The sequence below is a fragment of the Pipistrellus hanaki genome, assembly GCF_964339955.1.
Source record: "Pipistrellus hanaki genome assembly, chromosome: 19".
In the NCBI taxonomy this organism is placed as follows: Eukaryota; Metazoa; Chordata; class Mammalia; order Chiroptera; family Vespertilionidae; genus Pipistrellus; species Pipistrellus hanaki.
In genome coordinates, this window is record NC_140521.1 from 25,806,714 (window position 1) to 25,878,802 (window position 72,089).

Consider the following 72,089-nt stretch of genomic DNA (forward strand, 5'->3'; position numbering starts at 1 on the left):
GTTCTAGGCTCCTTTAAGTAAACAATATAGGATTCATACAATGTTTCAAGTGATCTTAACTCTAATTTAGGATTTCCTGGATCTTAGGTACCTTTTTTAAACCAGCAACAGACATGGAGAAGTGTTTTATACATGTTCTATGCGAGTTCTCATCTATTGTACTTACTCTAATTTTCCCAGAATTACTGATGTTTTCTCCTGGTTTCTAACATTCCGCCTTCTTGTCCAGGTGTAAGCATTGGGAACATGCACAAACAACTACATAACACTGTTATGAAACTGAAAAGCTCGGGAACATTGTCTCTCAACTATGTTATACAGTTTAATGATACATTTCAGTGAGGTGCAAGGCTTTCCAAAGCTACGTAATTTGCTTATTTCTCTCTTTCTAGTTTGTGTGACATTCATTTAAAGATCTAGGCTCCTTTAAGTAAAAAATATAGGATTCATCCACTTTTTAATGTGCTCTCATCACGAATTAAGGAATTCCTGGATGTTAGATACCTTTTCAACACTAAGAACTGACTTTGAGAAGCTTTTTCAGGGGTTCTAAATTAGTTCTCATCTATTTACTGTCATTTTCTCAGAATTATACATGTTTTCATGTAGTTTCCTATATTCGGCCTTCTTTTCCAAGTATAAGCATTGCCCAGATATACAAACAACTTCCTATACTCTTATGAACAGAATAAGCTCAAGAACATTGTCCCTCCACTATGCTATAGACTGTAAAGCTACATTACAGTGAACCGTAAGCCTTTCCAAAGTTGTTCAATTTGCTCATTTCTCACTTTCAAGCCTTCTTAAACACACATGTGGAGTTCTAGGCTACTTTAGGTAAATAAAAGAGGTTTCATACACTGTTTAATGTGCTCTTAACACTAATTAAGCATGTCCTGGATCTAGATACTTTTTCTACACTAAAATCTGACTTGGAGAATCTGTTTCGGCTGTTCTAAACGAGTACTCATCTATTTATTGACATTTTCTCTGAATTATTCATGTTTTCATGTAGTTTCCTACATTAGGCCTTCTTGTCCAAGTATAAGCATAGCCCACATATAAAAACACCCTCCTACACACTGTTATGACCAGAAGAAGCTCGGGAACATTGTCTCTCAACTATGTTATAGAGTGTAATACTACATTGCAGTGAAGTGTAAGGATTTCCAAAGCTGCTGAATGTGTTTGTTTCTCTATTTCAATGGTATTCTGCCTTGTATGACACACATTTACCGTTCTAGGCTCCTTTAAGTAAACAATATAGGATTCATACAATGTTTCAAGTGATCTTAACTCTAATTTAGGATTTCCTGGATCTTAGGTACCTTTTTTAAACCAGCAACAGACATGGAGAAGTGTTTTATACATGTTCTATGCGAGTTCTCATCTATTAATATTTACTGTTATTTTCCCAGAATTACTGATGTTTTCTTCTGGTTTCTAACATTCGGCCTTCTTGTCCAGGTACAGTGGTGCCTCGCATAAAGAACGCCTCGCACAGCGAACGCTGCACACAACGAACTTCATTTCATGATTCATACAACGAACTTCCTTTCACACAACGAAGTCACCCGAGCTTCCACGACCGCTTTGCCCGAGCTTCCACGACTGCTTCGCCCGAGCTTCCACGATCGCTGCCGATGTATTGCATCCTTCCGCGCAGGCACTGCAGGCAGTCGTTAGTCACTGCGCTTAACTTAAACATGTATCCCGGCAATCGTTCTTCATTACGAATTAAATCACGCACGTATCATGGCAGTCGTCCTTTTAAGTTAAACTCAATACACTGTATCCGGATTCAGCTGAAGCAAACAGGATCAACGATCTTTACTCCGATACTCTTGTCCGTTATTTCCGGCAGATGTTGGAGAAAAGAGAAAAACAAACGACTTTGGACAGGTTTTTCATGAAACCATCGGCCAAAAAGCAGAAAATGGATGAAGATGTGCAAGATTCGGTAGACTCTACTTAGTCTGTCTTAAAATTAAAAAAATGTGTGTTTTTTTTAAAAAAAATTGTTTTTAGATGTATATAAATAAAAATAATAACAAAAAATTTATCTTTTTTTGTCATCTTAGCATATTTTATGCTACAGAGCGAATTATTTTTTAACATGTATTGTTATGGGAAAACACGTTTCACATAACGAACTTTTCGCATAACAAACTTGCTCCTGGAACGAATTAAGTTCGTTGTGTGAGGCACCATTGGGAACATGGACAAACAACTACCTAAACACTGTTATGAACCTGAAAAGCTCGGAAACATTGTCTCTCAACTATGTTATACAATTAAATGATACATTTCAGTGAAGTGCAAGGCTTTCCAAAGCTACGTGATTTGCTTATTTCTCTCTTTCTAGCTTTCTGAGACATACATTTAAAGATCTAGGCTCCTTTAAGTAAAAAATATAGGATGCATACACTTTTAATGTGCTCTCAACATGAATTAAGGAATTCCTGGATGTTAGGTACCTTTTCAACACTAAGAACTGTCTTGGAGAAGCTGTTTCAGCTGTTCTAAATGAGTTCTCATCTATTTACTGTCATTTTCTCAGAATTATACATGTTTTCATATAGTTTCCTATATTTGGTCTTCTTGTCCAAGTATAAGCATTGCCCACATATACAAACAACTTTCTATACACTGGAATGAACAGAAGAAGCTCGAGAACATCGTCCCTCAACTGTTATAGAGTGTAATGCTACATTACAGTGAACGGTAAGGCTTTCCAAAGCTGTTCAATTTGCTCATTTCACACTTTCAAACCTTGGTTGACACACATGTGGAGTTCTAGGCTACTTTAAGTAAATAATAGAGGTTTCAGACACTGTTTAATGTGCTCTCAACACTAATTAAGCATGTCCTGGATCTTAGATACCTTTTCTACACTAAAATCTGACTTGAAGAATCTGTTTCGGCTGTTCTAAACGAGTTCTCATCTATTTACTGATATTTTCTCTGAATTATTCATGTTTTCATGTAGTTTCCTATATTAGGCCTTCTTGTCCAAGTATAAGCATAGCCCACATATAAAAACAACCTCCTACACACTGTTATGAACAGAAGAAGCTTGGGAACATTGTCTCTCAACTATGTTATAGAGTGTAATACTACATTGCAGTGAAGTGTAAGGATTTCCAAAGCTGCTGAATGTATTTGTTTCTCTATTTCAATGGTATTCTGCCTTGTATGACACACATTTACCGTTCTAGGCTCCTTTAAGTAAACAATATAGGATTCATACAATGTTTCAAGTGATCTTAACTCTAATTTAGGATTTCCTGGATCTTAGGTACCTTTTTTAAACCAGCAACAGACATGGAGAAGTGTTTTATACATGTTCTATGCGAGTTCTCATCTATTGTACTTACTCTAATTTTCCCAGAATTACTGATGTTTTCTCCTGGTTTCTAACATTCCGCCTTCTTGTCCAGGTGTAAGCATTGGGAACATGCACAAACAACTACATAACACTGTTATGAAACTGAAAAGCTCGGGAACATTGTCTCTCAACTATGTTATACAGTTTAATGATACATTTCAGTGAGGTGCAAGGCTTTCCAAAGCTACGTAATTTGCTTATTTCTCTCTTTCTAGTTTGTGTGACATTCATTTAAAGATCTAGGCTCCTTTAAGTAAAAAATATAGGATTCATCCACTTTTTAATGTGCTCTCATCACGAATTAAGGAATTCCTGGATGTTAGATACCTTTTCAACACTAAGAACTGACTTTGAGAAGCTTTTTCAGGGGTTCTAAATTAGTTCTCATCTATTTACTGTCATTTTCTCAGAATTATACATGTTTTCATGTAGTTTCCTATATTCGGCCTTCTTTTCCAAGTATAAGCATTGCCCAGATATACAAACAACTTCCTATACTCTTATGAACAGAATAAGCTCAAGAACATTGTCCCTCCACTATGCTATAGACTGTAAAGCTACATTACAGTGAACCGTAAGCCTTTCCAAAGTTGTTCAATTTGCTCATTTCTCACTTTCAAGCCTTCTTAAACACACATGTGGAGTTCTAGGCTACTTTAGGTAAATAAAAGAGGTTTCATACACTGTTTAATGTGCTCTTAACACTAATTAAGCATGTCCTGGATCTAGATACTTTTTCTACACTAAAATCTGACTTGGAGAATCTGTTTCGGCTGTTCTAAACGAGTACTCATCTATTTATTGACATTTTCTCTGAATTATTCATGTTTTCATGTAGTTTCCTACATTAGGCCTTCTTGTCCAAGTATAAGCATAGCCCACATATAAAAACACCCTCCTACACACTGTTATGACCAGAAGAAGCTCGGGAACATTGTCTCTCAACTATGTTATAGAGTGTAATACTACATTGCAGTGAAGTGTAAGGATTTCCAAAGCTGCTGAATGTGTTTGTTTCTCTATTTCAATGGTATTCTGCCTTGTATGACACACATTTACCGTTCTAGGCTCCTTTAAGTAAACAATATAGGATTCATACAATGTTTCAAGTGATCTTAACTCTAATTTAGGATTTCCTGGATCTTAGGTACCTTTTTTAAACCAGCAACAGACATGGAGAAGTGTTTTATACATGTTCTATGCGAGTTCTCATCTATTAATATTTACTGTTATTTTCCCAGAATTACTGATGTTTTCTTCTGGTTTCTAACATTCGGCCTTCTTGTCCAGGTACAGTGGTGCCTCGCATAAAGAACGCCTCGCACAGCGAACGCTGCACACAACGAACTTCATTTCATGATTCATACAACGAACTTCCTTTCACACAACGAAGTCACCCGAGCTTCCACGACCGCTTTGCCCGAGCTTCCACGACTGCTTCGCCCGAGCTTCCACGATCGCTGCCGATGTATTGCATCCTTCCGCGCAGGCACTGCAGGCAGTCGTTAGTCACTGCGCTTAACTTAAACATGTATCCCGGCAATCGTTCTTCATTACGAATTAAATCACGCACGTATCATGGCAGTCGTCCTTTTAAGTTAAACTCAATACACTGTATCCGGATTCAGCTGAAGCAAACAGGATCAACGATCTTTACTCCGATACTCTTGTCCGTTATTTCCGGCAGATGTTGGAGAAAAGAGAAAAACAAACGACTTTGGACAGGTTTTTCATGAAACCATCGGCCAAAAAGCAGAAAATGGATGAAGATGTGCAAGATTCGGTAGACTCTACTTAGTCTGTCTTAAAATTAAAAAAATGTGTGTGTTTTTTAAAAAAAATTGTTTTTAGATGTATATAAATAAAAATAATAACAAAAAATTTATCTTTTTTTGTCATCTTAGCATATTTTATGCTACAGAGCGAATTATTTTTTAACATGTATTGTTATGGGAAAACACGTTTCACATAACGAACTTTTCGCATAACAAACTTGCTCCTGGAACGAATTAAGTTCGTTGTGTGAGGCACCATTGGGAACATGGACAAACAACTACCTAAACACTGTTATGAACCTGAAAAGCTCGGAAACATTGTCTCTCAACTATGTTATACAATTAAATGATACATTTCAGTGAAGTGCAAGGCTTTCCAAAGCTACGTGATTTGCTTATTTCTCTCTTTCTAGCTTTCTGAGACATACATTTAAAGATCTAGGCTCCTTTAAGTAAAAAATATAGGATGCATACACTTTTAATGTGCTCTCAACATGAATTAAGGAATTCCTGGATGTTAGGTACCTTTTCAACACTAAGAACTGTCTTGGAGAAGCTGTTTCAGCTGTTCTAAATGAGTTCTCATCTATTTACTGTCATTTTCTCAGAATTATACATGTTTTCATATAGTTTCCTATATTTGGTCTTCTTGTCCAAGTATAAGCATTGCCCACATATACAAACAACTTCCTATACACTGGAATGAACAGAAGAAGCTCGAGAACATCGTCCCTCAACTGTTATAGAGTGTAATGCTACATTACAGTGAACGGTAAGGCTTTCCAAAGCTGTTCAATTTGCTCATTTCACACTTTCAAACCTTGGTTGACACACATGTGGAGTTCTAGGCTACTTTAAGTAAATAATAGAGGTTTCAGACACTGTTTAATGTGCTCTCAACACTAATTAAGCATGTCCTGGATCTTAGATACCTTTTCTACACTAAAATCTGACTTGAAGAATCTGTTTCGGCTGTTCTAAACGAGTTCTCATCTATTTACTGATATTTTCTCTGAATTATTCATGTTTTCATGTAGTTTCCTATATTAGGCCTTCTTGTCCAAGTATAAGCATAGCCCACATATAAAAACAACCTCCTACACACTGTTATGAACAGAAGAAGCTTGGGAACATTGTCTCTCAACTATGTTATAGAGTGTAATACTACATTGCAGTGAAGTGTAAGGATTTCCAAAGCTGCTGAATGTATTTGTTTCTCTATTTCAATGGTATTCTGCCTTGTATGACACACATTTACCGTTCTAGGCTCCTTTAAGTAAACAATATAGGATTCATACAATGTTTCAAGTGATCTTAACTCTAATTTAGGATTTCCTGGATCTTAGGTACCTTTTTTAAACCAGCAACAGACATGGAGAAGTGTTTTATACATGTTCTATGCGAGTTCTCATCTATTGTACTTACTCTAATTTTCCCAGAATTACTGATGTTTTCTCCTGGTTTCTAACATTCCGCCTTCTTGTCCAGGTGTAAGCATTGGGAACATGCACAAACAACTACATAACACTGTTATGAAACTGAAAAGCTCGGGAACATTGTCTCTCAACTATGTTATACAGTTTAATGATACATTTCAGTGAGGTGCAAGGCTTTCCAAAGCTACGTAATTTGCTTATTTCTCTCTTTCTAGTTTGTGTGACATTCATTTAAAGATCTAGGCTCCTTTAAGTAAAAAATATAGGATTCATCCACTTTTTAATGTGCTCTCATCACGAATTAAGGAATTCCTGGATGTTAGATACCTTTTCAACACTAAGAACTGACTTTGAGAAGCTTTTTCAGGGGTTCTAAATTAGTTCTCATCTATTTACTGTCATTTTCTCAGAATTATACATGTTTTCATGTAGTTTCCTATATTCGGCCTTCTTTTCCAAGTATAAGCATTGCCCAGATATACAAACAACTTCCTATACTCTTATGAACAGAATAAGCTCAAGAACATTGTCCCTCCACTATGCTATAGACTGTAAAGCTACATTACAGTGAACCGTAAGCCTTTCCAAAGTTGTTCAATTTGCTCATTTCTCACTTTCAAGCCTTCTTAAACACACATGTGGAGTTCTAGGCTACTTTAGGTAAATAAAAGAGGTTTCATACACTGTTTAATGTGCTCTTAACACTAATTAAGCATGTCCTGGATCTAGATACTTTTTCTACACTAAAATCTGACTTGGAGAATCTGTTTCGGCTGTTCTAAACGAGTACTCATCTATTTATTGACATTTTCTCTGAATTATTCATGTTTTCATGTAGTTTCCTACATTAGGCCTTCTTGTCCAAGTATAAGCATAGCCCACATATAAAAACACCCTCCTACACACTGTTATGACCAGAAGAAGCTCGGGAACATTGTCTCTCAACTATGTTATAGAGTGTAATACTACATTGCAGTGAAGTGTAAGGATTTCCAAAGCTGCTGAATGTGTTTGTTTCTCTATTTCAATGGTATTCTGCCTTGTATGACACACATTTACCGTTCTAGGCTCCTTTAAGTAAACAATATAGGATTCATACAATGTTTCAAGTGATCTTAACTCTAATTTAGGATTTCCTGGATCTTAGGTACCTTTTTTAAACCAGCAACAGACATGGAGAAGTGTTTTATACATGTTCTATGCGAGTTCTCATCTATTAATATTTACTGTTATTTTCCCAGAATTACTGATGTTTTCTTCTGGTTTCTAACATTCGGCCTTCTTGTCCAGGTACAGTGGTGCCTCGCATAAAGAACGCCTCGCACAGCGAACGCTGCACACAACGAACTTCATTTCATGATTCATACAACGAACTTCCTTTCACACAACGAAGTCACCCGAGCTTCCACGACCGCTTTGCCCGAGCTTCCACGACTGCTTCGCCCGAGCTTCCACGATCGCTGCCGATGTATTGCATCCTTCCGCGCAGGCACTGCAGGCAGTCGTTAGTCACTGCGCTTAACTTAAACATGTATCCCGGCAATCGTTCTTCATTACGAATTAAATCACGCACGTATCATGGCAGTCGTCCTTTTAAGTTAAACTCAATACACTGTATCCGGATTCAGCTGAAGCAAACAGGATCAACGATCTTTACTCCGATACTCTTGTCCGTTATTTCCGGCAGATGTTGGAGAAAAGAGAAAAACAAACGACTTTGGACAGGTTTTTCATGAAACCATCGGCCAAAAAGCAGAAAATGGATGAAGATGTGCAAGATTCGGTAGACTCTACTTAGTCTGTCTTAAAATTAAAAAAATGTGTGTTTTTTTTAAAAAAAATTGTTTTTAGATGTATATAAATAAAAATAATAACAAAAAAATTATCTTTTTTTGTCATCTTAGCATATTTTATGCTACAGAGCGAATTATTTTTTAACATGTATTGTTATGGGAAAACACGTTTCACATAACGAACTTTTCGCATAACAAACTTGCTCCTGGAACGAATTAAGTTCGTTGTGTGAGGCACCATTGGGAACATGGACAAACAACTACCTAAACACTGTTATGAACCTGAAAAGCTCGGAAACATTGTCTCTCAACTATGTTATACAATTAAATGATACATTTCAGTGAAGTGCAAGGCTTTCCAAAGCTACGTGATTTGCTTATTTCTCTCTTTCTAGCTTTCTGAGACATACATTTAAAGATCTAGGCTCCTTTAAGTAAAAAATATAGGATGCATACACTTTTAATGTGCTCTCAACATGAATTAAGGAATTCCTGGATGTTAGGTACCTTTTCAACACTAAGAACTGTCTTGGAGAAGCTGTTTCAGCTGTTCTAAATGAGTTCTCATCTATATACTGTCATTTTCTCAGAATTATACATGTTTTCATATAGTTTCCTATATTTGGTCTTCTTGTCCAAGTATAAGCATTGCCCACATATACAAACAACTTCCTATACACTGGAATGAACAGAAGAAGCTCGAGAACATCGTCCCTCAACTGTTATAGAGTGTAATGCTACATTACAGTGAACGGTAAGGCTTTCCAAAGCTGTTCAATTTGCTCATTTCACACTTTCAAACCTTGGTTGACACACATGTGGAGTTCTAGGCTACTTTAAGTAAATAATAGAGGTTTCAGACACTGTTTAATGTGCTCTCAACACTAATTAAGCATGTCCTGGATCTTAGATACCTTTTCTACACTAAAATCTGACTTGAAGAATCTGTTTCGGCTGTTCTAAACGAGTTCTCATCTATTTACTGATATTTTCTCTGAATTATTCATGTTTTCATGTAGTTTCCTATATTAGGCCTTCTTGTCCAAGTATAAGCATAGCCCACATATAAAAACAACCTCCTACACACTGTTATGAACAGAAGAAGCTTGGGAACATTGTCTCTCAACTATGTTATAGAGTGTAATACTACATTGCAGTGAAGTGTAAGGATTTCCAAAGCTGCTGAATGTATTTGTTTCTCTATTTCAATGGTATTCTGCCTTGTATGACACACATTTACCGTTCTAGGCTCCTTTAAGTAAACAATATAGGATTCATACAATGTTTCAAGTGATCTTAACTCTAATTTAGGATTTCCTGGATCTTAGGTACCTTTTTTAAACCAGCAACAGACATGGAGAAGTGTTTTATACATGTTCTATGCGAGTTCTCATCTATTGTACTTACTCTAATTTTCCCAGAATTACTGATGTTTTCTCCTGGTTTCTAACATTCCGCCTTCTTGTCCAGGTGTAAGCATTGGGAACATGCACAAACAACTACATAACACTGTTATGAAACTGAAAAGCTCGGGAACATTGTCTCTCAACTATGTTATACAGTTTAATGATACATTTCAGTGAGGTGCAAGGCTTTCCAAAGCTACGTAATTTGCTTATTTCTCTCTTTCTAGTTTGTGTGACATTCATTTAAAGATCTAGGCTCCTTTAAGTAAAAAATATAGGATTCATCCACTTTTTAATGTGCTCTCATCACGAATTAAGGAATTCCTGGATGTTAGATACCTTTTCAACACTAAGAACTGACTTTGAGAAGCTTTTTCAGGGGTTCTAAATTAGTTCTCATCTATTTACTGTCATTTTCTCAGAATTATACATGTTTTCATGTAGTTTCCTATATTCGGCCTTCTTTTCCAAGTATAAGCATTGCCCAGATATACAAACAACTTCCTATACTCTTATGAACAGAATAAGCTCAAGAACATTGTCCCTCCACTATGCTATAGACTGTAAAGCTACATTACAGTGAACCGTAAGCCTTTCCAAAGTTGTTCAATTTGCTCATTTCTCACTTTCAAGCCTTCTTAAACACACATGTGGAGTTCTAGGCTACTTTAGGTAAATAAAAGAGGTTTCATACACTGTTTAATGTGCTCTTAACACTAATTAAGCATGTCCTGGATCTAGATACTTTTTCTACACTAAAATCTGACTTGGAGAATCTGTTTCGGCTGTTCTAAACGAGTACTCATCTATTTATTGACATTTTCTCTGAATTATTCATGTTTTCATGTAGTTTCCTACATTAGGCCTTCTTGTCCAAGTATAAGCATAGCCCACATATAAAAACACCCTCCTACACACTGTTATGACCAGAAGAAGCTCGGGAACATTGTCTCTCAACTATGTTATAGAGTGTAATACTACATTGCAGTGAAGTGTAAGGATTTCCAAAGCTGCTGAATGTGTTTGTTTCTCTATTTCAATGGTATTCTGCCTTGTATGACACACATTTACCGTTCTAGGCTCCTTTAAGTAAACAATATAGGATTCATACAATGTTTCAAGTGATCTTAACTCTAATTTAGGATTTCCTGGATCTTAGGTACCTTTTTTAAACCAGCAACAGACATGGAGAAGTGTTTTATACATGTTCTATGCGAGTTCTCATCTATTAATATTTACTGTTATTTTCCCAGAATTACTGATGTTTTCTTCTGGTTTCTAACATTCGGCCTTCTTGTCCAGGTACAGTGGTGCCTCGCATAAAGAACGCCTCGCACAGCGAACGCTGCACACAACGAACTTCATTTCATGATTCATACAACGAACTTCCTTTCACACAACGAAGTCACCCGAGCTTCCACGACCGCTTTGCCCGAGCTTCCACGACTGCTTCGCCCGAGCTTCCACGATCGCTGCCGATGTATTGCATCCTTCCGCGCAGGCACTGCAGGCAGTCGTTAGTCACTGCGCTTAACTTAAACATGTATCCCGGCAATCGTTCTTCATTACGAATTAAATCACGCACGTATCATGGCAGTCGTCCTTTTAAGTTAAACTCAATACACTGTATCCGGATTCAGCTGAAGCAAACAGGATCAACGATCTTTACTCCGATACTCTTGTCCGTTATTTCCGGCAGATGTTGGAGAAAAGAGAAAAACAAACGACTTTGGACAGGTTTTTCATGAAACCATCGGCCAAAAAGCAGAAAATGGATGAAGATGTGCAAGATTCGGTAGACTCTACTTAGTCTGTCTTAAAATTAAAAAAATGTGTGTTTTTTTTAAAAAAAATTGTTTTTAGATGTATATAAATAAAAATAATAACAAAAAAATTATCTTTTTTTGTCATCTTAGCATATTTTATGCTACAGAGCGAATTATTTTTTAACATGTATTGTTATGGGAAAACACGTTTCACATAACGAACTTTTCGCATAACAAACTTGCTCCTGGAACGAATTAAGTTCGTTGTGTGAGGCACCATTGGGAACATGGACAAACAACTACCTAAACACTGTTATGAACCTGAAAAGCTCGGAAACATTGTCTCTCAACTATGTTATACAATTAAATGATACATTTCAGTGAAGTGCAAGGCTTTCCAAAGCTACGTGATTTGCTTATTTCTCTCTTTCTAGCTTTCTGAGACATACATTTAAAGATCTAGGCTCCTTTAAGTAAAAAATATAGGATGCATACACTTTTAATGTGCTCTCAACATGAATTAAGGAATTCCTGGATGTTAGGTACCTTTTCAACACTAAGAACTGTCTTGGAGAAGCTGTTTCAGCTGTTCTAAATGAGTTCTCATCTATTTACTGTCATTTTCTCAGAATTATACATGTTTTCATATAGTTTCCTATATTTGGTCTTCTTGTCCAAGTATAAGCATTGCCCACATATACAAACAACTTCCTATACACTGGAATGAACAGAAGAAGCTCGAGAACATCGTCCCTCAACTGTTATAGAGTGTAATGCTACATTACAGTGAACGGTAAGGCTTTCCAAAGCTGTTCAATTTGCTCATTTCACACTTTCAAACCTTGGTTGACACACATGTGGAGTTCTAGGCTACTTTAAGTAAATAATAGAGGTTTCAGACACTGTTTAATGTGCTCTCAACACTAATTAAGCATGTCCTGGATCTTAGATACCTTTTCTACACTAAAATCTGACTTGAAGAATCTGTTTCGGCTGTTCTAAACGAGTTCTCATCTATTTACTGATATTTTCTCTGAATTATTCATGTTTTCATGTAGTTTCCTATATTAGGCCTTCTTGTCCAAGTATAAGCATAGCCCACATATAAAAACAACCTCCTACACACTGTTATGAACAGAAGAAGCTTGGGAACATTGTCTCTCAACTATGTTATAGAGTGTAATACTACATTGCAGTGAAGTGTAAGGATTTCCAAAGCTGCTGAATGTATTTGTTTCTCTATTTCAATGGTATTCTGCCTTGTATGACACACATTTACCGTTCTAGGCTCCTTTAAGTAAACAATATAGGATTCATACAATGTTTCAAGTGATCTTAACTCTAATTTAGGATTTCCTGGATCTTAGGTACCTTTTTTAAACCAGCAACAGACATGGAGAAGTGTTTTATACATGTTCTATGCGAGTTCTCATCTATTGTACTTACTCTAATTTTCCCAGAATTACTGATGTTTTCTCCTGGTTTCTAACATTCCGCCTTCTTGTCCAGGTGTAAGCATTGGGAACATGCACAAACAACTACATAACACTGTTATGAAACTGAAAAGCTCGGGAACATTGTCTCTCAACTATGTTATACAGTTTAATGATACATTTCAGTGAGGTGCAAGGCTTTCCAAAGCTACGTAATTTGCTTATTTCTCTCTTTCTAGTTTGTGTGACATTCATTTAAAGATCTAGGCTCCTTTAAGTAAAAAATATAGGATTCATCCACTTTTTAATGTGCTCTCATCACGAATTAAGGAATTCCTGGATGTTAGATACCTTTTCAACACTAAGAACTGACTTTGAGAAGCTTTTTCAGGGGTTCTAAATTAGTTCTCATCTATTTACTGTCATTTTCTCAGAATTATACATGTTTTCATGTAGTTTCCTATATTCGGCCTTCTTTTCCAAGTATAAGCATTGCCCAGATATACAAACAACTTCCTATACTCTTATGAACAGAATAAGCTCAAGAACATTGTCCCTCCACTATGCTATAGACTGTAAAGCTACATTACAGTGAACCGTAAGCCTTTCCAAAGTTGTTCAATTTGCTCATTTCTCACTTTCAAGCCTTCTTAAACACACATGTGGAGTTCTAGGCTACTTTAGGTAAATAAAAGAGGTTTCATACACTGTTTAATGTGCTCTTAACACTAATTAAGCATGTCCTGGATCTAGATACTTTTTCTACACTAAAATCTGACTTGGAGAATCTGTTTCGGCTGTTCTAAACGAGTACTCATCTATTTATTGACATTTTCTCTGAATTATTCATGTTTTCATGTAGTTTCCTACATTAGGCCTTCTTGTCCAAGTATAAGCATAGCCCACATATAAAAACACCCTCCTACACACTGTTATGACCAGAAGAAGCTCGGGAACATTGTCTCTCAACTATGTTATAGAGTGTAATACTACATTGCAGTGAAGTGTAAGGATTTCCAAAGCTGCTGAATGTGTTTGTTTCTCTATTTCAATGGTATTCTGCCTTGTATGACACACATTTACCGTTCTAGGCTCCTTTAAGTAAACAATATAGGATTCATACAATGTTTCAAGTGATCTTAACTCTAATTTAGGATTTCCTGGATCTTAGGTACCTTTTTTAAACCAGCAACAGACATGGAGAAGTGTTTTATACATGTTCTATGCGAGTTCTCATCTATTAATATTTACTGTTATTTTCCCAGAATTACTGATGTTTTCTTCTGGTTTCTAACATTCGGCCTTCTTGTCCAGGTACAGTGGTGCCTCGCATAAAGAACGCCTCGCACAGCGAACGCTGCACACAACGAACTTCATTTCATGATTCATACAACGAACTTCCTTTCACACAACGAAGTCACCCGAGCTTCCACGACCGCTTTGCCCGAGCTTCCACGACTGCTTCGCCCGAGCTTCCACGATCGCTGCCGATGTATTGCATCCTTCCGCGCAGGCACTGCAGGCAGTCGTTAGTCACTGCGCTTAACTTAAACATGTATCCCGGCAATCGTTCTTCATTACGAATTAAATCACGCACGTATCATGGCAGTCGTCCTTTTAAGTTAAACTCAATACACTGTATCCGGATTCAGCTGAAGCAAACAGGATCAACGATCTTTACTCCGATACTCTTGTCCGTTATTTCCGGCAGATGTTGGAGAAAAGAGAAAAACAAACGACTTTGGACAGGTTTTTCATGAAACCATCGGCCAAAAAGCAGAAAATGGATGAAGATGTGCAAGATTCGGTAGACTCTACTTAGTCTGTCTTAAAATTAAAAAAATGTGTGTTTTTTTTAAAAAAAATTGTTTTTAGATGTATATAAATAAAAATAATAACAAAAAAATTATCTTTTTTTGTCATCTTAGCATATTTTATGCTACAGAGCGAATTATTTTTTAACATGTATTGTTATGGGAAAACACGTTTCACATAACGAACTTTTCGCATAACAAACTTGCTCCTGGAACGAATTAAGTTCGTTGTGTGAGGCACCATTGGGAACATGGACAAACAACTACCTAAACACTGTTATGAACCTGAAAAGCTCGGAAACATTGTCTCTCAACTATGTTATACAATTAAATGATACATTTCAGTGAAGTGCAAGGCTTTCCAAAGCTACGTGATTTGCTTATTTCTCTCTTTCTAGCTTTCTGAGACATACATTTAAAGATCTAGGCTCCTTTAAGTAAAAAATATAGGATGCATACACTTTTAATGTGCTCTCAACATGAATTAAGGAATTCCTGGATGTTAGGTACCTTTTCAACACTAAGAACTGTCTTGGAGAAGCTGTTTCAGCTGTTCTAAATGAGTTCTCATCTATTTACTGTCATTTTCTCAGAATTATACATGTTTTCATATAGTTTCCTATATTTGGTCTTCTTGTCCAAGTATAAGCATTGCCCACATATACAAACAACTTCCTATACACTGGAATGAACAGAAGAAGCTCGAGAACATCGTCCCTCAACTGTTATAGAGTGTAATGCTACATTACAGTGAACGGTAAGGCTTTCCAAAGCTGTTCAATTTGCTCATTTCACACTTTCAAACCTTGGTTGACACACATGTGGAGTTCTAGGCTACTTTAAGTAAATAATAGAGGTTTCAGACACTGTTTAATGTGCTCTCAACACTAATTAAGCATGTCCTGGATCTTAGATACCTTTTCTACACTAAAATCTGACTTGAAGAATCTGTTTCGGCTGTTCTAAACGAGTTCTCATCTATTTACTGATATTTTCTCTGAATTATTCATGTTTTCATGTAGTTTCCTATATTAGGCCTTCTTGTCCAAGTATAAGCATAGCCCACATATAAAAACAACCTCCTACACACTGTTATGAACAGAAGAAGCTTGGGAACATTGTCTCTCAACTATGTTATAGAGTGTAATACTACATTGCAGTGAAGTGTAAGGATTTCCAAAGCTGCTGAATGTATTTGTTTCTCTATTTCAATGGTATTCTGCCTTGTATGACACACATTTACCATTCTAGGCTCCTTTAAGTAAACAATATAGGATTCATACAATGTTTCAAGTGATCTTAACTCTAATTTAGGATTTCCTGGATCTTAGGTACCTTTTTTAAACCAGCAACAGACATGGAGAAGTGTTTTATACATGTTCTATGCGAGTTCTCATCTATTAATATTTACTGTTATTTTCCCAGAATTACTGATGTTTTCTTCTGGTTTCTAACATTCGGCCTTCTTGTCCAGGTACAGTGGTGCCTCGCATAAAGAACGCCTCGCACAGCGAACGCTGCACACAACGAACTTCATTTCATGATTCATACAACGAACTTCCTTTCACACAACGAAGTCACCCGAGCTTCCACGACCGCTTTGCCCGAGCTTCCACGACTGCTTCGCCCGAGCTTCCACGATCGCTGCCGATGTATTGCATCCTTCCGCGCAGGCACTGCAGGCAGTCGTTAGTCACTGCGCTTAACTTAAACATGTATCCCGGCAATCGTTCTTCATTACGAATTAAATCACGCACATATCATGGCAGTCGTCCTTTTAAGTTAAACTCAATACACTGTATCCGGATTCAGCTGAAGCAAACAGGATCAACGATCTTTACTCCGATACTCTTGTCCGTTATTTCCGGCAGATGTTGGAGAAAAGAGAAAAACAAACGACTTTGGACAGGTTTTTCATGAAACCATCGGCCAAAAAGCAGAAAATGGATGAAGATGTGCAAGATTCGGTAGACTCTACTTAGTCTGTCTTAAAATTAAAAAAATGTGTGTGTTTTTTAAAAAAAATTGTTTTTAGATGTATATAAATAAAAATAATAACAAAAAATTTATCTTTTTTTGTCATCTTAGCATATTTTATGCTACAGAGCGAATTATTTTTTAACATGTATTGTTATGGGAAAACACGTTTCACATAACGAACTTTTCGCATAACAAACTTGCTCCTGGAACGAATTAAGTTCGTTGTGTGAGGCACCATTGGGAACATGGACAAACAACTACCTAAACACTGTTATGAACCTGAAAAGCTCGGAAACATTGTCTCTCAACTATGTTATACAATTAAATGATACATTTCAGTGAAGTGCAAGGCTTTCCAAAGCTACGTGATTTGCTTATTTCTCTCTTTCTAGCTTTCTGAGACATACATTTAAAGATCTAGGCTCCTTTAAGTAAAAAATATAGGATGCATACACTTTTAATGTGCTCTCAACATGAATTAAGGAATTCCTGGATGTTAGGTACCTTTTCAACACTAAGAACTGTCTTGGAGAAGCTGTTTCAGCTGTTCTAAATGAGTTCTCATCTATTTACTGTCATTTTCTCAGAATTATACATGTTTTCATATAGTTTCCTATATTTGGTCTTCTTGTCCAAGTATAAGCATTGCCCACATATACAAACAACTTCCTATACACTGGAATGAACAGAAGAAGCTCGAGAACATCGTCCCTCAACTGTTATAGAGTGTAATGCTACATTACAGTGAACGGTAAGGCTTTCCAAAGCTGTTCAATTTGCTCATTTCACACTTTCAAACCTTGGTTGACACACATGTGGAGTTCTAGGCTACTTTAAGTAAATAATAGAGGTTTCAGACACTGTTTAATGTGCTCTCAACACTAATTAAGCATGTCCTGGATCTTAGATACCTTTTCTACACTAAAATCTGACTTGAAGAATCTGTTTCGGCTGTTCTAAACGAGTTCTCATCTATTTACTGATATTTTCTCTGAATTATTCATGTTTTCATGTAGTTTCCTATATTAGGCCTTCTTGTCCAAGTATAAGCATAGCCCACATATAAAAACAACCTCCTACACACTGTTATGAACAGAAGAAGCTTGGGAACATTGTCTCTCAACTATGTTATAGAGTGTAATACTACATTGCAGTGAAGTGTAAGGATTTCCAAAGCTGCTGAATGTATTTGTTTCTCTATTTCAATGGTATTCTGCCTTGTATGACACACATTTACCGTTCTAGGCTCCTTTAAGTAAACAATATAGGATTCATACAATGTTTCAAGTGATCTTAACTCTAATTTAGGATTTCCTGGATCTTAGGTACCTTTTTTAAACCAGCAACAGACATGGAGAAGTGTTTTATACATGTTCTATGCGAGTTCTCATCTATTGTACTTACTCTAATTTTCCCAGAATTACTGATGTTTTCTCCTGGTTTCTAACATTCCGCCTTCTTGTCCAGGTGTAAGCATTGGGAACATGCACAAACAACTACATAACACTGTTATGAAACTGAAAAGCTCGGGAACATTGTCTCTCAACTATGTTATACAGTTTAATGATACATTTCAGTGAGGTGCAAGGCTTTCCAAAGCTACGTAATTTGCTTATTTCTCTCTTTCTAGTTTGTGTGACATTCATTTAAAGATCTAGGCTCCTTTAAGTAAAAAATATAGGATTCATCCACTTTTTAATGTGCTCTCATCACGAATTAAGGAATTCCTGGATGTTAGATACCTTTTCAACACTAAGAACTGACTTTGAGAAGCTTTTTCAGGGGTTCTAAATTAGTTCTCATCTATTTACTGTCATTTTCTCAGAATTATACATGTTTTCATGTAGTTTCCTATATTCGGCCTTCTTTTCCAAGTATAAGCATTGCCCAGATATACAAACAACTTCCTATACTCTTATGAACAGAATAAGCTCAAGAACATTGTCCCTCCACTATGCTATAGACTGTAAAGCTACATTACAGTGAACCGTAAGCCTTTCCAAAGTTGTTCAATTTGCTCATTTCTCACTTTCAAGCCTTCTTAAACACACATGTGGAGTTCTAGGCTACTTTAGGTAAATAAAAGAGGTTTCATACACTGTTTAATGTGCTCTTAACACTAATTAAGCATGTCCTGGATCTAGATACTTTTTCTACACTAAAATCTGACTTGGAGAATCTGTTTCGGCTGTTCTAAACGAGTACTCATCTATTTATTGACATTTTCTCTGAATTATTCATGTTTTCATGTAGTTTCCTACATTAGGCCTTCTTGTCCAAGTATAAGCATAGCCCACATATAAAAACACCCTCCTACACACTGTTATGACCAGAAGAAGCTCGGGAACATTGTCTCTCAACTATGTTATAGAGTGTAATACTACATTGCAGTGAAGTGTAAGGATTTCCAAAGCTGCTGAATGTGTTTGTTTCTCTATTTCAATGGTATTCTGCCTTGTATGACACACATTTACCGTTCTAGGCTCCTTTAAGTAAACAATATAGGATTCATACAATGTTTCAAGTGATCTTAACTCTAATTTAGGATTTCCTGGATCTTAGGTACCTTTTTTAAACCAGCAACAGACATGGAGAAGTGTTTTATACATGTTCTATGCGAGTTCTCATCTATTAATATTTACTGTTATTTTCCCAGAATTACTGATGTTTTCTTCTGGTTTCTAACATTCGGCCTTCTTGTCCAGGTACAGTGGTGCCTCGCATAAAGAACGCCTCGCACAGCGAACGCTGCACACAACGAACTTCATTTCATGATTCATACAACGAACTTCCTTTCACACAACGAAGTCACCCGAGCTTCCACGACCGCTTTGCCCGAGCTTCCACGACTGCTTCGCCCGAGCTTCCACGATCGCTGCCGATGTATTGCATCCTTCCGCGCAGGCACTGCAGGCAGTCGTTAGTCACTGCGCTTAACTTAAACATGTATCCCGGCAATCGTTCTTCATTACGAATTAAATCACGCACGTATCATGGCAGTCGTCCTTTTAAGTTAAACTCAATACACTGTATCCGGATTCAGCTGAAGCAAACAGGATCAACGATCTTTACTCCGATACTCTTGTCCGTTATTTCCGGCAGATGTTGGAGAAAAGAGAAAAACAAACGACTTTGGACAGGTTTTTCATGAAACCATCGGCCAAAAAGCAGAAAATGGATGAAGATGTGCAAGATTCGGTAGACTCTACTTAGTCTGTCTTAAAATTAAAAAAATGTGTGTTTTTTTTAAAAAAAATTGTTTTTAGATGTATATAAATAAAAATAATAACAAAAAAATTATCTTTTTTTGTCATCTTAGCATATTTTATGCTACAGAGCGAATTATTTTTTAACATGTATTGTTATGGGAAAACACGTTTCACATAACGAACTTTTCGCATAACAAACTTGCTCCTGGAACGAATTAAGTTCGTTGTGTGAGGCACCATTGGGAACATGGACAAACAACTACCTAAACACTGTTATGAACCTGAAAAGCTCGGAAACATTGTCTCTCAACTATGTTATACAATTAAATGATACATTTCAGTGAAGTGCAAGGCTTTCCAAAGCTACGTGATTTGCTTATTTCTCTCTTTCTAGCTTTCTGAGACATACATTTAAAGATCTAGGCTCCTTTAAGTAAAAAATATAGGATGCATACACTTTTAATGTGCTCTCAACATGAATTAAGGAATTCCTGGATGTTAGGTACCTTTTCAACACTAAGAACTGTCTTGGAGAAGCTGTTTCAGCTGTTCTAAATGAGTTCTCATCTATTTACTGTCATTTTCTCAGAATTATACATGTTTTCATATAGTTTCCTATATTTGGTCTTCTTGTCCAAGTATAAGCATTGCCCACATATACAAACAACTTCCTATACACTGGAATGAACAGAAGAAGCTCGAGAACATCGTCCCTCAACTGTTATAGAGTGTAATGCTACATTACAGTGAACGGTAAGGCTTTCCAAAGCTGTTCAATTTGCTCATTTCACACTTTCAAACCTTGGTTGACACACATGTGGAGTTCTAGGCTACTTTAAGTAAATAATAGAGGTTTCAGACACTGTTTAATGTGCTCTCAACACTAATTAAGCATGTCCTGGATCTTAGATACCTTTTCTACACTAAAATCTGACTTGAAGAATCTGTTTCGGCTGTTCTAAACGAGTTCTCATCTATTTACTGATATTTTCTCTGAATTATTCATGTTTTCATGTAGTTTCCTATATTAGGCCTTCTTGTCCAAGTATAAGCATAGCCCACATATAAAAACAACCTCCTACACACTGTTATGAACAGAAGAAGCTTGGGAACATTGTCTCTCAACTATGTTATAGAGTGTAATACTACATTGCAGTGAAGTGTAAGGATTTCCAAAGCTGCTGAATGTATTTGTTTCTCTATTTCAATGGTATTCTGCCTTGTATGACACACATTTACCGTTCTAGGCTCCTTTAAGTAAACAATATAGGATTCATACAATGTTTCAAGTGATCTTAACTCTAATTTAGGATTTCCTGGATCTTAGGTACCTTTTTTAAACCAGCAACAGACATGGAGAAGTGTTTTATACATGTTCTATGCGAGTTCTCATCTATTGTACTTACTCTAATTTTCCCAGAATTACTGATGTTTTCTCCTGGTTTCTAACATTCCGCCTTCTTGTCCAGGTGTAAGCATTGGGAACATGCACAAACAACTACATAACACTGTTATGAAACTGAAAAGCTCGGGAACATTGTCTCTCAACTATGTTATACAGTTTAATGATACATTTCAGTGAGGTGCAAGGCTTTCCAAAGCTACGTAATTTGCTTATTTCTCTCTTTCTAGTTTGTGTGACATTCATTTAAAGATCTAGGCTCCTTTAAGTAAAAAATATAGGATTCATCCACTTTTTAATGTGCTCTCATCACGAATTAAGGAATTCCTGGATGTTAGATACCTTTTCAACACTAAGAACTGACTTTGAGAAGCTTTTTCAGGGGTTCTAAATTAGTTCTCATCTATTTACTGTCATTTTCTCAGAATTATACATGTTTTCATGTAGTTTCCTATATTCGGCCTTCTTTTCCAAGTATAAGCATTGCCCAGATATACAAACAACTTCCTATACTCTTATGAACAGAATAAGCTCAAGAACATTGTCCCTCCACTATGCTATAGACTGTAAAGCTACATTACAGTGAACCGTAAGCCTTTCCAAAGTTGTTCAATTTGCTCATTTCTCACTTTCAAGCCTTCTTAAACACACATGTGGAGTTCTAGGCTACTTTAGGTAAATAAAAGAGGTTTCATACACTGTTTAATGTGCTCTTAACACTAATTAAGCATGTCCTGGATCTAGATACTTTTTCTACACTAAAATCTGACTTGGAGAATCTGTTTCGGCTGTTCTAAACGAGTACTCATCTATTTATTGACATTTTCTCTGAATTATTCATGTTTTCATGTAGTTTCCTACATTAGGCCTTCTTGTCCAAGTATAAGCATAGCCCACATATAAAAACACCCTCCTACACACTGTTATGACCAGAAGAAGCTCGGGAACATTGTCTCTCAACTATGTTATAGAGTGTAATACTACATTGCAGTGAAGTGTAAGGATTTCCAAAGCTGCTGAATGTGTTTGTTTCTCTATTTCAATGGTATTCTGCCTTGTATGACACACATTTACCGTTCTAGGCTCCTTTAAGTAAACAATATAGGATTCATACAATGTTTCAAGTGATCTTAACTCTAATTTAGGATTTCCTGGATCTTAGGTACCTTTTTTAAACCAGCAACAGACATGGAGAAGTGTTTTATACATGTTCTATGCGAGTTCTCATCTATTAATATTTACTGTTATTTTCCCAGAATTACTGATGTTTTCTTCTGGTTTCTAACATTCGGCCTTCTTGTCCAGGTACAGTGGTGCCTCGCATAAAGAACGCCTCGCACAGCGAACGCTGCACACAACGAACTTCATTTCATGATTCATACAACGAACTTCCTTTCACACAACGAAGTCACCCGAGCTTCCACGACCGCTTTGCCCGAGCTTCCACGACTGCTTCGCCCGAGCTTCCACGATCGCTGCCGATGTATTGCATCCTTCCGCGCAGGCACTGCAGGCAGTCGTTAGTCACTGCGCTTAACTTAAACATGTATCCCGGCAATCGTTCTTCATTACGAATTAAATCACGCACGTATCATGGCAGTCGTCCTTTTAAGTTAAACTCAATACACTGTATCCGGATTCAGCTGAAGCAAACAGGATCAACGATCTTTACTCCGATACTCTTGTCCGTTATTTCCGGCAGATGTTGGAGAAAAGAGAAAAACAAACGACTTTGGACAGGTTTTTCATGAAACCATCGGCCAAAAAGCAGAAAATGGATGAAGATGTGCAAGATTCGGTAGACTCTACTTAGTCTGTCTTAAAATTAAAAAAATGTGTGTGTTTTTTAAAAAAAATTGTTTTTAGATGTATATAAATAAAAATAATAACAAAAAATTTATCTTTTTTTGTCATCTTAGCATATTTTATGCTACAGAGCGAATTATTTTTTAACATGTATTGTTATGGGAAAACACGTTTCACATAACGAACTTTTCGCATAACAAACTTGCTCCTGGAACGAATTAAGTTCGTTGTGTGAGGCACCATTGGGAACATGGACAAACAACTACCTAAACACTGTTATGAACCTGAAAAGCTCGGAAACATTGTCTCTCAACTATGTTATACAATTAAATGATACATTTCAGTGAAGTGCAAGGCTTTCCAAAGCTACGTGATTTGCTTATTTCTCTCTTTCTAGCTTTCTGAGACATACATTTAAAGATCTAGGCTCCTTTAAGTAAAAAATATAGGATGCATACACTTTTAATGTGCTCTCAACATGAATTAAGGAATTCCTGGATGTTAGGTACCTTTTCAACACTAAGAACTGTCTTGGAGAAGCTGTTTCAGCTGTTCTAAATGAGTTCTCATCTATTTACTGTCATTTTCTCAGAATTATACATGTTTTCATATAGTTTCCTATATTTGGTCTTCTTGTCCAAGTATAAGCATTGCCCACATATACAAACAACTTCCTATACACTGGAATGAACAGAAGAAGCTCGAGAACATCGTCCCTCAACTGTTATAGAGTGTAATGCTACATTACAGTGAACGGTAAGGCTTTCCAAAGCTGTTCAATTTGCTCATTTCACACTTTCAAACCTTGGTTGACACACATGTGGAGTTCTAGGCTACTTTAAGTAAATAATAGAGGTTTCAGACACTGTTTAATGTGCTCTCAACACTAATTAAGCATGTCCTGGATCTTAGATACCTTTTCTACACTAAAATCTGACTTGAAGAATCTGTTTCGGCTGTTCTAAACGAGTTCTCATCTATTTACTGATATTTTCTCTGAATTATTCATGTTTTCATGTAGTTTCCTATATTAGGCCTTCTTGTCCAAGTATAAGCATAGCCCACATATAAAAACAACCTCCTACACACTGTTATGAACAGAAGAAGCTTGGGAACATTGTCTCTCAACTATGTTATAGAGTGTAATACTACATTGCAGTGAAGTGTAAGGATTTCCAAAGCTGCTGAATGTATTTGTTTCTCTATTTCAATGGTATTCTGCCTTGTATGACACACATTTACCGTTCTAGGCTCCTTTAAGTAAACAATATAGGATTCATACAATGTTTCAAGTGATCTTAACTCTAATTTAGGATTTCCTGGATCTTAGGTACCTTTTTTAAACCAGCAACAGACATGGAGAAGTGTTTTATACATGTTCTATGCGAGTTCTCATCTATTGTACTTACTCTAATTTTCCCAGAATTACTGATGTTTTCTCCTGGTTTCTAACATTCCGCCTTCTTGTCCAGGTGTAAGCATTGGGAACATGCACAAACAACTACATAACACTGTTATGAAACTGAAAAGCTCGGGAACATTGTCTCTCAACTATGTTATACAGTTTAATGATACATTTCAGTGAGGTGCAAGGCTTTCCAAAGCTACGTAATTTGCTTATTTCTCTCTTTCTAGTTTGTGTGACATTCATTTAAAGATCTAGGCTCCTTTAAGTAAAAAATATAGGATTCATCCACTTTTTAATGTGCTCTCATCACGAATTAAGGAATTCCTGGATGTTAGATACCTTTTCAACACTAAGAACTGACTTTGAGAAGCTTTTTCAGGGGTTCTAAATTAGTTCTCATCTATTTACTGTCATTTTCTCAGAATTATACATGTTTTCATGTAGTTTCCTATATTCGGCCTTCTTTTCCAAGTATAAGCATTGCCCAGATATACAAACAACTTCCTATACTCTTATGAACAGAATAAGCTCAAGAACATTGTCCCTCCACTATGCTATAGACTGTAAAGCTACATTACAGTGAACCGTAAGCCTTTCCAAAGTTGTTCAATTTGCTCATTTCTCACTTTCAAGCCTTCTTAAACACACATGTGGAGTTCTAGGCTACTTTAGGTAAATAAAAGAGGTTTCATACACTGTTTAATGTGCTCTTAACACTAATTAAGCATGTCCTGGATCTAGATACTTTTTCTACACTAAAATCTGACTTGGAGAATCTGTTTCGGCTGTTCTAAACGAGTACTCATCTATTTATTGACATTTTCTCTGAATTATTCATGTTTTCATGTAGTTTCCTACATTAGGCCTTCTTGTCCAAGTATAAGCATAGCCCACATATAAAAACACCCTCCTACACACTGTTATGACCAGAAGAAGCTCGGGAACATTGTCTCTCAACTATGTTATAGAGTGTAATACTACATTGCAGTGAAGTGTAAGGATTTCCAAAGCTGCTGAATGTGTTTGTTTCTCTATTTCAATGGTATTCTGCCTTGTATGACACACATTTACCGTTCTAGGCTCCTTTAAGTAAACAATATAGGATTCATACAATGTTTCAAGTGATCTTAACTCTAATTTAGGATTTCCTGGATCTTAGGTACCTTTTTTAAACCAGCAACAGACATGGAGAAGTGTTTTATACATGTTCTATGCGAGTTCTCATCTATTAATATTTACTGTTATTTTCCCAGAATTACTGATGTTTTCTTCTGGTTTCTAACATTCGGCCTTCTTGTCCAGGTACAGTGGTGCCTCGCATAAAGAACGCCTCGCACAGCGAACGCTGCACACAACGAACTTCATTTCATGATTCATACAACGAACTTCCTTTCACACAACGAAGTCACCCGAGCTTCCACGACCGCTTTGCCCGAGCTTCCACGACTGCTTCGCCCGAGCTTCCACGATCGCTGCCGATGTATTGCATCCTTCCGCGCAGGCACTGCAGGCAGTCGTTAGTCACTGCGCTTAACTTAAACATGTATCCCGGCAATCGTTCTTCATTACGAATTAAATCACGCACGTATCATGGCAGTCGTCCTTTTAAGTTAAACTCAATACACTGTATCCGGATTCAGCTGAAGCAAACAGGATCAACGATCTTTACTCCGATACTCTTGTCCGTTATTTCCGGCAGATGTTGGAGAAAAGAGAAAAACAAACGACTTTGGACAGGTTTTTCATGAAACCATCGGCCAAAAAGCAGAAAATGGATGAAGATGTGCAAGATTCGGTAGACTCTACTTAGTCTGTCTTAAAATTAAAAAAATGTGTGTGTTTTTTAAAAAAAATTGTTTTTAGATGTATATAAATAAAAATAATAACAAAAAATTTATCTTTTTTTGTCATCTTAGCATATTTTATGCTACAGAGCGAATTATTTTTTAACATGTATTGTTATGGGAAAACACGTTTCACATAACGAACTTTTCGCATAACAAACTTGCTCCTGGAACGAATTAAGTTCGTTGTGTGAGGCACCATTGGGAACATGGACAAACAACTACCTAAACACTGTTATGAACCTGAAAAGCTCGGAAACATTGTCTCTCAACTATGTTATACAATTAAATGATACATTTCAGTGAAGTGCAAGGCTTTCCAAAGCTACGTGATTTGCTTATTTCTCTCTTTCTAGCTTTCTGAGACATACATTTAAAGATCTAGGCTCCTTTAAGTAAAAAATATAGGATGCATACACTTTTAATGTGCTCTCAACATGAATTAAGGAATTCCTGGATGTTAGGTACCTTTTCAACACTAAGAACTGTCTTGGAGAAGCTGTTTCAGCTGTTCTAAATGAGTTCTCATCTATTTACTGTCATTTTCTCAGAATTATACATGTTTTCATATAGTTTCCTATATTTGGTCTTCTTGTCCAAGTATAAGCATTGCCCACATATACAAACAACTTCCTATACACTGGAATGAACAGAAGAAGCTCGAGAACATCGTCCCTCAACTGTTATAGAGTGTAATGCTACATTACAGTGAACGGTAAGGCTTTCCAAAGCTGTTCAATTTGCTCATTTCACACTTTCAAACCTTGGTTGACACACATGTGGAGTTCTAGGCTACTTTAAGTAAATAATAGAGGTTTCAGACACTGTTTAATGTGCTCTCAACACTAATTAAGCATGTCCTGGATCTTAGATACCTTTTCTACACTAAAATCTGACTTGAAGAATCTGTTTCGGCTGTTCTAAACGAGTTCTCATCTATTTACTGATATTTTCTCTGAATTATTCATGTTTTCATGTAGTTTCCTATATTAGGCCTTCTTGTCCAAGTATAAGCATAGCCCACATATAAAAACAACCTCCTACACACTGTTATGAACAGAAGAAGCTTGGGAACATTGTCTCTCAACTATGTTATAGAGTGTAATACTACATTGCAGTGAAGTGTAAGGATTTCCAAAGCTGCTGAATGTATTTGTTTCTCTATTTCAATGGTATTCTGCCTTGTATGACACACATTTACCATTCTAGGCTCCTTTAAGTAAACAATATAGGATTCATACAATGTTTCAAGTGATCTTAACTCTAATTTAGGATTTCCTGGATCTTAGGTACCTTTTTTAAACCAGCAACAGACATGGAGAAGTGTTTTATACATGTTCTATGCGAGTTCTCATCTATTAATATTTACTGTTATTTTCCCAGAATTACTGATGTTTTCTTCTGGTTTCTAACATTCGGCCTTCTTGTCCAGGTACAGTGGTGCCTCGCATAAAGAACGCCTCGCACAGCGAACGCTGCACACAACGAACTTCATTTCATGATTCATACAACGAACTTCCTTTCACACAACGAAGTCACCCGAGCTTCCACGACCGCTTTGCCCGAGCTTCCACGACTGCTTCGCCCGAGCTTCCACGATCGCTGCCGATGTATTGCATCCTTCCGCGCAGGCACTGCAGGCAGTCGTTAGTCACTGCGCTTAACTTAAACATGTATCCCGGCAATCGTTCTTCATTACGAATTAAATCACGCACATATCATGGCAGTCGTCCTTTTAAGTTAAACTCAATACACTGTATCCGGATTCAGCTGAAGCAAACAGGATCAACGATCTTTACTCCGATACTCTTGTCCGTTATTTCCGGCAGATGTTGGAGAAAAGAGAAAAACAAACGACTTTGGACAGGTTTTTCATGAAACCATCGGCCAAAAAGCAGAAAATGGATGAAGATGTGCAAGATTCGGTAGACTCTACTTAGTCTGTCTTAAAATTAAAAAAATGTGTGTGTTTTTTAAAAAAAATTGTTTTTAGATGTATATAAATAAAAATAATAACAAAAAATTTATCTTTTTTTGTCATCTTAGCATATTTTATGCTACAGAGCGAATTATTTTTTAACATGTATTGTTATGGGAAAACACGTTTCACATAACGAACTTTTCGCATAACAAACTTGCTCCTGGAACGAATTAAGTTCGTTGTGTGAGGCACCATTGGGAACATGGACAAACAACTACCTAAACACTGTTATGAACCTGAAAAGCTCGGAAACATTGTCTCTCAACTATGTTATACAATTAAATGATACATTTCAGTGAAGTGCAAGGCTTTCCAAAGCTACGTGATTTGCTTATTTCTCTCTTTCTAGCTTTCTGAGACATACATTTAAAGATCTAGGCTCCTTTAAGTAAAAAATATAGGATGCATACACTTTTAATGTGCTCTCAACATGAATTAAGGAATTCCTGGATGTTAGGTACCTTTTCAACACTAAGAACTGTCTTGGAGAAGCTGTTTCAGCTGTTCTAAATGAGTTCTCATCTATTTACTGTCATTTTCTCAGAATTATACATGTTTTCATATAGTTTCCTATATTTGGTCTTCTTGTCCAAGTATAAGCATTGCCCACATATACAAACAACTTCCTATACACTGGAATGAACAGAAGAAGCTCGAGAACATCGTCCCTCAACTGTTATAGAGTGTAATGCTACATTACAGTGAACGGTAAGGCTTTCCAAAGCTGTTCAATTTGCTCATTTCACACTTTCAAACCTTGGTTGACACACATGTGGAGTTCTAGGCTACTTTAAGTAAATAATAGAGGTTTCAGACACTGTTTAATGTGCTCTCAACACTAATTAAGCATGTCCTGGATCTTAGATACCTTTTCTACACTAAAATCTGACTTGAAGAATCTGTTTCGGCTGTTCTAAACGAGTTCTCATCTATTTACTGATATTTTCTCTGAATTATTCATGTTTTCATGTAGTTTCCTATATTAGGCCTTCTTGTCCAAGTATAAGCATAGCCCACATATAAAAACAACCTCCTACACACTGTTATGAACAGAAGAAGCTTGGGAACATTGTCTCTCAACTATGTTATAGAGTGTAATACTACATTGCAGTGAAGTGTAAGGATTTCCAAAGCTGCTGAATGTATTTGTTTCTCTATTTCAATGGTATTCTGCCTTGTATGACACACATTTACCGTTCTAGGCTCCTTTAAGTAAACAATATAGGATTCATACAATGTTTCAAGTGATCTTAACTCTAATTTAGGATTTCCTGGATCTTAGGTACCTTTTTTAAACCAGCAACAGACATGGAGAAGTGTTTTATACATGTTCTATGCGAGTTCTCATCTATTGTACTTACTCTAATTTTCCCAGAATTACTGATGTTTTCTCCTGGTTTCTAACATTCCGCCTTCTTGTCCAGGTGTAAGCATTGGGAACATGCACAAACAACTACATAACACTGTTATGAAACTGAAAAGCTCGGGAACATTGTCTCTCAACTATGTTATACAGTTTAATGATACATTTCAGTGAGGTGCAAGGCTTTCCAAAGCTACGTAATTTGCTTATTTCTCTCTTTCTAGTTTGTGTGACATTCATTTAAAGATCTAGGCTCCTTTAAGTAAAAAATATAGGATTCATCCACTTTTTAATGTGCTCTCATCACGAATTAAGGAATTCCTGGATGTTAGATACCTTTTCAACACTAAGAACTGACTTTGAGAAGCTTTTTCAGGGGTTCTAAATTAGTTCTCATCTATTTACTGTCATTTTCTCAGAATTATACATGTTTTCATGTAGTTTCCTATATTCGGCCTTCTTTTCCAAGTATAAGCATTGCCCAGATATACAAACAACTTCCTATACTCTTATGAACAGAATAAGCTCAAGAACATTGTCCCTCCACTATGCTATAGACTGTAAAGCTACATTACAGTGAACCGTAAGCCTTTCCAAAGTTGTTCAATTTGCTCATTTCTCACTTTCAAGCCTTCTTAAACACACATGTGGAGTTCTAGGCTACTTTAGGTAAATAAAAGAGGTTTCATACACTGTTTAATGTGCTCTTAACACTAATTAAGCATGTCCTGGATCTAGATACTTTTTCTACACTAAAATCTGACTTGGAGAATCTGTTTCGGCTGTTCTAAACGAGTACTCATCTATTTATTGACATTTTCTCTGAATTATTCATGTTTTCATGTAGTTTCCTACATTAGGCCTTCTTGTCCAAGTATAAGCATAGCCCACATATAAAAACACCCTCCTACACACTGTTATGACCAGAAGAAGCTCGGGAACATTGTCTCTCAACTATGTTATAGAGTGTAATACTACATTGCAGTGAAGTGTAAGGATTTCCAAAGCTGCTGAATGTGTTTGTTTCTCTATTTCAATGGTATTCTGCCTTGTATGACACACATTTACCGTTCTAGGCTCCTTTAAGTAAACAATATAGGATTCATACAATGTTTCAAGTGATCTTAACTCTAATTTAGGATTTCCTGGATCTTAGGTACCTTTTTTAAACCAGCAACAGACATGGAGAAGTGTTTTATACATGTTCTATGCGAGTTCTCATCTATTAATATTTACTGTTATTTTCCCAGAATTACTGATGTTTTCTTCTGGTTTCTAACATTCGGCCTTCTTGTCCAGGTACAGTGGTGCCTCGCATAAAGAACGCCTCGCACAGCGAACGCTGCACACAACGAACTTCATTTCATGATTCATACAACGAACTTCCTTTCACACAACGAAGTCACCCGAGCTTCCACGACCGCTTTGCCCGAGCTTCCACGACTGCTTCGCCCGAGCTTCCACGATCGCTGCCGATGTATTGCATCCTTCCGCGCAGGCACTGCAGGCAGTCGTTAGTCACTGCGCTTAACTTAAACATGTATCCCGGCAATCGTTCTTCATTACGAATTAAATCACGCACGTATCATGGCAGTCGTCCTTTTAAGTTAAACTCAATACACTGTATCCGGATTCAGCTGAAGCAAACAGGATCAACGATCTTTACTCCGATACTCTTGTCCGTTATTTCCGGCAGATGTTGGAGAAAAGAGAAAAACAAACGACTTTGGACAGGTTTTTCATGAAACCATCGGCCAAAAAGCAGAAAATGGATGAAGATGTGCAAGATTCGGTAGACTCTACTTAGTCTGTCTTAAAATTAAAAAAATGTGTGTTTTTTTTAAAAAAAATTGTTTTTAGATGTATATAAATAAAAATAATAACAAAAAAATTATCTTTTTTTGTCATCTTAGCATATTTTATGCTACAGAGCGAATTATTTTTTAACATGTATTGTTATGGGAAAACACGTTTCACATAACGAACTTTTCGCATAACAAACTTGCTCCTGGAACGAATTAAGTTCGTTGTGTGAGGCACCATTGGGAACATGGACAAACAACTACCTAAACACTGTTATGAACCTGAAAAGCTCGGAAACATTGTCTCTCAACTATGTTATACAATTAAATGATACATTTCAGTGAAGTGCAAGGCTTTCCAAAGCTACGTGATTTGCTTATTTCTCTCTTTCTAGCTTTCTGAGACATACATTTAAAGATCTAGGCTCCTTTAAGTAAAAAATATAGGATGCATACACTTTTAATGTGCTCTCAACATGAATTAAGGAATTCCTGGATGTTAGGTACCTTTTCAACACTAAGAACTGTCTTGGAGAAGCTGTTTCAGCTGTTCTAAATGAGTTCTCATCTATTTACTGTCATTTTCTCAGAATTATACATGTTTTCATATAGTTTCCTATATTTGGTCTTCTTGTCCAAGTATAAGCATTGCCCACATATACAAACAACTTCCTATACACTGGAATGAACAGAAGAAGCTCGAGAACATCGTCCCTCAACTGTTATAGAGTGTAATGCTACATTACAGTGAACGGTAAGGCTTTCCAAAGCTGTTCAATTTGCTCATTTCACACTTTCAAACCTTGGTTGACACACATGTGGAGTTCTAGGCTACTTTAAGTAAATAATAGAGGTTTCAGACACTGTTTAATGTGCTCTCAACACTAATTAAGCATGTCCTGGATCTTAGATACCTTTTCTACACTAAAATCTGACTTGAAGAATCTGTTTCGGCTGTTCTAAACGAGTTCTCATCTATTTACTGATATTTTCTCTGAATTATTCATGTTTTCATGTAGTTTCCTATATTAGGCCTTCTTGTCCAAGTATAAGCATAGCCCACATATAAAAACAACCTCCTACACACTGTTATGAACAGAAGAAGCTTGGGAACATTGTCTCTCAACTATGTTATAGAGTGTAATACTACATTGCAGTGAAGTGTAAGGATTTCCAAAGCTGCTGAATGTATTTGTTTCTCTATTTCAATGGTATTCTGCCTTGTATGACACACATTTACCGTTCTAGGCTCCTTTAAGTAAACAATATAGGATTCATACAATGTTTCAAGTGATCTTAACTCTAATTTAGGATTTCCTGGATCTTAGGTACCTTTTTTAAACCAGCAACAGACATGGAGAAGTGTTTTATACATGTTCTATGCGAGTTCTCATCTATTGTACTTACTCTAATTTTCCCAGAATTACTGATGTTTTCTCCTGGTTTCTAACATTCCGCCTTCTTGTCCAGGTGTAAGCATTGGGAACATGCACAAACAACTACATAACACTGTTATGAAACTGAAAAGCTCGGGAACATTGTCTCTCAACTATGTTATACAGTTTAATGATACATTTCAGTGAGGTGCAAGGCTTTCCAAAGCTACGTAATTTGCTTATTTCTCTCTTTCTAGTTTGTGTGACATTCATTTAAAGATCTAGGCTCCTTTAAGTAAAAAATATAGGATTCATCCACTTTTTAATGTGCTCTCATCACGAATTAAGGAATTCCTGGATGTTAGATACCTTTTCAACACTAAGAACTGACTTTGAGAAGCTTTTTCAGGGGTTCTAAATTAGTTCTCATCTATTTACTGTCATTTTCTCAGAATTATACATGTTTTCATGTAGTTTCCTATATTCGGCCTTCTTTTCCAAGTATAAGCATTGCCCAGATATACAAACAACTTCCTATACTCTTATGAACAGAATAAGCTCAAGAACATTGTCCCTCCACTATGCTATAGACTGTAAAGCTACATTACAGTGAACCGTAAGCCTTTCCAAAGTTGTTCAATTTGCTCATTTCTCACTTTCAAGCCTTCTTAAACACACATGTGGAGTTCTAGGCTACTTTAGGTAAATAAAAGAGGTTTCATACACTGTTTAATGTGCTCTTAACACTAATTAAGCATGTCCTGGATCTAGATACTTTTTCTACACTAAAATCTGACTTGGAGAATCTGTTTCGGCTGTTCTAAACGAGTACTCATCTATTTATTGACATTTTCTCTGAATTATTCATGTTTTCATGTAGTTTCCTACATTAGGCCTTCTTGTCCAAGTATAAGCATAGCCCACATATAAAAACACCCTCCTACACACTGTTATGACCAGAAGAAGCTCGGGAACATTGTCTCTCAACTATGTTATAGAGTGTAATACTACATTGCAGTGAAGTGTAAGGATTTCCAAAGCTGCTGAATGTGTTTGTTTCTCTATTTCAATGGTATTCTGCCTTGTATGACACACATTTACCGTTCTAGGCTCCTTTAAGTAAACAATATAGGATTCATACAATGTTTCAAGTGATCTTAACTCTAATTTAGGATTTCCTGGATCTTAGGTACCTTTTTTAAACCAGCAACAGACATGGAGAAGTGTTTTATACATGTTCTATGCGAGTTCTCATCTATTAATATTTACTGTTATTTTCCCAGAATTACTGATGTTTTCTTCTGGTTTCTAACATTCGGCCTTCTTGTCCAGGTACAGTGGTGCCTCGCATAAAGAACGCCTCGCACAGCGAACGCTGCACACAACGAACTTCATTTCATGATTCATACAACGAACTTCCTTTCACACAACGAAGTCACCCGAGCTTCCACGACCGCTTTGCCCGAGCTTCCACGACTGCTTCGCCCGAGCTTCCACGATCGCTGCCGATGTATTGCATCCTTCCGCGCAGGCACTGCAGGCAGTCGTTAGTCACTGCGCTTAACTTAAACATGTATCCCGGCAATCGTTCTTCATTACGAATTAAATCACGCACGTATCATGGCAGTCGTCCTTTTAAGTTAAACTCAATACACTGTATCCGGATTCAGCTGAAGCAAACAGGATCAACGATCTTTACTCCGATACTCTTGTCTGTTATTTCCGGCAGATGTTGGAGAAAAGAGAAAAACAAACGACTTTGGACAGGTTTTTCATGAAACCATCGGCCAAAAAGCAGAAAATGGATGAAGATGTGCAAGATTCGGTAGACTCTACTTAGTCTGTCTTAAAATTAAAAAAATGTGTGTGTTTTTTAAAAAAAATTGTTTTTAGATGTATATAAATAAAAATAATAACAAAAAATTTATCTTTTTTTGTCATCTTAGCATATTTTATGCTACAGAGCGAATTATTTTTTAACATGTATTGTTATGGGAAAACACGTTTCACATAACGAACTTTTCGCATAACAAACTTGCTCCTGGAACGAATTAAGTTCGTTGTGTGAGGCACCATTGGGAACATGGACAAACAACTACCTAAACACTGTTATGAACCTGAAAAGCTCGGAAACATTGTCTCTCAACTATGTTATACAATTAAATGATACATTTCAGTGAAGTGCAAGGCTTTCCAAAGCTACGTGATTTGCTTATTTCTCTCTTTCTAGCTTTCTGAGACATACATTTAAAGATCTAGGCTCCTTTAAGTAAAAAATATAGGATGCATACACTTTTAATGTGCTCTCAACATGAATTAAGGAATTCCTGGATGTTAGGTACCTTTTCAACACTAAGAACTGTCTTGGAGAAGCTGTTTCAGCTGTTCTAAATGAGTTCTCATCTATTTACTGTCATTTTCTCAGAATTATACATGTTTTCATATAGTTTCCTATATTTGGTCTTCTTGTCCAAGTATAAGCATTGCCCACATATACAAACAACTTCCTATACACTGGAATGAACAGAAGAAGCTCGAGAACATCGTCCCTCAACTGTTATAGAGTGTAATGCTACATTACAGTGAACGGTAAGGCTTTCCAAAGCTGTTCAATTTGCTCATTTCACACTTTCAAACCTTGGTTGACACACATGTGGAGTTCTAGGCTACTTTAAGTAAATAATAGAGGTTTCAGACACTGTTTAATGTGCTCTCAACACTAATTAAGCATGTCCTGGATCTTAGATACCTTTTCTACACTAAAATCTGACTTGAAGAATCTGTTTCGGCTGTTCTAAACGAGTTCTCATCTATTTACTGATATTTTCTCTGAATTATTCATGTTTTCATGTAGTTTCCTATATTAGGCCTTCTTGTCCAAGTATAAGCATAGCCCACATATAAAAACAACCTCCTACACACTGTTATGAACAGAAGAAGCTTGGGAACATTGTCTCTCAACTATGTTATAGAGTGTAATACTACATTGCAGTGAAGTGTAAGGATTTCCAAAGCTGCTGAATGTATTTGTTTCTCTATTTCAATGGTATTCTGCCTTGTATGACACACATTTACCGTTCTAGGCTCCTTTAAGTAAACAATATAGGATTCATACAATGTTTCAAGTGATCTTAACTCTAATTTAGGATTTCCTGGATCTTAGGTACCTTTTTTAAACCAGCAACAGACATGGAGAAGTGTTTTATACATGTTCTATGCGAGTTCTCATCTATTAATATTTACTGTTATTTTCCCAGAATTACTGATGTTTTCTTCTGGTTTCTAACATTTGGCCTTCTTGTCCAGGTATAAGCATTAGGAACATGGACAAACAACTACCTAAACACTGTTATGAACCTGAAAAGCTCGGGAACATTGTCTCTCAACTATGTTATACAATTTAATGATACATTTCAGTGAAGTGCAAGGCTTTCCAAAGCTACGTAATTTGCTTATTTCTCTCTTTCTAGTTTGTGTGACATACATTTAAAGATCTAGGCTCCTTTAAGTAAAAAATATAGGATTCATCCACTTTTTAATGTGCTCTCAACACTAATTAAGGAATTCCTGGATGTTAGATACCTTTTTAACACTAAGAACTGACTTGGAGAAGCTGTTTCAGATGTTCTAAATGAGTTCTCATCTATTTACTGTCATTTTCTCAGAATTATACATGTTTTCATGCAGTTTCCTATATTCGGCCTTCTTGTCCAAGTATAAGCATTGCCCACATATACAAACAACTTCCTGTACACTGTTATGAACAGAAGAAGCTGGAGAACATTGTCCCTCAACTATGTTATAGAGTGTAATGCTACATTACAGTGAACTGTAAGGCTTTCCAAAGCTGTTCAATTTGCTCATTTCTCACTTTCAAACCTTGGTTGACACACATGTGGAGTTCTAGGCTACTTTAAGTAAATAATAGAGGTTTCAGACACTGTTTAATGTGCTCTTAACACTAATTAAGGATGTCCTGGATCTTAGATACCTTTTCTGCACTAAAATCTGACTTGGAGAATCTGTTTCGGCTGTTCTAAACGAGTTGTCATCTATTTACTGACATTTTCTCTGAATTAAGTAGTTTTTCGTGTAGTTTCCTATATTACGCCTTCTTGTCCAAGTATAAGCATAGTCCACATATAAAAACAACCTCCTAAACACTGTTATGAACAGAAGAAACTTGGGAACATTGTCTCTCAACTATAGAGTGTAATACTATATTGCAGTGAAGTTTAATGATTTCCAAAGCTGCTGAATGTGTTTGTTTCTCTATTTCAATGGTATTCTGCCTTGTATGACACACATTTACTGTTCTACGCTCCTTTAAATAAACATTATAGGATTCATACAATGTTTCTTGTGATCTTAAGTCTAATTTTGCATTTACTGGATCTTAGATACCTTTTATAAACCAGCAACAGACATTGAAAACTGTTTTATACATGTTCTATGTGAGTTCTCATCTATTAATATTTACTGTTATTTTCCCAGAATTACTGATGTTTTCTTCTGGTTTCTAACATTCCGCCTTCTTGTCCAAGTATAAACATTGGGAACATGGACAAACAACTACCTAAACACTGTTATGAACCTGAAAAGCTCGGGAACATTATCTCTCAACTATGTTATACAGTTTAATGATACATTTCAGTGAAGTGTAAGGCTTTCCAAAGCTACTTAATTTGCTTACTTCTCTCTTTCTAGCTTTGTGTGACATTCATTTAAAGTTCTAGGCTCCTTTAAGTAAAACATATAGGATTTATACAGTGTTTAATGTGCTCTCAACTCGAATTAAGGAATTCCTGTTGTTAGATACCTTTTCAACACTAAGAACTGTCTTGGAGAAGCTGTTTCAGCTGTTCTAAAAGAGTTCTCATCTACTTACTGTCATTTTCTCAGAATTATACATGTTTTCATGTAGTTTCCTATATTAGGCCTTCTTGTCCAAGTGTAAGCATTGCCCACATATACAAACAACTTCCTATACACTGTTATGAACAGACGAAGCTCGAGAACATTGTCCCTCAACTATGTTATAGAGTGTAATGCTACATTGCAGTGAATTGTAAGCCTTTCCAAAGCTTTTCAATTTGCTCATTTCTCACTTTCTTTTTTTTTTTTTTATAGAAAAGAAGATGCTGTATTTTTCTATTTTATTGCCTTATGGGGTCTCTATTTGTACCCATTTTTTTTTATTTATTTATTTTTTTAATATATTTTATTGATTTTTTTTTTGCCCCCAACCCTCCCTCCCACACATGCCCTCCCTCCCCAGAGTTTTGTGTCCATTGGTTATACTTATATGCATGTATAAAAGTCCTTCGGTTGATCTATTATCTCCCCCAGATCTTCCTCCCCTCCCCGCTGTAATTTGACAGTCTACTTGTTGATATACTGTCTCTATATCTATCTTTTGGTTCATCAGTTTATAATGCTCTTTGTTATCCACAAATGAGTGAGGTCATGTGGTGTTTCTCTTTCATTGATTGGCTTATTTCACTCAGCATGATGTTCTCCAATTCCATCCAGTTTGCTGCAAATGATGAGAATTCCTTATTTTTTATGGCCGCATAGTATTCCATTGTGTAGATGTACCAAAGTTTTTGGATCCAATCATCTGCTGACGGACACTTAGGCTGTTTCCAAATTCTGGCTATTGTAGATTGTGCTGCTATGAACATAGGGGTGCATATATCCTTTCTGATTGGTGTTTCTAGTTTCTTGGGATATATTCCTAGGAGTGGGATTACTGGGTCAAATGGGAGTTCCATTTTCAGTTTTTTGAGGAAACTCCACACTGTTCTCCACAGTGGTTGCACCAGTCTGCATTCCCACCAGCAGTGCACAAGGGTTCCTTTTTCTCCGCAACCTCGCCAACACTTGTCGTTTGTTGATTTGTTGATGTTGGCCATTCTGGCAGGTGTGAGATGGTACCGCATTGTTGTTTTGATTTGCATCTCTCGGACAATTAGTGACTTTGAGCATGTTTTCATGTGCCTTTTGGCCTTCCTTCTGTCTTCTTTTGAAAATGTTCTATTTAGGTCCATTGCCCATTTTTTAATTGGATTATTTATCTTCCTTTTATTTAGTTGTATAAGCTGTTTGTAGATGTTGGAGATTAAACCTTTATCAGTGGTATCATTTGCAAATATGTTCTCCCACACTGTGGGCTTTCTTGTTGTTTTGTTGATGGTTTCTTTTGCTGTAAAAAAGCTTTTTATTTTGATGTAGTCCCATTTGTTTATTTTCTCTTTAGCTTCCATTGCCCTAGGGGTAGTATCAGTGAAGAAGTTCTTTTGGCATACGTCTGAGATTTTGCTGCATGTGGATGCTTCTAGTATTTTTATGGTTTCCCGTCTGATGTTTAAGTCCTGTATCCATTTTGAGTTTATTTTTGTGAATGGTGTAAGTTGGTGATCTAGTTTCATTCTTTTGCATGTGTCTGTCCAATTTTCCCAACACCATTTATTGAAGAAACTGTCTTGACTCCATTGTATATTCGTGCCTCCTTTGTCAAATATTAGTTGAGCATAGTGATTTGGGTTGATATCTGGGTTCTCGATTCGATTCCATTGATCTATATGTCTGTTCTTGTGCCAGTACCAGGCTGTTTTGAGAACAGTGGCTTTGTAATATAGTTTGAAGTCTGGTATTGAGATCCCTCCTACTTTACTCTTCTTTCTCAGGATTGCTGTGGCTATTCGGGGTCTTTTATTGTTCCAAATGAACTTTTGGAGAGTTCTTTCTAGGTCGGTGAAATATGTTGTTGGTATTTTAATGGGGAGTGCATTGAACCTATAGATTGCTTTAGGAAGTATGGACATTTTGATGATGTTGATCCTACCAATCCATGAACATGGTATGTTCTTCCATCTCCTTACATCTTCCTCTATCTCTTTTTTCAGTGTCGTGTAGTTTTCCCCATATAGGTCCTTTACTTCCTTAGTTAAAGTTATTCCTAGGTATCTTAATTTTTTTGGTGCGATGGTAAATGGAATTGCTTTTTTAGTCTCTGTTTCTGCAGTTTCTCTGTTGGTGTATAGAAAAGCCATGGATTTCTTGGCATTAATTTTGTATCCTGCTACATTACCAAATTCATTTATTAAGTCAATTAGTTTTTTAATGGAGTCTTTTGGGTTTTTTATGTACAATAACATGTCATCGGCAAATAAGGATAACTTTACTTCTTCTTTTCCAATTTGGATGCCTTTTATTTCCTCCTCTTGTCTAATTGCAATGGCTAATACTTCCAGTACTATGTCAAACAGGAGTGGCGAGAGAGTGGGCATCCCTGTCTTGTTCCTGTTCTTAGAGGGAATGCTTTTAGTTTTTGCCCATTGAGTATAATGTTGGCTGTGGGTTTATCATATATAGCTTTTATTATGTTGAGGTATGATCCTTGTACTCCCACCTTGTTAAGAGTTTTTATCAGAAAAGGGTGTTGGATTTTATCGAATGCTTTTTCTGCATCAATTGATATGACTATATGATTTTTATCTTTCAATTTGTTTATGTGATGTATCACGTTTATTGATTTGCGGATATTGTACCATCCTTGCATTCCTGGAATAAATCCTACTTGGTCGTGGTGTATGATCTTTGTGATGCTCTTCTGGAGTCGATTTGCTAGAATTTTGTTGAGGATTTTAGCATCTATGTTCATGAGGGATATTGGTCTGTAATTCTCTTTCATTGAGTTGTCTTTATCTGGTTTTGGTATTAGGGTGATGCTGGCTTCATAGAAGGAATTTGGAAGTGTTCCTTCCTCTTGGATTTTTTGGAATAGTCTGAGGAGGATAGTTTTTAGTTCTTCCTTGAATGTTTGGTAAAACTCTCCTGTGAAGCCATCTGGCCCTGGGCTTTTGTTTGCTGGAAGCTTTTTGATGACTGTTTCAATTTCTTCCCAAGTCACTGGTTTATTGAGATTTTTAGATTCTTCCTGATTGAGTTTTGGAAGATTATATTTTTCTAGGAATATGTCCATTTCCTCCAGGTTGTTCAGTTTGTTGGAGTAGAGTTGTTCATAGTATTTTGTAACAATCCGTTGTATTTCGGTGGGGTCTGTTGTTATTTCACCTCTTTCATTTCTGATTTTGTTTATTTGGGTCCTCTCTCTTTGTTTCTTGGTTAGTTTGGCTAGAGGTCCATCTATCTTGTTTATCCTTTCAAAGAACCAGCTCTTGGTTTTGTTGATCTTATGTATTGTTTCTTTGGTCTCTATGTCGTTTATCTGTGCTCTGATTTTTGTTATTTCCTTCCTTCTACTTACACTGGGCTTTTCTTATTGCTCTTTTTCTAACTCTTTGAGTTGTAGAGTTAGATCATTTGTTACACTTTTTTCTAGTTTTTTGCAATAGGCTTGTAAGGATATGAACTTCCCTCTCAAAACTGCTTTTGCTGTGTCCCATAGATTTTGGATTGTTGTGTTTTCATTGTCATTTGTTTCCAGGATGTTTTTAATTTCTTCCTTGATTTCTCTGGTAACCCAGTCCTTGTTTAATAGCATGCTGTTTAGCCTCCATGTGTTTGATTTCTTTGGATTATTTTTATTGTAGTTAATTTCCAGTTTTATGCCATTATGGTCTGAGAAGATGCTTGATATGATTTCTATCTTCTTGAATTTGAAGAGACTTTGCCTATGTCCCAAAATGTGGTCTATCTTTGAGAATGTCCCATGTGCATTTGAGAAGAATGTATATTCTGTGGCTTTGGGGTGGAATGTTCTGAAGATGTCAATTAATTCCATCTGGTCTAGTGAGTCATTTAGGATTGATATTTCTTTGCTGATTTTTTGTTTGGATGATTTGTCGAAGGGTGACAGTGGGGTATTAAAATCTCCTACTATGATTGTATTGCTGTTAATCTCTCCCTTAATGTCCTCCAGCAGTTTTTTTATGTATTTGGGTGCTCCCGTATTGGGTGCATATATATTTACCAGGGTTATTTCTTCTTGTTTGATTGCTCCCTTTAGTATTATGAAGTGGCCTTCATTGTCTCTTGTTATGTCCTTCACTCTGAGATCTAATTTGTCAGATATAAGTATTGCTACCCCAGCTTTCTTTTCATTTCCATTTGCCTGGAAAACCTTTTTCCATCCCTTCACCCTCAGTCTGTGTGCATCTCTTTTCCTGAGGTGGGTTTCTTGCAGACAACAGATGTATGGGTCTTGTTTTCTTATCCAATCTGTTACCCTATGTCTTTTGATTGGAGCATTTAAACCATTTACATTTAATGTTATTAATGATAGGTACTCATTTGATGCCATTTTTATTCTATACCCCTGTGTTCCTTCTTCGCTTCCTATTTATTTATTTTTACAGTAGACCTTTTAGCATTTCTTGCATTGCTGGTTTGGTGGAGATAAATTCCTTTAGTCTTTTTTTGTCTGTGAAGCTCCTGATTTCCCCTTCAATTTTGATTGATAGTCTTGCTGGGTACAGTATTCTTGGATTCAGACCCTTTCTTTGCATGACTTTGTATATTTCATCCCATTCCCTTCTGGCCTGATAAGTTTCTGTTGAGAAATCAGTTGTGAGTCTGATGGGGGTTCCTTTATATGTAACTTTCTGTCTCTCTCTGGCTGCTTTTAAGATTCTAACTTTGTCATTGGTGTTTGCCAATTTAATTATAATATGTCTTGGCGTCGGTCTTCTGGGATCCATTTTGCTTGGGACTCTGCGAGCATCTTGGATTTGTGTGGGTTTTTTCTTCTCTATCTCAGGAAAATTTTCTGTCATTATTTCTTGAAATACATTTTCCATGTCTACCTCGGTTTTCTTTCCTTCCGGAACCCCTATTATTCGAATATTGTTTTGTTTTGCATTGTCCCAAAGCTCCCGTAGGCTCTCCTCCTGCTTTTTAATTTTTTTTTCTAGAAGCTGCTCTAATTGGGTATTTTTTTCCATCTTGTCTTCTAGCTCACTGATGCGATCCTCTGCTTCTTCTAGTCTGCTCTTGATGCTTTCTATTGAGTTCTTCATAGTAGCGATGTCATTTTTCATTTCATCTTGAGTCATCTTCATTTCCTCTTGGGTTTTTTTCATTTCCTCTTGGGTCTTACTCAAATTGTCAAATTTGTCTTCCATTCTTTTTAGCCATCTTAAGATCGTTACTCTGAATTCTTGCTCTGGTAGGTTGCTTGCCTCTATATCGTTTACTTCCTTTTCTGGTGAAGCCTGCTTTTCTTTCATATGCGGGCTGTTTTTTGGTCTCCCCATGATCTATGATGTCTGGTTGTGTAGTTCTCTCTCTCCTGCTTTGATTTAAAGGCACAAAATACAACACAACCAGGTACAACACACAAGGCACTGAATCAAAATGTGTTTGCGATATTAATAACCACCAATAAGGGTGACTAGAACCCAGCTAACAAAAACATACAATCAAACAAAAAGCATAGGCAAATCAATCTTATAAAAGAAAAGCATACAACTTCAGTAAAGTTAACATTCAACATACAACTTCAAAGAGTTAGAGAGTAAGACTATTTTGTTTTTTTTGTTTTGTTTTGTTTTTAGGACAATTGCGAGGGAGGTGTGAATGGGTTTGGAGCAGGTAGTTGGAAATTAGATATATACAAGTAGGGTGAAATTTTAGGAGGGGGTAGACAGATGGAAAGGGGGAAATCTAGAGCAGGAAAGGGTTAAGATAAACAGTGTATCAAAGGAAAAGATTGGAAAGAGGGTGAGGGCATAAAGGTAGGGTTGAGATAGAATAAAGCGTTGGAGAAAGAAGGATAGATAAAGACTGTAGAACAGTAATCCTGAAATTAAATATATATATATATATATATATATATATATATATATATATATATATAATCAAATGGAATAAAAATAATAAAAATAAACAAAAGAAAATAAGATGAAAAAGGTAAATTAGTAGTAGTAATAATGTTGATTACATATACAATGTAATAATTATCAAGATAAAATCAAGTGAGGAAAAAGAAAAAAAATAGTTTCTTGAGTAAACGTTGCAAATAATGAAAACAAAAGTAAAAAACAAAAATTTAAAAATTAAAAAAAAATAATAATAAAATTTTAAAAATTTAATTAAAATTAGCAGTAATGAAGGTCATTCGCTTCCTCTATTGTTATGATCCAGTCCTGATTTTTAGGCAGGTTTTGCTTTGTTTTTATTACACTAGAGTCAATTTGTGAATTAGCCTCTGGGGGCAGTGTTTCTAGGTTGACTTCCCAGACTCTAAAGCCTCTCCAGCTTTTTTTTTTTTTTTCCGTCCTCTCTGAAGCTGGAACTATGGAGGGGGGGAGGGGGCAGGTCCGAGCAACTGCAATCTCCCGCAACTCTCCGATATCCCTCCGAGCCGGATCCAAATGTGTTGCTCTTTAGATATCTCCCCTGTTAGGAGCCCCGTCCACTTTCAAGGGTGACAACCGCCCAACAGCGGGGGCTTCTACTTGTAATCACCACCCCTGTCCTCCAGCTTCCGGGAGCGCGCTCTGTGCGCACATGCTTTTTGTTTTCGCCACGAGCGCTCTCCACCCTCTCCTCGCGAAATCTGACCTTTTCGCTGAGCAGTGGGGCAATCCTGTGAGGGCAAGTGTTCGCACCGCTTGGGATCCGCGTTCTGGGGGTCACAGATGCTTGGTGGTCGCTGCGGCTGTGGATATTTAGGCCTCTGACACAATCCTATCTTCCTCTCAAGATGGTGAGGTTTCCCCATCCAAGCCGGTAGGTAGCTCCGGGCAGGGACACAGCCCGCGTGGGTGCTTCCCTGTGAGGGGCACCTTTGTCAGCAGCCCCCCAGCAGTTTCTTCTGGTGTTCGCTGTCTCCCAGCTTGCCAATAAACACTCACAGCACAAGACCCTCAGTTGCTCTCTCTTTCTGCTTCGGGAGAGGGCTCAGAATCCGCCCATCTATTCTTCCGCCATCTTACCTCCTCTCTTCTCATTTCTCACTTTCAAGCCTTGTTTGACACACATGTAGAGTTCTAGGCTACTTTAAGTAAATAAAAGTTGTTTCATACACTCTTTAATGTGCTTTTAACACTAATGAAGGATTTCCAGGATCTTAGATACCTTTTCTACACTAAAAACTGACTTGGGCTTTCAGGGTCTAGGTCTCCACCAGGGCAGGGGGTCATCATTCAATGCAGCTCTTCCTGAGGTCAGCTGTGGCTGGTTTGGCTGCTTCTCTGGGCCTGGAGCTGGAATACAACTGAGATACAGAGGTTATCTTTGGGGAGGAAAGATCCAAACCACGTGACCAGCACTATGCATGCAAAGGGAGAAACATTCACCCTGGGGGCAGGTCCCACCCCACAGTTGATTGCTCATTACTAGGCACCTGGGGCTGTCCAGCCTCATGATCCTCTGAACCTCGACCTCCCCACTGTCCTTGCTCTGCTCCTGTCTGTCCACCCACCGCAGAAAAGCTGTGGAGGGAGGCACACGGAGTCGGGAAGAGACCATCACTGCACGATGGGAGCCATCATGCCCCTGACCAACTAGAGGATTCTGTTACCTGTTAAAAGTAAGCTTTCTAGATTAAGGGAGAGTGGAAGAGAGAGGGAAAGACAGAAGCATCAATGTGAGAGAAACACATCGATTGGTTGCCTTTTGCACGAGCCCTGACAGCGGCCCAGGCCAGAGAGGAGCCTGCAACCAAGATATAGCCCTGGGAGCTTGAAGATGGCGACTCAACAGACGGACTTATTCTGACTCTGGTCCCAGAACAGAAAAAAGCAGCATCTGAGTCACCCAGGGAAAGTTGATTGGCAGCTGAGGGACAGCGGAAATCTCAAGGAAGGTAAGGAAAGATCCGCTGGACAGGATTTCCTGACCAACCGGCCAGCACTGCGGCCGCCGCGGCGGCTCTCCTGGAGCTCCGGGCTTGGAGGGAAGGCTGCGCCATCTTACCAGGAAAGGAGGAGCTTCTCTGAGGCCTGGAAAAACCCACAGCAGAGGAGACCATCCAGTAGCTGAGACGGCCCAATCGGGGCAAACACTTGGTTTCAAGGGAGTTCTTCAGTCACCCATGGAAAGGTCAGAGTTTGCGGGGAAAACTTGAGGGATCTGGGTCCCACGGCGCAGGCAGTGATGGTAGCCGTTGAGCTCTGGCAAGGCCCCGCCCCACCACGCATTGTAGCCGGGAGTGCAGTGCTTCCACCTGCGCTGAGCCTTGCCCAAGGAAGGCTGCAGTGAGAATTCTGCCCGGGACACCCAGTGCTGGGTTTGGCATAATCTGGGACTTTTTTAAAAACGCCAGGGGACACGGGACAGATTGTTAAGAATCGCAGCTGTCCCGACAAGGGCGGAACATCTGGACACCTTGGCTCCTGATCCCCTTCACCCCCTTGCTTCTGAAAGCTAGGGAAGGACTGCCCAGTTGGGCATATCCGGGGAAATTGCAAGGGGAAATTGCCTTCCTGGAAACAAGGAATCGGAGCTTTAGAGATAGTCTGGGAGCCAGCTGGCACACTACCAGCTAGAGCCATAGAGAAAGAAGGCCAGAGCTACCAAAAGGACTGGGAGGTCAAACCGGAAACACTGACACCTAAGAGTTGAATTACAAACTGCCTTTTGTTTTTGTTTTGTTTTTTGTTTTTTTTTCTTTTTCTTTTTATTAATCAAAAATAAATGGACACAAATAACTAAGATATAGCCTACTTAAAATTAAGTATTACCTTACAAAACAGGTGCAGTGGAATGCTGGGAACTGCAAGACTGTCTGCTCCGAGAATTAGGCGTGCCAAATACAATAACAGAGGAAGTGAATGACCACTACTGGACATTTTTATGCTAATTTTACCATTCTTTATTTTATTTCCATTTTTTACATCTTTTATTTAATTTTCATTTTTCACATCTTTTACTTAAGAAACGAATTTTTTCTTTTTTTCCTTACTTGATTTTACCTTTTCAATTATTACATTTTTCAATCTCTATCATCACTATTACTACTGCTATCTTGCAATTTTTGTTTCTTTTTTTTTTTCTCCCTCTCCAGTACCATTTTATTTTTTCTTTATTTTACATTGGGAGTAACCTTCATTCTATTTTAATCTCTTCTATATCATCATTCAACCCTATCTCAACTTGACCTCTACACCATCACTCTCATACTAAACTTTACCCTTTTAGTCTCCAGTTTATCCTATCCCTTTCCTGCTTTAGTTTTTCCTCTACTATTTCTGTATACCCCCCTGCTAAAGCTCTCACTATACTTATAGACCTAAGTTCCAACCCCTGATCCAAGTGTATAAATACCACTCTCTGCACTATATTAAATAGTTAAAAAAAAAAAAAAAAAAAAAAAAACAGTTCTCCTCTCTATCCTTTTCTCATTGTTTGTGTGAAGGTTGATTATTGTGAATTTTTATGCTTTTTACTGAAATTGTTATGCTTATTCCTGTGTTGTTATTGTTGCTTTGTATTTTTTTTAAAAAATCCTCTGGTTTTGTTTTTTTTTGTTTCTTTTACTTCTGTATATCATAGCCTTACTTAATAATAGTGGATATTGTAGTTTGTATTGATCTCCTAGTATTGTTACTGGCATTGGCTGGGTTCAGTGGTTGTTCTATGGCAATTTTCTCCACAGATATATAGTTTGTCTCCCATTTCTCTTTTAGTTTCCTTCTTCTCTCTCTTTCTTTCTCTCTCTCTCTTCTTTTTTTCCATTTTCTTTTTTTTAATATATTTTATTGATTTTGTACAGAGAGGAAGGGAGAGAGATAGAGAGCCAGAAACATCGATGAGAGAGAGTCATCGATCAGCTGCCTCTTGCACACCCCCTACTGGGGATATGCCCGCAACCAAGGTACATGCCCTTGACCGGAATCGAACCCGGGACCCTTCAGTCCCCAAGCCGACGCTCTATCCATTGAGCTAAACCGGTCCCGGCTTTTTTTCCATTTTCCAACTTCATTTTGTCATTACTTTTCCTTCTTTTTCTATCTCTTTATCCCTCTTTTTTATTTTATTTACTTATTTTATTTATTATTATTTTTTTAATTTTTCTTTATTTTATTTTTACCTTTTCTCCTTCTTTCCTATCCCCCAATTTGCCTTTCTCTAGTGGTCACCTTTGTGGGAGGTTATTAATATTGTAAATACATTCCTGTTAAGTGCCTCTTGTGTTGTACCTGGTAGTAATGTAGTTTGTATCTTTAAATCAACACAGGAGAAGAAACACCACATAACCAGACATCCTGAAAAGAGAGGCCATGGGGAGACAAAGAAATAGCCCGCACATGAAAGAAAAGCAGGCATCACCAGAAAAGGAACTAAAGGAGTAAGAGGCAAGCAGCCTACCAGAGCAAGAATTCAGAATAATGATCATAGGATGGCTAAAAAGAATGGAAGAGAAATTTGACAATAACCAAGAAGAAATGAGGAAGAACCATGAGGAATTGAAGAAGAACCAAGAGGAATTGAAGAAGAACCAAGAGGAACTGAAGAAGAACCAAGAAGAAATGAAAAATGACATCACTACCATGAAGAACTCAATAGAAAGCATCAACAGTAGACTATTATAGATGAAGCAGAGAACCGCATCAGTGAGCTAGAAGACAAGATGGGAAAAAATACCCAATTAGAGCAGCTTCTAGAAAAAAAAAGATTAAAAAGCAGGAGGAGAGCCTACGGGAGCTTTGGGAAAATAAAAAACAAAATAATATTCGAATAATAGGGGTTCCAGAAGGAAAGGAAACTGAGGTAGACATGGAAAAAATATTTCAAGAAATAATGACAGAAAACTTTCCTGAGATAGAGAAGAAAAAACCCACACAAATCCAAGATGCTCGCAGAGTCCCAAGCAAAATGAATCCCAGAAGACAGACGCCAAGGCACATTATAATTAAAGTGGCAAACAACAACGACAAAGTAAGAATCTTAACAGCAGCCAGAGAGAGACAGAAAGTTACATATAAAGGAACCCCCATCAGACTAACAACTGATTTCTCAACAGAAACATATCAGGCCAGAAGGGAATGGAATGAAATATACAAAGTCATGCAAAGGAAGGGTCTGAATCCAAGAATACTGTACCCAGCAAGGCTATCAATCAAAATTGAAGGGGAAATCAGGAGCTTCACAGACAAAAAAAAGACTGAAGGAATTTATATCCACCAAACCAGCAATGCAAGAAATGCTAAAGGGTCTACTGTAAAAATAAAGAAATAGGAAGTGAAGAAGGAACACGGGTATAGAATAAAAATGGCGTCAAATGAGTACCTATAAATAATAACCTTAAATGTAAATGGTTTAAATTCTCCAATCAAAAGACATAGGGTGTCAGATTGGATAAGAAAACAAGACCCATACATCTGTTGTCTACAAGAAACCCACCTCAGAAAAAAAGATGCACACAGACTGAGGGTGAAGGGATGGAAAAAAGTTTTCCAGGCAAATGGAAATGAAAAAAAAAAAGCTGGGGTAGCAATACTTATATCTGACAAATTAGATCTCAGAGAGAAAGACATAACAAGAGATAATGAAGGTCACTTCATAATACTAAAGGGAACAATCCAACAAGAAGAAATAACCCTGGTAAAGATATAAGCACCCAATACAGGAGCACCCAAATACATTAAAAAAAAAACTGCTGGAAGACATTAAGGGAGAGATTATTAGCAATACAATCATAGTAGGAGATTTTAATACCCCACTATCACCCTTCGACAAATCATCAAAAGAAAATATCACCAAAGAAATATCAATCCAAAATGACTCACTAGACCATATGGAAATAATTGACATCTTCAGAACATTCCACCCCAAAGCCACAGAATATACATTCTTCTCAAATGCACATGGGACATTCTCAAAGATAGACCACATTTTGGGACATAGGCAAAGTCTCTGCAAATTCAAGAAGATAGAAATAATATCAAGCATCTTCTCAGACCATAATGGCATAAAACTGGAAATTAACTACAATAAAAATAATCCAAAGAAATCAAACACATAGAGACTAAACAGCATGCTATTAAACAAGGACTGGGTTACCAGAGAAATCAGGAAGAAATTAAAAACATCATGGCAACAAATGACAATGAAAACACAACAATCCAAAATCTATGGGACACAGGAAAAGCAGTTTTGAGAGGGAAGTTCATATCCTTACAAGCCTATTACAAAAAACTAGAAAAAAGGCTAACAAGTGATCTAACTGTACAACTCTAAGAGCTAGAAAAAGAGCAACAAGAAAAGCCCAGTGTAAGCAGAAGGAAGGAAATAACAAAAAACAGAGCACAGATAAACAACATAGAGACCAAAGACACAATACATAAGATCAACAAAACCAAGAGCTGGTTCTTTGAAAGGATAAACAAGATAGATGGACCTCTAGCCAGGCTAACCAAGAAACAAAGAGAGAGGACCCAAATAAACAAAATCAGAAATGAAAGAGGTGAAATAACAACAGACCCCACCGAAATACAACGGATTGTTACAAAATACTACGAACAACTCTATTCCAACAAACTGAACAACCTGGAGGAAATGGACATATTCCTAGAAAAATACAAACTTCCAAAACTCAATCAGGAAGAATCTAAAAATCTCAATAAACCAGTGACTTGGGAAGAAATTGAAACAGTCATCAAAAAGGTTCTAGCAAACAAAAGCCCAGGGCCAGATGGCTTCACAGGAGAGTTTTACTAAACATTCAAGGAAGAACTAAAACCTATCCTCCTCAGACTGTTCCAAAAAATACAAGAGGAAGGAACACTTCCAAACTCCTTCTATGAAGCCAGCATCACCCTAATACCAAAACCAGATAAAGACAACTCAATGAAAAAGAATTACAGGCCAATATCTCTCATGAACATAGATGCCAAAATCCTCAACAAAATTCTAGCAAATCGACTCCAGAAGAACATCACAAAGATCATACACCATGACCAAGTAGGATTTATTCCAGGAATGCAAGGATGGTACAATATCCGCAAATCAATAAACGTGATACATCACATAAACAAATTGAAAGATAAAAATCATATAGTCATATCAATTGATGCAGAAAAAGCATTTGATAAAATCCAACACCCTTTCCTGATAAAAACTCTTAACAAGGTGGGAGTACAAGGATCATACCTCAACATAATAAAAGCTATATATGATAAACCCACAGCCAACATTATACTCAATGGGCAAAAACTAAAACAATTTCCTCTACGAACAGGAACAAGACAGGGATGCCCACTCTCACCACTCCTGTTTGACATAGTACTGGAAGTACTAGCCATTGCAATTAGACAAGAGGAGGAAATAAAAGGCATCCAAATTGGAAAAGAAGAAGTAAAGTATCCTTATTTGCAGATGACATGATATTGTACATAAAAAACCCAAAAGACTCCATTAAAAAACTAATTGACTTAATAAATGAATTTGGCAATGTAGCAGGATACAAAATTAATGCCAAGAAATCCATGGCATTTCTATACACCAACAGTGAAACTACAGAAACAGAGGCTAAAAAAACAATTCCATTTACCAAAAAAATTAAGATACCTAGGAATAAATTTAACTAAGGAAGTAAAGGACCTATTTGCAGAAAACTACACGACACTGAAAAAAGAGATAGAGGAAGATGTAAGGAGATGGAAGAACATACCATGTTCATGGATTGGTAGAATCAACATCATCAAAATGTCCATACTTCCTAAAGCAATCTAAGGTTCAATGCACTCCCCATTAAAATACCAATGGCATATTTCACTGACCTAGAAAGAACTCTCCAAAAGTTCATTTGGAACAATAAAAGACCCCGAATAGCCACAACAATCCTGAGAAAGAAGAGTAAAGTAGGAGGGATCTCAATACCAGACTTCAAACTATATTACAAAGCCACTGTTCTCAAAACAGCCTGGTACTGGCACAAGAACAGACATATAGATCAATGGAATAGAATCGAGAACCCAGATATCAACCCAAATCAATATGCTCAATTAATATTTGACAAAGGAGGCACGAATATACAATGGAGTCAAGACAGTTTCTTCAATAAATGGTGTTGGGAAATTTGGACAGACACATGCAAAAGAATGAAACTAGATCACCAACTTACACCATTCACAAAAATAAACTCAAAGTGGATACAGGACTTAAACATCAGACGGGAAACCATAAAAATACTAGAAGCATCCACAGGCAGCAAAATCTCAGACATATGCCAAAAGAACTTCTTCACTGATACTGCCCCTAGGGCAATGGAAGCTAAAGAGAAGATAAACAAATGGGACTACATCAAAATAAAAAGCTTTTTTACAGCAAAAGAAACCATCAACAAAACAAGAAAGCCCACGGTGTGGGAGAACATATTTGCAAATAATACCACTGATAAAGGTTTAATCTCCAACATTTACAGATAGCTTATACAACTAAATAAAAGGAAGATAAATGATCCAATTAAAAAATGGGCAATGGACCTAAATAGAATATTTTCAAAAGAAGACAGAAGGAAGGCCAAAAGGCACATGAAAACATGCTCAAAGTCACTAATTGTCCGAGAGGTGCAAATCAAAACAACAATGCGGTACCATCTCACTCCTGTCAGAATGGCCAACATCAACAAATCGACAAATGACAAGTGTTGGCGAGGTTGCGGAGAAAAAGGAACCCTCGTGCACTGCTGGTGGGAATGCAGACTGGTGCAACCACTGTGGAGAACAGTGTGGAGTTTCCTCAAAAAACTGAAAATGGAACTCCCATTTGACCCAGTAATCCCACTTCTAGGAATATATCCCAAGAAACTAGAAACACCAATCAGAAAGGATATATGCACCCCTATGTTCATAGCAGCACAAGCTACAATAGCTAGAATATGGAAACAGCCTAGGTGCCCGTCAGCAGATGATTGGATCCAAAAACTATGGTACATCTACACAATGGAATAATATGCTGCCATAAAAAAGAAGGAATTCTCATCATTTGCAGCAACCTGGATGGAATTGGAGAACATCATGCTGAGTGAAATAAGCCAATCAATGAAAGAGAAACACCACATGACCTCACTCATTTGTGGATGATAAAGAACATTATAAATTGATGAACAAAACGATAGATACGGAGACAGTAAAGCAACAAACAGACTGTAAAATTAAAGCAGGAAGTGTAGGGAGATATGGGGGAGATAAGAGATCAACTGAAGGACTTGTGTACATGCATATAAGTACAACCAATGGACATAAAACTCTGGGGAGGGAGGGCATGTAAGGGGGGAAGGGATGGGGGCCGGCAAAAAAAATCAATAAAATATATTTAAAAAAATAGAAATAATAAAAAAAAATAGAACCAGAGTCATGGAAGCATTGAACAGAGTGTGGAACCTATGAGGGAAGGCAGGGGGTGAGGGAGTAAAAGATCAACCAAAGGACTTGTATGCATCCATATGAGCATAACCAATGGACACAGATGGCTGGGGGGTGCAGGGTGAGGGCATGTGCTGGGGGGTGGGGGCGGACAGATAGAGGTCAAGGGGAGAAAAAAGAGACTTATGTAATACTTTAAAAACTAAAAAAATTAAATTAAAAAGAAAAAAATATATATATAGCCCTGGCTCAGTGTGGACTTACAGACATTGTGAGACAAGCTTGTTTTGTATCACAGGAAACTCCTTAGAAACTTACCTAGAAACTGAGTCACCATTTTGTTCTCAGTATCTCTTTCAACAAGATTTTTAAAAAATAATAGCTTTTAGCCGAAACGGGTTTGGCTCAGTGGATAGAGCGTTGGCCTGTGGACTGAAAGGTCCCAGGATCGATTCCGGTCAATGGCATGTATGTTGGTTGCGGGAACATCCCCAGTAAGGGGTGTGCAGGAGGCAGCTGGTTGATGATTCTCTGTCATCAATGTTTCTAACTCTCAATCCCTCTCTCTACCTCTCTGTGAAAAATCAATAAAATATATATTTAAAAAAAAAACTGACTTGGAGAAGCTGTTTCAGCTGTTCTAAATGAGTTCTCATCAATTTACTGATATTTTCACTGAATTATTCATGTTTTCATGTAGTTTCCTATATTAGGATTTCTTGTCCAAGTATAAGCACAGCCCACATATAAAAACAACTTCCTACACACTGTTATGACCAGAAGAAGCTTGGGAACATTGTCTCTCAACTATGTCATAGAGTGTAATACTACATTGCAGTGAAGTGTAAGGATTTCCAAAGCTACTGAATGTGTTTATTTCTCTATTTCAATTGTATTCTGCCTTGTATGACACACATTTACCATTTTAGGCTCTTTTAAGAAAACAATATAGGATTCATACAATGTTTCAAGTGATCTTAACTCAAATTTAGGATTTCCTGGATCTTACATACCTTTTATCAACTAACAACAGACTTGGAGAAGTGTTTTATTCATGTTCTATGGGAGTTCTCATCTATTTACTGCTATTTTCCCAGAATTACTGATGTTTTCTCATATTTTCTAACATTAGGCCTTCTTGACCAGGTATAAGCATTGGGAACATGGACAGACAACTACCTAAACACTGTTATGAACCTGAAAAGCTAGGGAACATTGTCTCCCAACTATGTTATACAGATTAATGATACATTTCAGTGAAGTGTAAGGCTTTCCAAATCTACATAATTTGCTTATTTCTCTCTTTCTAGCTTTGTGAGACATACATTTAAAGAACTAGGATCCTTTAAGTAAAAAATATAGGATTCATACACTGTTTAATGTGCTCTCAACTCAAATTAAGGAAATCCTGGATGTTAGATACCTTTTCAGCACTAAGAACTGACTTGGAGAAGCTGCTTCAGCTGTTCTAAACGAGTTCTCATCTATTTATTGTCATTTTCTCTAAATTTTACATGTTTTCATGTAGTTTCCTATATTAGGCCTTCTTGTCCAAGTATAAGCATTGCCCACATATACAAACAACTTCCTATACACTGTCATGAACAAAGAAGCTCGAGAACATTGTCCCTCAACTATGTTATAGAGTGTAATGCTACATTACAGTGAACTGTAAGGCTTTCCAAAGCTGTTCGATTTGCTCATTTCTCACTTTCAAGCCTTGTTTGACACACATGTAGAGTTATAGGCTACCTTAGGTGAATAAGAAGGATTCATACACTGTTTAATGTGCTCTTAACACCAATTAAGGATTTCCTAGATATTAGATACCTTTTCTACACTTAAAAATTGACTTGGAAAATCTGTTTCAGCAGTTCTAAACGAGTTCTCATCTATTTCCTGACATTTTCTCTGAATTATTCATGTTTTCATGTAGTTTCCTATATTAGGCCTTCTTGTCCAAGTATAAGCACAGCCCACATATAAAAGCAACTTCCTACACACTGTTATGACCAGAAGAAGCTTGGGAATATTGTCTTTCAACTATGTCATAGAGTGTAATACTACATTGCAGTGAAGTGTAAGGATTTCCAAAGCTGCTGAATGTGTGTATTTCTCTATTTCAATGGTATTCTCCCTTGTATGACACGCATTTACCGTTCTAGGCTCTTTTAAGTAAAAAATATAGGATTCATACAATGTTTCATGCGATCTTAACTCTAATTTAGGATTTTCTGTATCTTAGATATCTTTTATAAACTAACAACAGACTTGGAGAAGTGTTTTATACATGTTCTATGCTAGTTCTCATCTATTTACAGTTATTTTCCCAGAATTAGTGATGTTTTCTCATACTTTCTAACATTAGGCCTTTTTGTCCAAGTATAAACATTGGGAACATGGACAAACAACTACCTAAACACTGTTATGAACCTGAAAAGCTCGGGAACATTGTCTCTCAACTATGTTATACTGTTTAATGATACATTTCAGTGAAGTGTAAGGCTTTCCATAGCTACTTAATTTGCTTATTTCTCTCTTTCTAGATTTGTGTGACATACATTTAAAGTTCTAGGCTCCATTAAGTAAAAAATATAGGATTCATACACTGTTTAATGTGCTCTCAACTCGAATTAAGGAATTCCTGGATGTAAGATACCTTTTCCAAACTAAGAACTGACTTAGAGAAGCTTTATCAGCTCTTTCAAACGAGTTCTCATGTATTTATTGTCATTTTCTCTGAATTATACATGTCTTCATGTAGTTTTCTATATGAGGCCTTCTTGTCCGAGTATAAGCATTACCCACATATACAAACAACTTCTTATACACTGTTATGAACAGACGAAGCCCGAGAACATTGTCCCTCAACTATGCTATAGAGAATAATGCTACATTACAGTGAATTGTAAGACTTTCCAAAGCGGTTCAATTTGCTCATTTCTCACTTTCAAGCCTTGTTTGACACACATGTAGAGTTCTAGGCTACTTTAAGTAAATAAAAGAGGTTTCAGACACTGTTTAATGTGCTCTTAACACTAATTAAGGATTTCCTGGATCTTAGATACCTTTTCTACACTAAAAACTGACTTGGAGAATCTGTTTCAGCTGTTCTAAATGAGTTCTCATCTATTTACTGACATTTTCTCTGAATTATTCATGTTTTCATGTAGTTTCCTATATTAGGCCTTCTTGTCCAAGTATAAGCACAGCCCACATATAAAAACAACTTCCTACACACTGTTATGACCAGAAGAAGCTTGGGAACATTGTCTCTCAACTATGTAATAGAGTGTAATACTACATTGCAGTGAAGTGTAAGGATTTCCAAAGCTACTGAATGTGTCTATTTCTCTATTTCAATGGTATTCTGCCTTGTATGACACACATTTACCATTCTTGGCTCTTTTAAGTAAAAAATATAGGATTCATACAATGTTTCATGCGATCTTAACTCTAATTTAGGATTTCCTGTATCTTAGATACCTGTTATAAACTAACAACAGACTTGGAGAAGTGTTTTATACATGTTCTATGAGAGTTCTCATCTATTTAGTTATTTTCCCAGAATTAGTGATGTTTTCTCATACTTTCTAACATTAGGCCTTCTTGTCCAAGTATAAACATTGGGAACATGGACAAACAACTACCTAAACACTGTTATGAACCTGAAAAGCTCAGGAACATTGTCTCTCAACTATGTTATACTGTTTAATGATACATTTCAGTGAAGTTTAAGGCTTTCCAAAGCTACTTAATTTGCTTATTTCTCTCTTTCTCAATTTGTGTGACATACATTTAAAGTTCTAGGCTCCTTTAAGTAAAAAATATAGGATTCATACACTGTTTAATGTGCTCTCAACAATAATTAAGGAATTCCTGGATGTAAGATACCTTTTCCAAACTAAGAACTGACTTGGAGAAGCTGTATCTGATGTTTTAAATGAGTTCTCATGTCATTTTCTCTGAATTATACATGTTTTCATGTAGTTTCCTATATTAGGCATTCTTGTCCAAGTATAAGCATTGCCCACATTTGAAAACAACCTTCTAAACACTGTTATGGACCAGAGAAGATTGGGAATATTGTCTCTCAACTATGTTTTAGGGTTTAATGCTACAATGCAGTAAATTCTCACTTTCCCTGGCTGCTTAATTGCGCTTATTTCTCTCTTTCAAGCCTCGTGTGACACACATTTAAAGTTCTAGGCTACTTTAAGTAAATAATAGAAGTTTTATAAACTGTTTAATGTGCTGTTATGTTTAATTAAATATTTCCTGGATCTTAGTCTCCATTTCTCCAGTAACTGACTTGGAGAAATCTTTTTCAGCTGTTCTATAGGACGTCTCATTTATTTATTCTTAATTTGTCTGTATTACTCATATTTTCTTGTAGTTTCATATATTAGGCCTTCTTATCCAAATATAAGCATCGCCCAATGGACAAACACACTGTTATTATGCTTACAAGCTAGGGTTAGGATTAGGGTTAGGGTTAGGGTTAAGGTTAGGGTTCGGGTTATGGACAGGGCTCAGGTTAGGGTTAGGTTTAGGGCTAGTGTTAGTGTTAGGGTTAGGGTTTGGTTTATTGCTAGGGTTAGGGTTAGGTTGAGGGTTAGGGTTAGGGTTAGGGTTAGGGTTAGGTTTAGGGCTAGCTTACGGTTAGGTTTAGTGCTAGGGTTAGGGTTAGGGCTAGGGCTAAGGTTAGGTTTAGGTTAGGGTTAGGGCTAGAGTTAGGTTTAGGGTTTGGGTTATGACTAGGGCTAGGGTTAGGATTAGCGTTAGAGCTAGGGTTAGGGTTAGGGCTAGCATTAGGATCAAGGCTAGGCTTAGGGTTAGCTTTAGGGCTATGGTTAGGGTTAGGGTTTTGGCTAGGTTTAGGGTTAGGGTTAGGGCTGGGTTAGGGTTATTACTAGGGTTAGGGTTAGGATTAGGGTTAGGGTTAGGGTTAGGGCTAGGGTTAAGGTTAGATTTATTGCTAGGGTTAGGTTTATGGCAAGGTTTTGGGTTAGGGTAGTGCTAGAGTTAGGGCTAGGGATAGTGTTAGGGTTAGGGTAAGGGTTAGGGTTAGGGCTAGAGTAATGCTAGGGCTAGGGTTAGGGTTAGGGTGAGTGTTAGGGTTAGGTTTATGGTTAGAGTAGGGTGAGGGTTGGGGTTAGGGTTAGGTTTAGTGCTAGGGTTAGGGTTCAGGCTAGGGCTAGGGTTAGGGTTAGGGATAGCATTAGGGTTAAGGCTAGGCTTAGGGTTAGCGTTAGGGCTAGGGTTAGGGTTAGGGTTAGGGCTAGGGTTAGGGTTAGGGTAGGGCTAGGGTTAGGGTAGGGCTAGGGTTAGGGTAGGGCTAGAGTTAGGGCTAGGGCTAGAGTTAGGGTTACGGTTAGGGCTAGGTTGATGGTTAGGTTTAGGGCTAGGGTTAGGGTTAGGATTAGGGTTAGGATAAGGGCTAGGGTTAGGGTTAGGGTTAGGTTTAGTGCTAGGGTTAGGGTTCAGGCTAGGGCTAGGGTTAGGGTTAGGGATAGCATTAGGGTTAAGGCTAGGCTTAGGGTTAGCGTTAGGGCTAGGGTTAGGGTTAGGGTTAGGGCTAGGGTTAGGGTTAGGGTAGGGCTAGGGTTAGGGTAGGGCTAGGGTTAGGGTAGGGCTAGAGTTAGGGCTAGGGCTAGAGTTAGGGTTACGGTTAGGGCTAGGTTGATGGTTAGGTTTAGGGCTAGGGTTAGGGTTAGGATTAGGGTTAGGATAAGGGCTAGGGTTAGGGTTAGGGCTAGGTTTAGGGTTGGTGTTAGGGCTAGGGTTTGGGTTAGAGTTAGGGTTAGGATGAGGGCTAGGGTTAGGGTTTGGTATAGGGCTAGGTTTAGGGTTAGGGTTAGGGCTATTACTAGGGTTAGGGTTAGGATTAGGGTTAGGGTTAGGGCTAGGGTTAGGGTTAGGGCTAGCGTTATGGTTAGTGTTAGGGCTAGAGTTAGGTTTAGGATTGGGGTTATGGTTAGGTTTAGGGTAGGATTATGTCTAGGGTTATATTTAGGGTAAGGGTTAGGGTTAGGGCTAGGGTTAGGGTTAGGGCTTGGGTTACTGCTAGGGTTAAGTTTAGGGTTATTGCTACGGTTAGGGTTAGGATTAGGGTTAGGGTTAGGGCTAGGGTTAGGGTTACGGTTAGTGCTAGTGGTAGGGCTAGAGTTAGGCCTAGTGCTAGGACAAGGTTTAGCGTTAGGGCTAGGGTTAGGGTAAGGGCTAGGGTGAGGGTTATGGTTAGTGCTAGAGTTAGGGTTAGGATTAGGGTTAGGGTTATGTTTATTGATAGGCTTAGGGTTAGTGTTAGGGTTAGGTTTAGGGCTAGAGTTAGGGCTAGGGCTAGGTTTAGGGTTAGGGTATGGGTTAAGGTTAGGGCTAGAGTTAGGGCTAGGTTTAGGGTAAGGGTTAGGGTTAGGGTTAGGATAAGGCCTGGGTTAGGGTTAGGGTTAGGGCTAGGTTTAGGGTTGGTGTTAGGGCAAGGGTTAGCGTTAGGGTTAGGGTTAGGATAAGGGCTAGGGTTAGGGTTAGGGCTAGGTTTAGGGTTAGGGTTAGGGCTAGTTTTAGGGTTATTACTAGGGTTAGGGTTAGGATTAGGGTTAGGGTTAGGGTTAGGGCTAGGGTTAGGGTTAGGGTTAGTTCTAGGGTTTGGGTTAGGGCTAGGGTTAGGGTTAGGGTTTGGGTAGGGTTTGGTTAGGGTTACAGTTCGGTTTAGTACTAGGGTTAGGATTAGGGCTAGGGTTAGGGTTAGTGTTAGCGCTAGGGCTAGCTTTAGGGGTAGGGTTAGGGCTAGGGATGGGTTATTGCTAGGGTTAGGGCTAGGGTTAGGGTTAGGGTTAGGGCTAGGGCTAGGGTTAGGTTTAGCGTTAGAGCTAGGGTTAGGGTTTGGGATAGCATTAGGGTTAAGGCTAGGCTTAGGGTTAGCGTTAGGGCTAGGGTTAGGGTTAGGGTTAGGGCTAGGGTTAGTGTTAGGTTTATTGCTAGGGTTAGGGTTAGGGTAGGGCTAGAGTTAGGGCTAGTGCTAGGGTTAGGGTTAGGGTTAGGGTTAGGGGTAGGGTTAGGGTTAGGGCTAGGGTGATGGTTAGGTTTAAGGCTAGGGTTAGGGTTAGGGTTGGTGTTAGGGCTAGGGTTATGGTTAGAATTAGGGTTAGGATAAGGGCTAGGGTTAGGGTTAGGGTTAGGGCTAGGTTTAGGGTTGGTGTTAGGGCTAGGGTTTGGGTTAGAGTTAGGGTTAGGATGAGGGCTAGGGTTAGGTTTGGGTTAGGGCCAGGTTTAGGGTTAGGGTTAGGGCTAGGGTTAGGGTTATTACTAGGGTTAGGGTTAGGATTAGGGTTAGGGTTAGGGTTAGGGCTAGGGTTAGGGTTAGGGCTAGGGTTATGGTTAGTGTTAGGGCTAGAGTTAGGCTTAGGGTTAGGGTTAGGTTTAGGGTAGGATTATGGCTAGGGTTATGTTTAGGTTAAGGGTTAAGGTTAGGGCTACGGTTAGGGTTAGGGCTTGGGTTACTGCTAGGGTTATGGTTAGGGTTATTGCTACTGTTAGGTTTAGTATTAGGGTTAGGGTTAGGGCTAGACTTAGGGTTACGGTTAGTGCTAGTGGTAGGGCTAGAATTAGGGCTAGTGCTAGGACAAGGTTTAGCGTTAGGGCTAGGGTTAGGGTAAGGGCTAGGGTGAGGGTTATGGTTAGTGCTAGGGTTAGGGTTAGGATTAGGGTTAGGGTTATGTTTATTGATAGGCTTAGGGTTAGTGTTAGGGTTAGGTTTAGGGCTAGAGTTAGGGCTAGGGCTAGGGTTAGGGTTAGGGTAAGGGTTAGGGTTAGGGCTAGAGTTAGGGCTAGGGCTAGGGTTAGGGTTAGGTTTAGGGTAAGTGTTAGGGTTAGGGTTAGGTCTAGGGTTAAGTTTAGGGTTAGGGCTAGGGTTAGGATAAGGGCTCGGGTTAGGGTTAGGGTTAGGGCTAGGTTTAAGGTTGGTGTTAGGGCAAGCGTTAGCGTTAGGGTTAGGGTTAGGATAAGTGCTAGGTTTAGGGTTAGGGCTAGGTTTAGGGTTAGGGTTAGGGCTAGTTTTTTGGTTATTACTAGGGTTAGGGTTAGGATTAGGGTTAGGGTTAGGGCTAGGGTTAGGTTTAGGGCTAGGGTTATGGTTAGTGATAGGCTAGAGTTCGGGCTAGGGCTAGGGTTAGGGCTAGGGAAGGGTTAGGATTAGGTCTAGGGTTAGATCTAGGGTTAGGGTTATTACTAGGGTTAGGGTTAGAATTAGGGTTAGGGTTAGTGTTAGGTCTAGGGTTAGGGTTAGGGTTAGGTCTAGGGTTTGGGTTAGGGCTAGCGTTAGGGTTAGGGTTAGGGCTAGGGTTAGTGTTAGTGTTAGCGCTAGGGCTAGCTTTAGGGGTAGGGTTAGGGCTAGGGATGGGTTATTGCTAGGGTTAGGGCTAGGGTTATGGCTAGGGTTATGTTTAGGGTTAATGTTAGTGTTAGGGCTAGGGTTAGTGTTAGGGCTTAGGTTACTGCTAGGGTTAAGGTTAGGGTTAGGGCTAGGGTTAGCATTAGGGTTAGGGCTATGGTTAGGGTTATTGCAAGGGTTAGGGTTAGGATTAGGGTTAGGGTTAGGGTTAGGGTTAGGGTTAGGGCCAGGGTTAGGGTTAAGGTTAGGGTTTCGGTTTGTGTTAGGTGTAGTACTAGGGTTAGTGTTAGGGTTATTGTTAGGGTTAGGTTTAGTGCTAGGGTTATCGTTAGGGTTAGGGCTAGGGGTAGGTTTAGGGCTAGGGTTAGGTTTAGGGCTAGGGTTAGGGTTAGGGTTAGGGTTAGGGTGAGGGTATATTGTCTTTCAACTTTGTTATACATTTTCATGATACTTTTCTGTGTTGTCTAATAGATTCCAAAGCTACTTCAATTGGGTTAATTTTCAATTTCATGGATTTCTGTCTTGTATGACATACATTTAGTGTTATGTGCTCATTTAAGTACATAATATAGGTTTCATACATTGTTTAATGATCTCTTTAGTGTAATTAAGGTTTTCCTGAATCTTAGATAGCTTTTCTACACTAAAAATTGACTTGGAGCATTGTTTTTCTACATTTTTCATTTGAGTTCTTCTCTATTTACTGTTATTTTCTCTGAATTACTGTTTTCTTGTCATTTCCAATATTAGTCCTTCTTGTCCATGTATAAGCATTGGGAACATGGACAATCAACTGCCTAAACACTGTTTTGAATCTGAGAACCTCTGGAACATTGTCTCTCAATTATGTTATTGAGTTTAATGCTACATTACAGTGAACTCAAAAGCTTTCCAAAGTGCTTAAATGTGCTTAGTTCTCTATTTCAAGGATATTCTGCCTTGCATGACACACATTTACAGTACTAGGCTACTTTAAGAAAATAAATACACTGTTAAATGGAATCTTTTCTCTAAGGATTTCCTTGATGTTAGAAACCTTTCTACAGAAACAACTTACTTGATGAAGTGTTTACTACATGTTCAATGCTAGTTCGTACACTGTGAAGAACCTAAGAAGCTCAGGAACATTGTCTCTCAACTATGTTATAGAGTTTAATATGACATTGCTGTGAAGTCTAACGCTTTCAAAAGATGCTGAAATGTGCTTATTTCTCCATTTCAAGGCTTTTTTGCCTTTAATGACACACATTTACAATTCTAGGCTCTATTAAGTAAATAATAGAGGTTTCATACACTGTTTCATGAGCTCTTTACTGTAATTAAGGAATTCATGGATCATAGATTTTTTTTTATACTCCAACAACTGATTTGAAGTAGTGTTTCCTACATGTTCTATGCAACTTCTCATCTATTTAATGTTATTTTCCCAGAATTACAGATGTTTTCTCTTAGTTTCTAACATTGGGCCTTCTTGTCCAAGTATAAACATTGGGAACATGGACAAACAATTACCTAAACACTGTTATGAACTTGAAAAGCTTGGGAACATTGTCTCTCAACTAAGTTATACAGTTTAATGATACATTTCAGTGAAGCATAAGGCTTTCCAAAGCTAAGAAATTTGCTTATTTCTCTCTTTATAGCTTTGTGTGACATACATTTAAAGTTCTAGACTGCTTTAAGTAAAAAATATAGGATTCATACACTGTTTAATGTGCTCTCAACTTGAATTAAGGAATTCCTGGATGTTAGATACCTTTTCTACAAGAAGAACTGACTTGGAGAAGCTGTTTCAGCTGTTCTAAATGACTTCTCATATATTTACTGTCATTTCCTCTGAATTATTCATGTTTTCATGTAGTTTCCTATATTAGGCCTTCTTGTCCAATTATAAGAATTGCCCACATATACAAACAACTTTCTACAAACTGTTATGAACAGAAGAAGATTGATACCAATGTCTTGGAGAAGTATTTTTACTTGTTCTATGTGAGTTCTCATCTATTTACTGTTATTTTCCCAGAATTACTGATGTTTTCTCGTGGTTAATAACCAGTGGCCTTCTTGTCCAGGTATAAGCATTGAGAACATGGACAAACAACTACCTAAATACTGTTCTAACCCTTAAAAACTCTGGAACATTGTCTCTCAACTATGTTATAGAGTTTAATGATATATTTCAGGGAAGTGTAAAGCTTTCCAAAGCTTCTTAATTTGATTATTTCTCTCTTTCTAGCTTTGTGTGACATACATTTAAAGTTCTAGGCTCCTTTAAGTAAAAAATATAGGACTCATACACTGTTTAATGTGCTCTCAACTCGAATTAAGGAATTCCTGGATGTTAGATACCTTTTCTACACGAAGAACTTGTTTGGTGAATCTGTTTCACCTATTCTAAATGAGTTCTCTTCTATTTACTGTCATTTTCTCTGAATTATTCATGTTTTCATGTAGTTTCCTATATTAGGCCTTCTTTTCCAAGAATAAGCATTGCCCACATATACAAACAACTTCCTGTACACTGTATGAACAGAAGAAGATCAAGAACATTGTCCCCCAACGATGTAATAGAGTGTAATGCTACATTACAGTAAACTGTAAGGCTTTCCAAAGATGCTCAATTTCCTTATTTCTCTCTTTTTAACCTTTTCTGACACATATGTAAAGTTCTAGGCTATTTTATATAAATAAAAGAAGTTTCATACACTGTTTAATGTGCTCTTAACTCAAATTAAGGATTTCCCGAATCTTAGGTACCTTTTCTACACTAAGATCTGACCGCCAGAACCTGTTCCAGCTGTTCTTAACAAGTTCTCATCTATTTAATGACATTATCACTGAATTATTCATGTTTTCATGTACTTTCATATATTAGGCCTTCTTATCCCAGTATAAGCATAGCCCACATATAAAAAAAAAAAATTCCTACATACTGTTATGAACAGAAGAAGCTCCTGAACATTGTCTCCCAACTATGTAATAGAGTGTAATACTACATTGCAGTGAAGTGCAAGGCTTTCCAAAGCTGCTTAATCCACTTACTTCTCTATTTCAATGGTATTCTGCCTTGTATGACACACATTTACCATTCTAGGCTCCTTTAAGTAAACAATATAGGATTCATAGACTGTTTCATGTGATCTTAACTCTAATTAAGGATTTTCTTGATCTTAGATACCTTTTATAAACTAACAACAGACTTGGAGAAGTTTTTTATACAGGTTCTGTGCGAGTTCTCATCTATTTACTGTAATTTTACTAGAATTACAGATGTTTTCTCGTAGTTTCTAAAATTCGGCCTTCTTGTCCAGGTGTAAGCATTGGGAACATGGATAAACAACAACCTAAACACTGTTCTGAACCTGAAAAGCTCGGGAACATTGGCTCTCAACTATGTTATAGAGTTTAATGATACATTTCAGTGACGTGTAAGGCTTTCCAAAGCTACTTAATTTGCTTATTTCTCTCTTTCAAGTCCTGTATGACACACTTGTAAATTTCTAGGCTACTTTTAGTAAATAAAAGAGGTTTCATACACTGTTTAATGTGCTCTTAATTCGAATTATGGATTTCCTGAAACATAGATACATTTTCTACACTAAGAGCTGACTTCGAGAATCTCTTTCAGCGATTCTAAACAAGTTCTCATCTATTTACTGACATTTTCTCTGAATTATTCATGTTTTCATGAAGTTTCCTATATTAGACTTACTTGTTCAAGTATAAGCATAGCCCCCATATAAAAACAACTACCTAAAAACTGTTATGAACCTGAAAAGCTTGAGAACATTGTCTCTCAACTATGTTATACAGTTTAATGATACCTTTCAGTGAACTGTAAGGCTTTCCAAAGCTACTTAATTTGCTAATTTCCACTTTCAAGCTTTGTGTGACATATATTTAAAGTATTAGGCTCCTTTAAGTAAAAAATATAGGATTCATAGACTGTTTAATGTGCTCTTAACTCGAATTAAGGAATTCCTGGATGTTAGATACCCTTTCTACACGAAGAACTTGTTTGGAGAATCTGTTTCACCTATTCTAAATGAGTTCTCTTCTATTTACTGTCATTTTCTCTTAATTATTCATGTTTTCATGTAGTTTCCTATATTAGGCCTTCTTTTCCAAGAATAAGCATTGCCCACATATACAAACAACTTCCTGTACACTGTTATGAACAGAAGAATATCGAGAACATTGTCCCCCAACTATGTAATAGAGTGTAATGCTACATTACAGTAAACTGTAAGGCTTTCCTTACAGTTTCCTCAATTTCCTTATTTCTCTCTTTTTAACCTTTTGTGACACATATGTAAAGTTTTAGGCTATTTTAAGTAAATAAAAGAGGTTTCATACACTGTTTAATGTGCTCTCAACTCGAATTAAGGAATTCCTGTATGTTAGATACCTTCTCCACACTAAGAGCTGACTTGGAGAATCACTTTCAGCTGTTCTAAACGCGTTCTCATGTATTTATTGACATTTTCTCTGAATTATTCACGTTTTCATGTAGTTTCCTATATTAGGCCATCTTGTCCAAGTATAAGCACAACCCCATATACAAACAACTACCTAAAAACACTTAAGAACCTGAAAAGCTCAGGAACATTGTCTCTCAACTATGTTATAGAGTTTAGTGATATTTTCACTGAAGTGTAAGGCTTTCCAAGGCTACTTAATTTGCTAATTTCCATCTTTCAAGCTTTGTGTGACATATATTTAAAGTTATAGGCTCCTTTAAGTAAAAAATATAGGATTCATACACTGTTTTATGTTCTCCCAACTCGAATTAAGGAATTGCTGGATGTTAGATACCTTTTCTACACTAAGAATTGCCTTAGAGAATCTGTTTCAGCTGCTCTAAACGAGTTCTCATCAATTTATTTCATTTTCTCTGAATTTTTCATGTTTTCATGTAGTTTCCTACATTAGGCCTTCTTGTTCAAGTATAAGCATTGCCCACATATACAAACAACTTCCTACACACTGTTATGAACAGAAGAATCTCAAGAACATTGTTTCTCAACTATGTTATAGAGTGTAATGCTACATTACAGTGAAATGTAAGCCTTTCCAAAGCTGCTCAATTTGCTTATTGCTCTCTTAAAAGCCTTGTGTTACACACATGTAAAGTTCTAGGTTACTTTAAGTAAATAAAAGAGGTTTCATACAATGTTTATTATGCACTTAACTCCAATTAAGGATTTCCCGAATCTTAGATACCTTTTCTACTCTAAGAACTCACTTGGAGAATCTGTTTCAGCTGTTCTAAACGAGTTCTCATCTATTTACTGACATTTTCTCTGAATTATTCATATTTTCATGTAGTTTCCTATATAAGGCATTCTTGTCCAAGTATAAGCATAGCCCCCATTAATGAACAACTACCTAAAAACGGTTATGAACCTGAAAAGCTCAGTAGCATTGTCTCTCAGCAATGTTATAGAGTTTATTGATACACTGCAGTGAAGTGTAAGGCTTTCCAAAGCTGCTTAATGATTTTATTTCTCTATTTCCATGGTATTCTGTCTTGTATGACACACATTTACCTTTCTAGGCTCCTTTAAGTAAACAATATAAGATTCATACAATGTTTCATGTGATCTTAACTCTTATTAAGTATTTCCTGGATCTTAGATACCTTTTATATACTAACAACAGACTTGGAGAAGTGTTTTATACATGTTCTATGAGATTTCTCATCTATTTACTGTTATTTTCCCAGAATTACTGATGTTTTCTGGTGGTTTCTAACATTCGGCATTCTTGTCCAGGTATAAGCATTGGGAACATGGAAAAACAACTACCTAAACACGGTTATGATCCTGAAAACCTCGGAAACATTGTCTCTCAACTATATTATAGAGTTTAATAATTCATTTCACTGAAGTGTAAGGCTTTCCAAGGCTACATAATTTGCTAATTTCCATCTTTCAAGCTTTGTGTGACATACATTTAAAGTTATAGGCTCCTTTAAGTAAAAAATATAGGATTCATACACTGTTTAATGTGCTCTCAACTCGAATTAAGGAATTGCTGGATGTTAGATACCTTTTCTACAATAAGAACTGCCTTGAAGAATCTGTTTCAGCTGCTCTAAACGAGTTCTCATCTATTTATTTCATTTTCTCTGAATTATTCATGTCTTTATGTTGTTTCCTATATTAGTCCTTCTTGTCCAAGTATAAGCATTGCCCACATATACTAACAACTTCCTATACACTGTTATGAACAGAAGAAGCTCGAGAACTTTGTCCCTCAACTATGTTAGACTGTAACGCTACATTACAGTGAACTATAAGGCTTTCCAAAGCTGTTCAATTTGCTCATTTTTCACTTTCAAGTCTTGTTTGACACACATGTAGAGTTCTAGGCTACTTTAAGTAAATAAAAGTGGTTTCGTACACTGTTTAATGTGCTCTTAACACTAATTAAGGATTTCCTGGAACTTAGATACCTCTTCTACACTAAATACTGATTTGGAGAATCTGTTCCAGCTGTTCTAAACGAGTTCTCATCTATTTACTGACATTTAATCTGAATTATTCATGTTTTCATGTAGTTTCCTATATTAGGACTTCTTGTCCAAGTACAAGCATTGCCCACATATACAAACAACTTCCTACACACTGTTATGAACAGAAGAATCTCGGGAACATTGTCCCTCAACTATGTAATAGAGTGTAATGCTACATTTCAGTGAAGTGTAAAGCTTTCCAAAACTGCTTAATGTTTTTATTTCCTAGGTCTTAGATACCTTTTATAAACAACCAAAAAAATTGGAGAAGTGTTTTATACATGTTCTATGCGATTTATCATCTATTTACGGTTATTTTTCCAGAATTACTGATGTTTCCTCATAGTTTCTAACATTAGGCCTTCTGGTCCTGGTATAAGCATTGGGAACATGGAGAAACCACTACCTAAACACTGTTATGAAACTGAAAAGCTGGGGAACATTGTCTCTCAACTATGGTATAGAGTTTAATGGTAGATTTCAGTGTATTTGCTACTTAATTTGCTAATTTCCAGCTTTCATGTAGTTTTCATGTAGTTTCCTATATTAGGCCTTCTTGCCTAAGTATAAGCATAGCCCCCATATACAAACAACTACCTAAAAACAGTTATGAACCTGAAAAGCCCAGGAACATTGTCTCTCAGCTATGTTATAGAGTTTAATGATACATCGCAGTGAAGTGTAAGGCTTTCCAAAGCTTCTCAATTTGCTTATTACTCTCTTACAAGCCTTGTGTGACACACATGTAAAGTTCTAGGCTACTTTAAGTAAATAAAAGAGGTTTCATAAACTGTTTAATGTGCTCTTAAAACTAAGTAAGGATTTCCCGAATCTTAGATACCTTTTCTACACTAAGAACTGACGTAGAGAATCTGTTTCAGCTGTTCTAAACAAGTTCTCATCTATTTACTTACATTTTCTCTGAATTATTCATGTTTTCAAGTACTTTCCTATATTAGGCTATCTTGTTCAAGTATAAGCATAGCCCAAATACGAATACAACTTCCTACACACTGTTATGAACAGAAGAATATTGGGAACATTGTCCCTCAACTATGTAATAGAGTGCAATGCTACATTGCAGTGAAGTGTAAGGCTTTCCAAAGTTGCTTAATGTGTTTATTTCTCTATTTCAATGGTATTCTGCCTTGTATGACACACATTTACCATTCTAGGCTCCTTTAAGTAAACAATATAGGATTCATACACTGTTTCAGGTAATCTTAACTCTAATTTAGAATTTTCTGGATCATAGATACTTTTTATAAACAAACAAAAAATTGGAGAAGTGTTTTATACATGTTCTATGCCAGTTATCATCTATTTACTGTTATTTTTCCAGAATTACTGATGTTTTCTCATAGTTTCTAACGTTAGGTCTTCTGGTCCAGGTATAAGCTTTGGGAACATGGAGAAAGAACTAGCTAAACACTGTTATGAACCTGGAAAGCTGGGGAACATTGGCTCTCAACTATGGTATAGAGTTTAATGATACATTTCAGTGAAGTGTAAGGCTTCCCAAAGCTACTTATTTTGCTTACTTCTCTCTTTCTAGCTTTGAGTGACATACATTTAAAGTTCTAGGCTCCTTTAAGTAAAAAATATAGGATTCATACACTATTTAATGTGCTCTCAAGTCGAATTAAGGTATTCATGGATGTTATATACCTTCTCTATGCTAAGAGCTGACTTGGAGAATCTCTTTCAGCTGTTCTAAATGAGTTCTCATCTATTTACTGACATTTTTTTCTGAATTATTGAAATTTTCATGAAGTTTCTTATTAGGCTTTCTTCTCCTAGTATAAGCATAGCCCACATATACAAACAACTTCCAACACACTGTTATGAACAGAAGAAGCTCGAGAACATTGTTCCTCAACTATGGTATAGAGTGTAATGCTATATTACAATGAAATGTAATGCTTTCCAAATCTACTCATTTTGCTCATTTCTCACTTTCAAGCCTTGTTTGACACACATGTAGAGTTCTAGGCTAAATTAAGTAAATTAAAGAGGTTTCATACACTGTTTAATGTGCTCTTAACACTAATTAAGAATTTCCTGGATCTTAGATACCTTTTCTACACTAAAAACTGACTTGGAGAAGCTGTTTCAGCTGTTCTAAACGAGTTCTCATCTATTTACTGACATTTTCTCTGAATTATTCATTTTTTCATGTAGTTTCCTATATTAGTCGTCTTGTCCAAGTATAAGCATAGCCCACATTTACAAACAACTTTCTTCACACTGTTATGGACCAGAGAAGATTGGGAATATTGTCTCTCAACTATGTTTTAGAGTTTAATGCTACAATGCAGTAAATTCTCAGACTTTCCCTGGCTGCTTAATTGTGCTTATTTCTCTCTTTCAAGCCATGTGTGACACACATTTTAAGTTCTAGGATACTTTTAGTAAATAATAGAAGTTTCATACACTGTTTAATGTGCTGTTATGTTTAATTAAAGATTTCTTGGATCTTAGACTCCTTTTCTCCAGTAACAACTGACGTGGAGAAATCCGATTCAGCTGTTCTATACGAGGTCTCATCTATTCATTTTTATTTCTCTGTATTACTCATATTTTCTTGTAGTTTCATATATTAGGCCTTCTTATCTTAATATTTGCATTGCCCAATGGACGAACAATGTGCTACACACTGTTATTATGCAGACAAGCTAGGGTTAGGATTAGGATTAAGGTTAGGGTTAGGGATAAGGTTAGGTTTAGGGTTAGGGATAGGGCTAGGGTTAGGATTAGGGCTTGGGTTAGGGTTAGTGTTAGGGCTAGGGTTAGTGTTAGTGCTAGGGCTAGGGTTAGGGTTAGGGTTAGAGTTAGGGTTAGGGTTAGGGCTAGGGTTAGGGTTAGGGCTAGGGATAGGGTTAGTGTTAGTTTTAGGGCTAGGTTTAGTGTTAGGGTTAGGGCTAGGGTTAGTGTTAGGTTTAGTGTTAGGGTTAGGATTAGTGTTAGGGCTAGGTTTACCATTAGGGTTAGTGCTAGGGTTAGGGTTAGGGATAGGGGTAGGGTTAGGACAAGGGTTCGGGTTAGGGCTATGGTTCGGGTTAGGGTTAGAGCTAGGGTTAGGGTTAGGGCTAGGGATGGGTTATTGCTAGGGTTAGGGCTAGGGTTAGGGTGAGGGTTAGGGCTAGGGTTATGGCTAGGTTTAGGTTTAGGGTTAGCATTATGGTTAGGGCTAGGGTTAAGGTTAGAGCTAGGGTTAGGGTTAGGGTTAGGGTTAGGTTTAGGGTTAGGCTTAGGACTAGGTTTAGGGTTAGTGTTAGGGCTATTGTTAGGGTTATTGCTATGGGTAAGGTTAGGGTTGGGTTTAGGGTTAGGGTTAGGGCTAGGGTTAGGATTATTGCTAGGGTTACGGTTAGGGCTAGTTTTAGGGTTAGGGTTAGGGCTAGGGTTAGGATTATTGCTAGGGTTAGGGTTAGGATTAGGGTTAGGTTTAGGGCTAGGGTTAGGGTTAGGTTTAGAGCTAGGTTTAGGGTTAGGGTTAGGGCTATTGTTAGGGTTATTGCTAGGGTTAAGGTTAGGGCTAGGTTTAGGGTTATGGTTAGGGCTAGGGTTAATGTTATTGCTAGGGTTAAGGTTAGGGTTATGGTTAGGGTTAGGGCTAGGGTTAGGTTTAGTGCCTGGGTTATGGTTAGGGTTAGGGTTACAGCTAGATTTAGGTTTCGTGTTAGGGCTAGGGATGGGTTATTGCTAGGGTAGGGCTAGGGTTAGGTTTAGGGTCAGGGCTAGGGTTATGACTAGGGTTAGGTTTAGGGTTAGGGTTAGGGTAAGGGCTAGGGTTAGGGTTAGGTCTAGGGTTAGGGTTATGGCTAGGATTAGGGTTAGGGCTAGGGTGAGGGTTAGGGTTAGTGTTAGGGCTAGGGTATAGGTTAGGGTTAGGGTTAGGGTTAGTTTTAGTACTAGG